Source organism: Haliotis asinina, chromosome 1, assembly GCF_037392515.1.
Source record: "Haliotis asinina isolate JCU_RB_2024 chromosome 1, JCU_Hal_asi_v2, whole genome shotgun sequence".
Classification (NCBI taxonomy): Eukaryota; Metazoa; Mollusca; class Gastropoda; order Lepetellida; family Haliotidae; genus Haliotis; species Haliotis asinina.
This window is the reverse complement of record NC_090280.1, coordinates 26,921,382-26,993,470: the sequence shown is the minus strand read 5'-3', so window position 1 is coordinate 26,993,470 and position 72,089 is coordinate 26,921,382. Positions and strand designations below refer to the sequence as shown.

Here is a 72,089-nt window from a genome sequence, read left to right as displayed (position 1 = left end):
TCCGCTGGTTTATGCCAGTTGTAAGAAACTTTACAATAGTCCTTTTCATGAACAGTTAGTTTGGCGTTAGTTTGTGCAGCGCGACACGCACACACTTGGCAGCTGGTATGATAACGAGACCTTTAAGGTAATGATGTAGCCTGCCATTAAAAATATAGGAAGTAGAAGCTCACTGACAAATTGGTGATAATGCTCTGAGGTCACAGACAGTAATGAAGTTCAGAAGAGGACGATCTCTGCTTCCATATTGCAGTTTACTGTTTAGACCACCCATGAATGTCACTGTTCCCATTGTGTTAAATTCATCGTACAAGTTGCATAGTTTATTAATATAATCCGTGAAGTGTGACACAGGCTTACTCTTTGAAGGAAAGTAAACCTAAAAGACAAATATGTGATTGCGCTTATCGAGCCAACAGTTAAGACCAACAATTCTGTCATCTGCAATGTCCAGGATGCTGCTGAAGCTCTCTAATCCACGATACAATTGGAACGCACCTTGAGATCATTGTCGTTTACGCCATAATCGATGTTTATTGAATTAAGAAATGTCCAGGTCCTTTTCAAACAGCCAGTGCTCACTTAGACCGCAGGTGTCAACTGTGTGATCATATAAGACTTCAGAAAAGCAACACCTGTCATTAAGTCTTTCCAGTTCCAAGTGAAAAGGTTCAGTATCGTGGCAACCATCACTTAGTGTTTAGGCTGCTGGTCACGCTTGCTCTGGAGGCTAGTTTGGTTCATCCAGGGATGACAGTTAATACACATGGGCCAGAAGACGACTTCTAAAGGTCTGTGCGAATGCTCGATGCGTATGCTGACACGTGCAGATGTTGAGTGTACCCTTACGACTACTACTGAAGATGAACAGGTATAGATAACACCCTTGTTGAGCAAGTATCATTTTAACGCAAGTATACCGTAATCATACATGTGGCCACATCTGGTATACGATTCCACTGAGGAAGGATCGTGTAACTCTCGGTCATCTGACACCTCTGAAGGTGATGTCATCTGTGTCAGTGGTCTTGTGCCACATGTGGGTGTCTAGTGTGGTTTTCTTTTTTCAGGACCTAAAGTACTTTGAATGACAGGATTCTGAGGAATATCGTGATGTTCTCTCTTCATGGTTGAGTCAGCAAAGAAGGACATTCCTTCATTGAACCGAGAAGCGTCACGATTTCAGCCTTCCCGGCCATGAACCTTGGGGTCGCGCGCTAACCTGAAGTTCGGTAATCCGATGTTTTCATGGCAATTCGCTTGCCCTGCACTTCTAGCACAACTTTGGTTTTCGCTTTACTGGGACAGGGAATATTGGAATTTCGCTTTCCCGGGCCGACACTTACAATTTCACACCTTTCAAGTACCTTGACATTTTTAAATTAAATTTGGAATATTAAAGCCATGAATGAATGGAGGGTTCTTAACCCAATCTGCTGTGACCATTAAAGAATCAATTCCCCTGCCTAATAACTATGAGAGGTTCGTTTATAAGTATTCGATAGCTGATGAAGAACGTATGAACTGGAGCGTCGATGATAATGACAGTAAAAATATATTTTCTTCCAATATCATATCTGGAATATTACTGAGTGCGGCGTAAAACTAAACTCGCTCACTCATTCCAATAATATATACTACACATAAAAAATCAGACTCACTGAAAGCACTCACATCGAGTATGAATTTCTCCGCATGCATCCAAGTGTTGTAAGGCATAAGCAAATATCATGCATGTGTACACCTGTATTTTGTGTAAATATTTGTTACGAAGTCGCAAATTTTCACAGATTTTCATCAGTTACCGAACTCATGGCCTCTTCAACGTTACGAATTTGTTACAATACATCAGGTCATGAGTAAACAGTACCTTAAACAGTATGGAATATTTTACAAAATCTAGTTCGGAAATGTTGACTGAAGTAAGTGGCTACATTTACACAAGTGAGTCTGGGTAGTATAGAAAAGAATCCAACCGATTTAACATCCGCAATTACGACAAACTGCTGCGAACATTTACGAAATAAGACTGCCACTGTTAGACCTGCAGATCCGCTTTGGGTGACGTCTTATGTACCATCTTTCATTCGCAAATGTATAATAAAAAGTAACTATCCAACGAAGTGGGCTAATTTCAGAACAGCGTCAAAATGACGTTTTCTCGCTCGGTACCAAAGCGTGGTGGCGCCTGATTAAAGTGCTTATAAAATCACGCAACAATGGCAGTCAATTTCCAGCCATTATTTTCAATGATGAAGTCTTTTAGGATCCCGAAGAAATCGCAAATGTTTCAGATAACTATTTACAGCTCAGTCGATTACTGACGATCCAAATTAAGATTTGCCCGATACCCGGGTACTTTTTAAATTAATATATGTAACATCACTCTAAACCGCGAGACATCTTATTGTCACTGGACACATTAAAAGCGTCCGTATCTGGTGGAATAGGAAATAAAGTACTTCCATATACCGCAGATACTCTAACATCCATACTTATTCACAAGAAGGATAGTGGGCGTTAATGTTCAAACTACCGTCCTGTCACACTCACATCTTGTTTATCGAGTCTTTGATAAATGCGTACTTAAACATGTATTCAACTTAAGAAATAACGATTTAATGACAACGTTACAATCAGGATTCATGCCATGAGATTCCACATCAAATCAGTTAACACATTTGCATAATTTCATTGCTAGAGCTCTTGACGAAGGTAAAGATGTTAGAGCAGTCCTCTGCGACATAGTGAGACCTTTGACAAGATCTGGCATTGAGGAATTATTTCTAAACTGAAAACTTAATGTGATATTATAAATAGTTTGAAAATAGAGTACACCGGGTATCAATTAATCGGTATAAATGTGACAAGAAAACTGTACTAACTGGAGTACCTCAGGGCTCTGTCCTTGGACGTCTTCTTTCCCTGACATACATCAATGATACTGTATGTGATGTTGACAGTAACTTTCGGCTCTTTGCGGATGAGATTATGTTATAGACGATCCATCAGCTGCATCTACTTGTTCTAACAATGACCTCACTGGGGCCGTGAGTGGGAGGTTACAGTTTACCCAAATAAAAGCAAAGGTACTCAATTCCCACGTAAATCCTGATGCTCTGAGAACTATATGTGGTGTCTTTTGTAGCACAACTCATAACAAACTTTCAGTCCTTGCAAGATAGAACTTACTGCCAGATGTTATTTTTTTAAGATGAACATATACACTAACCAGTTCACAAAATTTCTTTGTGACGTGATCCCAAACTCCATCTCCAAACTACAACTTATAATTTAAGAAATATCTCTTAAATACAAGGAATTTACAGTCGAGCTGCTTCTTATGGCAAATCCTTTTCACCTACCACAATACATTTATGGACCTAGTTCCAAAGCGTCATGCAGTTTCACAAAATTTAAATACCTAATTACTAAAATCGAAAACAAGATTTACTTTGGCCTTAATTATGGCACTCGTTTTCTACAAGATCGTCCACTGCCGAATCAGGTATGGATGTAGGGACCCAAAGGACGATACCGATACGGTATATGGTCTCTGATTATAGTATGAATTAAGAGCCCGAAATGTGTGAATGAATGAAAGAAGGAAAGAAAAGAATAAAAGAAATAGGTACATATGTGAATGAATGAAAGAATAAATGATACACCCCCACATTTTTGTTTACATTAATAATTAATTCCGATATCTTATTGTATGTGGGGAATGGAATGGACATTAACAACATGGTAACTGACACTGTCACATTGCCCCTCCCCCCCCCCCCCTCCCCCCCGAAACGAACGAAGTGTAAAACTATCACAAAGCATTCTGAACACCTGTCCAGTTTTGTCAAAAATGGTTATAGAACTATAATCCTCAAGCATCACAAGCATCAATGGCGAATCAGATCAGATCGGCGATATGTTATAGTTTTCACACAGTTCACATTTGGGATAAATATGCATCTGTGCAATTTTACGTTTCTTGTCGTGCTATTTTTTCGAAAAAAGAAATGGCATGTTTACGGAAAGTGTGAGCAAAGAAAATACAACCTGATATCTGAATGACATAAGTGTATATGAAATGGGTTTATGTGTTTATGCATAACGTTATGCGCTCAGCATTAAAAAGATGACTCGCAATAAATGTCAGGAAGAGATCTGACGTCAAACGGCGACAGAAAGAGCATACACATTATAGGATAAGGGGCATAACTCTGCTGTGCTTAACACTAGATAAATGTAACGATGCGGACGCTATATTTTCGTTAAGTTTTGTTCACGCTGAACCAAACTATTCCTATACAAAGTTCCTCAATGTGAGCGGATACGTTCGACAGTGTTGTGTGTAAGAGAAGACGTCAGAATTGTTGATACTTACCGTGGTCGTTCTGCGTGATTTTGTGTCAGTCATGGCGCCACACTGCGTGGAAACAGCACAAACGTGATGTGTGTGCATCTAAAGGAGGAAGAGGAATCTTTTACTGGAACGACATTACCCAAGATGTTTTAAAAGTTGAATATGTTTTTAAAAAAAACCTAATTGCAAAGTTATCCAGCCCCAATCTGTCAGCGGTAGGTTCTCTTGTCATCCAATTGAATACTTGTATAGAGAATCCTTCAATAAGTTTTACACACTTCGAAGGTGTATATATATATATTATAATTATATATATTTATATTCAGTTATGAGCATTTTATACGGAGACAAACATATTCCACACAGTGTGGCATACGGTCATGAATGAAATATAACCAGATGCACATATATATTCGTTATATGTAGTAAATGTGAAATCCAGTCTTCAAAGGACACCAAAACAACCGGCGTTTCACAAAGTTTGAGTTAAATCTAGCACGTTATCATAAATAGATATCACAAATTCTAAACGAAAAATCTACCGGCTATCTAATCGTCATGACAATACAGATTATTATTTAAATATGTTATTACATATTACATCAAACACAATTTCCTAAGTAAGCACAAATAGAGGATTACGGTTTTGTGTGTCTAAAAGTCATTTATGAAACAGTAACTATAATCAATTATGAGAAGGTTCTTGTTAAGTTAATTTAATTATCTTTCTGTGAAAGTTGATGACAAAATCGTAGACGAATTCAACCATTTTCTGGTTTTGAGAGTCAGTAAGTTCTTTGTTTCCGTTAATAATGGTATCCATGTTATAACCAGAAATATATAATACATATTAAACCTAGCAGAGTTACCGCAAGTGAAAAAACATAACATATAGGGCTTTATACTCTCGTATGTACAAGGGCAACATGGACTGTCCATTAAATGTTCTTATACTTATCGGCGTTTAGGTCGCTATAACCGAGCCTGAAGCGACATAATTAAGGTCAAAATATATCTCGCTTTCGGTTTTTCGGAGGTAGTTTTAAAAATTCGGAGAGAATGCACGACTCTTTGGAATTTGGTAGAGGATTTCATATTATGTCTGGTAAAAAGGATCTAGCGTAAATTCCTTTAATTTCAGAACTGTGTCTTAACGCCCTGCATGGTGCCAGAGGGACATATATGTGATTCCTCTTCAGCCCTCACTTTGAAGTCCAGTGAAATTCTCAACAAATCACACACTCTAATACAATTCAAAGTTTTGCATTCTGCGATAAATTATCTATCCCTTGACACAAGCTGTGTCTCAGACAGAATGCTTGAAAAAGCCTTTCAAAATAGTTTCATCGTAAATGTTACCATTTTGACACAATACGAAATCGCGATTCACGGTGTTATTTGAAACGTTGCCGGTGAACCTTCAATCGGTTGGGATGTTTTCGAAAATACACCTCCACGAATGCCGAAGTGCGTTTTCCCCCTTACTGGATAATGTTTACAAAATCATTTCGCAAAGGCCGCGGTATTGACAAGCCTATGACTACACGTATATTTCACATTCAGCATCACTGAATTCACCCAACATTTTAATCAAATTACATCTGATCATTGTCACCATTACCAGCTGTCTAGATAAATTGAATTGAAACATATATTGGATGTGAACACGAAGCTGTGCTCGAAAGACTGGGCTTGTTTGAAATGTAAACAATGATAAATTCCTATTTAACACTGCTTAGCGTTTCCTCGAAATTTCTGATATACAACCGTCTCTTCATTGCTTGGACTGGCTCAGTACCTTTAGAATATGAATGGTAAAGACTATCATAACAAGAAATGGAAAATTAAAACTATATCAAATTCGATGACTTGATAATTTGTAAGTTTCCACGCAGTGTGGCGCCATGACTGACACAAAATCACGCAGAACGACCACGGTAAGTATCAACAATTCTGACGTCTTCTCTTACACACAACACTGTCGAACGTATCCGCTCACATTGAGGAACTTTGTATAGGAATAGTTTGGTTCAGCGTGAACAAAACTTAACGAAAATATAGCGTCCGCATCGTTACATTTATCTAGTGTTAAGCACAGCAGAGTTATGCCCCTTATCCTATAATGTGTATGCTCTTTCTGTCGCCGTTTGACGTCAGATCTCTTCCTGACATTTATTGCGAGTCATCTTTTTAATGCTGAGCGCATAACGTTATGCATAAACACATAAACCCATTTCATATACACTTATGTCATTCAGATATCAGGTTGTATTTTCTTTGCTCACACTTTCCGTAAACATGCCATTTCTTTTTTCGAAAAAATAGCACGACAAGAAACGTAAAATTGCACAGATGCATATTTATCCCAAATGTGAACTGTGTGAAAACTATAACATATCGCCGATCTGATCTGATTCGCCATTGATGCTTGTGATGCTTGAGGATTATAGTTCTATAACCATTTTTGACAAAACTGGACAGGTGTTCAGAATGCTTTGTGATAGTTTTACACTTCGTTCGTTTCGGGGGGGAGGGGGGGGGGGAGGGGCAATGTGACAGTGTCAGTTACCATGTTGTTAATGTCCATTCCATTCCCCACATACAATAAGATATCGGAATTAATTATTAATGTAAACAAAAATGTGGGGGTGTATCATTTATTCTTTCATTCATTCACATATGTACCTATTTCTTTTATTCTTTTCTTTCCTTCTTTCATTCATTCACACATTTCGGGCTCTTAATTCATACTATAATCAGAGACCATATACCGTATCGGTATCGTCCTTTGGGTCCCTACATCCATACCTGATTCGGCAGTGGACGATCTTGTAGAAAACGAGTGCCATAATTAAGGCCAAAGTAAATCTTGTTTTCGATTTTAGTAATTAGGTATTTAAATTTTGTGAAACTGCATGACGCTTTGGAACTAGGTCCATAAATGTATTGTGGTAGGTGAAAAGGATTTGCCATAAGAAGCAGCTCGACTGTAAATTCCTTGTATTTAAGAGATATTTCTTAAATTATAAGTTGTAGTTTGGAGATGGAGTTTGGGATCACGTCACAAAGAAATTTTGTGAACTGGTTAGTGTATATGTTCATCTTAAAAAAATAACATCTGGCAGTAAGTTCTATCTTGCAAGGACTGAAAGTTTGTTATGAGTTGTGCTACAAAAGACACCACATATAGTTCTCAGAGCATCAGGATTCACGTGGGAATTGAGTACCTTTGCTTTTATTTGGGTAAAATGTAACCTCCCACTCACGGCCCCAGTGAGGTCATTGTTAGAACAAGTAGATGCAGCTGATGGATCGTCTATAACATAATCTCATCCGCAAAGAGCCGAAAGTTACTGTCAACATCACATACAGTATCATTGATGTATGTCAGAAAAAGAAGACGTCCAAGGACAGAGCCCTGAGGTACTCCAGTTAGTACAGTTTTCTTGTCACATTTATACCGATTAATTGATACCCGGTGTACTCTATTTTCAAACTATTTATAATATCACATTAAGTTTTCAGTTTAGAAATAATTCCTCAATGCCAGATCTTGTCAAAGGTCTCACTATGTCGCAGAGGACTGCTCTAACATCTTTACCTTCGTCAAGAGCTCTAGCAATGAAATTATGCAAATGTGTTAACTGATTTGATGCGGAATCTCATGGCATGAATCCTGATTGTAACGTTGTCATTAAATCGTTATTTCTTAAGTTGAATACATGTTTAAGTACGCATTTATCAAAGACTCTCGATAAACAAGATGTGAGTGCGACAGGACGGTAGTTTGAACATTAACGTCCACTATCCTTCTTGGGAATAAGTATGGATGTTACAGTATTTTCGGTATATGGAAGTACTTTATTTCCTATTCCACCAGAACCGGACGCCTTTAATGTGTCCAGTGGCAATAAGATATCTCGCGGTTTAGAGTGATGTTACATAACATTGATTTAAAAGGTACCCGGGTATCGGGCAAATCATACTTTGGATCGTCAGTAATCGACTGAGCTGTAATCATTCGCGATTTCTTCGGGATCCTAAAAGACTTCATCGTTGAAAATAATGGCTGGAAATTGACTGCCATTGTTGCGTGATTTTATAAGCACTTTAATCAGGCGCCACCACGCTTTGGTACCGAGCGAGAAAACTTTATTTTGACGCTATTCTGAAATTAGCCCACTTCGTTAGATAGTTACTTTTTATTATACATTTGCGAATGAAAGATGGTACTTAAGACGTCACCCAAAGCGGATCTGCAGGTCTAACAGTGGCAGTCTTATTTCGTATATGTTCGTAGCAGTTTTTCGTAATTGCGGATTCTTATCTATACTACCCAGACTCACTTGTGTAAATGTAGCCACTTACTTCAGTCAACATTTCCGAACTAGATTTTGTAAAATATTCCATACTGTTTAAGGTACTGTTTACTCATGACCTGATGTATTGTAACAAATTCGTAACGTTGAAGAGGCCATGAGTTCGGTAACTGATGAAAATCTGTGAATATTTGCGACTTCGTAACATATATTTACACCAAATACAGGTGTACACATGCATGATATTTGCTTATGTCTTACAACAATTGGATGCATGCTGAGAAATTTATACTCGATGTGAGTGCTTTAAGTGAGTCTGATTTTTTATGGGTGGTATATATTATTGGAATGAGTGAGCGAGTATAGTTTCACGCCGCACTCAGTAATATTCCAGATATGATATTGGACGAAAATAAATTTTTACTGTCATTATCATCGATGCTCCAGTTCATACGTTCTTCATCAGCTAACGAATACTTATAAACGTACCTCTCATAGTTATTAGGCAGGGGAATTGATTCTTTAATGGTCACAGCAGATTGGGTTAAGAACCCTCGATTCATTCATGGCTTTAATATTCCAAATTTAATTAAAAAAAATGTCAAGGTACTTGAAAGGAGTGAAATTTTAAGTGTCGGCCCGGGAAAGCGAAATTTCAATATTCCCTGTCCCAGTAAAGTGAAAACCAAAGTTGTGCTAGAAGTGCAGGGCAAGCGAATTGCTATGAAAACATCGGATTACCGAACTTCAGGCTAGCGCGCGACCCCAAGGTTCATGGCCGGGAAGGCTGAAATCGTGACGCTTCTCGGTTCAATGAAGGAATGTCCTTCTTTACTGACTCAACCATGCAGAGAGAACACGATATTCCTCAGAATCCTGTCATTCAAAGTACTTTAGGTCCTGAAAAAAGAAAACCACACTAGACACCCACATGTGACACAAGACCACTGACACAGATGACATCACCTTCAGAGGTGTCAGATGACCGAGTTACACGATCCTTCCTCAGTGGAATCGTACCGGATGTGGCCACAGATATGATTACGGTATACGTGCGTTAAAAATGATACTTGCTCAACAAGGGTGTTAACTATACCTTTTCATCTTCAGTAGTAGTCGTAAGGGTACACTCAACATCTGCACGTGTCAGCATACGCATCGAGCATTCGCACAGACCTTTAGAAGTCGTCTTCTGGCCCATGTGTATTAACTGTCATCCCTGGATGAACCAAACTAGCCTCCAGAGCAAGCGTGACCAGCAGCCTAAACACTAAGTGATGGTTGCCACGATACTGAACCTTTTCAGTTGGAACTGGAAAGACTTAATGACTGGTGTTGCTTTTCTTAAGTCTTATATGATCACACAGTTGACACCTGCGGTCTAAGTGAGCACTGGCTGTTTGAAAAGGACCTGGACATTTCTTAATTCAATAAACATCGATTATGGCGTAAATGACAATGATCTCAAGGTGCGTTCCAACTGTATCGTGGATTAGAGAACTTCATCAGCATCCTGGACACTGCAGATGACAGAATTGTTGGTCTTAACTGTTGGCTCGATAAGCGCAATCACATATTTGTCTTTCAGGTTTACCTTCCTTCAAAGAGTAAGCCTGTGTCACACTTCACGGATTATATTAATAAACTATGCAACTTGAACGATGAATTTAACACAGTGGGAACAGTGACATTCATAGGTGGTCTAAACAGTAAACTGCAATATGGAAGCAGAGATCGTCCTCTTCTGAACTTCATTACTGTCTGTGACCTCAGAGCATTATCACCAATTTGTCAGTGAGCGTCTACTTCCTATATTTTTTAATGGCAGGCTACATCATTACCTTAAAGGTCTCGTTATCATACCAGCTGCCAAGTGTGTGCGTGTCGCGCTGCACAAACTAACGCCAAACTAACTGTTCATGAAAAGGACTATTGTAAAGTTTCTTACAACTGGCGTACACCAGCGGACACTGAAACAGAACAAAGCTATACCATCTTATTGTGTGAATGCCTTGTCGACAATGAAGTCCTCACTTCTGGGATCAATTCTATAGAAGATATTGATATGGCGACAAAACATCACAGAATATCACATCCAAGCTTCTGAGGAAACACTTCCCCAAATGTGATTTAGGCCACCACCTTGTGACTTACTAGTCTAAAGAACTGAAGCACTACTGAAATAAGAGATGAGACACTCCAGATCCATCTGGATAAGTGAGGGGCGGCCTGGAGGCCGACTTCACACCAGCTACGGTGCCTATAAAAAATCAAGTGTTCGTGTAGGAGACTCCAACGGCAACTCATTACACAGCATCGTCTCATGAGGTGGAACATCTGGCTGAAATTGACCAAAGTGCACCCTGGGGATTATCAACTCCAAACGTATTTCCCCAAATCTTGGTGCTGGTTATGACGTTTCCTTTGATGGTACAAACACTCTGCATGATTCAAAGAAAATCGCGTTATCTTGGAGAGAGTACTTCAGGAATCTGAATATTCCAATCGAGGATTTGTCATATTTCTCTGTTCATCACGTAGCAATCGAACAAGACATGAACCGTATTCTCAGTGGAAGAGGTCAAATCTGCTTGGGACTATCTTAAGCGTGATTAAAATGGTGTTTTGATGGCATTTCAAATGAACACCTACTTTATGGAAGCGAGCTCCTTATTGACTACTTGACTGTCGTTTTCAATGCTCTTCTCATATGTTCCTGGAGAACTAAACATAAGTCGTGCACTAACCCAAAGAGCTATAGAGGAGTCACACTCTTGACAGCCATCTATATGCTTTTTGAAGTTCTGTTTAGGCGATTAGAAAAAACCCATACACCTTCAATCTTGCAACATTCAGAAAAGGCATCAATTCCACAATAACGTCCGTCCTTATTCGGGAGTGCATTGCGTATGCACAACAATAAACTATTCACCTGCTTCCTGGATGCTGAAAAAGCGTTTGATTGTGTATGGTTCAGTCTATTAGTTCACAAGCTTTGGCGTATGGTCCAGATTCCCCTCACTATATTGGCCATGTACACTGACTTGAACAGTTTTGTCCTCAATAAAGGTTACCTTAGAAAATGGTTCCCAATATTACAAGGAACGAGACAAGGCGGTGTACTGTCTCCATGGCTGTACCAGATCTACATCGATGAGCAAAGTCCACTACCTGCACATATAGTACGCCTACACAAGCTGATGCCTTCTCTCTACTACCAGTGACTAAACCTGTTCTCGACGGGCTCATGTCCAACTGTCATGAGTACAGCTGCAAAGGGCGATTTCACAACAGCGCCATGAAAAACATGGTGATGGTGTTCAATGAGACTCTGCCACAAATGATGCCATCATCCCGATCCTGGCTTCTTTGTGACATGAAGGTATCAGAAATGACAGAATATGTGCACCTTGGGCTAACCATTACAAACTTATGCAGTGCCCAGCAAGTCGGTGATATGTGCAGAAAACTTAAGAGCTCTTACTTCAGCCTGATTAATGCTGGTCTTTATGAAGATGGTTTTCATCCTCTCACAGGCTTTAAAATGCATACAAGGCATTGGCCATGCCCAGAGCTGTTTGTGGCACTGAAAAACTTTGCACCTAAAATTCTTGAACTTCAGCTGGGGAGAACTCATAGATTCCGTGTCAAACGGCTCCAGCGATCTGACTGATCCGACTGATCATCGGAATGCTTCCTCTTATTTCAGCAATATATCTGAGAACGATAAACCTCTTTGGCTGAATTGTTAATTGTCCAAGACATTGCACAGCTAAAACCGTTGTCCTCTTTCGATTCTTCACCTGCCTCCTGAACACAGACCAGCGTGGCTTCATCCTTGAAGTCAAAGGCCCCTGTGGACATTACAGTATCTCTAAGCTCCTGAAGTCTGCATACCACAGACTGGGAGTTTCTACACATTACTGGAAACACCGCGCTAAGGAAGCAGTGCACACATTTGAAACCAACTCGCTGAGACTTAATGACGACCCTGAACTTACAGTGATCTTACAGTTACACAGCTGCTCCTATCCCCACTATGCGTGAGTTCTAAGCAAGTACGACCCAAAACACAGAAGTGATTACTACAGCTTGCTTCGCCGGATTGCCACACCCACAATGGCAGTCCTCACTGTCGCTCTGATCTGGACGACCTCACCCGTCTGATCCAGCCCTGCAGAGTTCCCTCGAACAGAGAGAAACATGTGGTACTCCGTACTTGGCGTCGTTGGACCTGACACATATGTGATGCTGGACACTACGGACCCTGAGAGTCAAATTTTGCCTTCTCGGGCTGACACCAACTGAACAGGAGTTGTTTCTTGTAAATACAATAAATGAACAAGTCGGGCTCATTTCTATTGCTAACAAACAGCAAACAATTAAGGTAATTAAAGATTAAATATTTCAGTTTGAAGTCCAGTACTTTATCGCTTATGGGTCACAGGTCCCTATACAACACAAAACGTTTACATATATTTACACGTGTCTACAATAGCACTGTGTATAAAAGATTGATTCACAACACATAGTTATAACTATACAGTACATGGAGAAAAGATACAAAAGGTACAAAAATATATATCTTATTTTATCCTCTTGGTTCATATGCATGGCATAAACATGTACATAGTTTTCTTTTGAAGCGATTTAATAATTTGTGTAGATCATTGCTTGAGAGGGATGCACATCCCCAAAGCTCAGTGGATACTAGAGCCCTTTAAATAGAAATGCGAATTTTGTCTTAATTCCATGCATTTATTGCATGTGAAGAAATAATGCACTCCGTTATCGACTGGATGACCACATAAGCACGAGGGTCTGTCGATGATTCCAATCGACGGTGTCAAATTAAAACGGAGTTTGAAGCGAGAATGGATAATTTGGCATAATCCTGTCCACAGTTTAGGTCAAACGTAATAGTTATGTTATTTGTGTTTTGAATCGGGTTAAAGTGTCAGTTTTTTGCGTTTCAGAACTAAGATAATTCCATAGTTTTATTACAGCAGGTACAAATGATCTGGCATCTGACGACGATACTTTTGACGATACTTTTGACGGTGTACCCCACTATGTCCAATACATAATCTTTCATTCCTGGGGGTTAATCTATCGTCCGGTTTCAAATGGAAGATAATGGTTTGAAGTTCGGAAATTAAGTAACGTCCTCCGGCTATTATGATGTATTAAATTCAGATAGGCTTCATATTTGAATTCAGAATTTTTTAAGGATATTATACATAGCGCCTCTGGAAGATATTTCATTGAAGATGTGTTTGAAATGCCGGTTTGTATATTGATGTCTTTCAGTCTGTTTACTACAAGTGCCTTAAGATGATTTCTATTTGGACGTGCCTGTGTAGCCCAAATGCAGCTCATTCCAGTTTTGTCAAAAGTGTCCTTAATACAGGCAATCCATTTATAGCTAGATGTATTACGGGTTGTATCATTAAATAGTAATTTATAGACTAGAAGAGAAAATTTATAGGCCTTTCATGAAACGAGAGTTCCCCAAAAGAGAAGCATTCGTGATTTAATTTCAATTTCCATCGGATATCTCCCCAGTTCTCCATAAACCATGAATGAGGGGTGCTCTTCTTTAATGAGAGAAGTTCCTTTAGAAATTTTAAATGAATATTTTCTACCCACGATTTATTACCAAAGCCCTACAATTCATAAAGGAGAACAGGGGCAACTAAACAATGGAATAATCGTAACTGACAATCACTAGACAACTTAGGTAATCTGCCTTAGCTTAAAACAAAATACATAGCTTTGGTGGCCTTCTCCGACAAATTCTTTTTAATTAAGGTGAACGTACGAGTATTATTTTTTTCCTAGGTATTTATAAGACAGCACGTTCTCTATGATGTGATTTCCAATTTTGAAACAGGATTTATAATCTTTTTTTGGATCCACCAAATATACGTATGTTTGTTTTTGATATATTTAAATCAAGTCTCCATGTTTTACAATATTTGTCGAAGCAATCTAACATATGTTGTAAATCATTTGGGTCTGACGCTAGTAGACCGGCATACAACAGAGCAAATAGATGTATGATAGTTTCTAATCGGTTCTTAAAATCATCGGGGTGTAACTTGATTCCTTTACAGTTATCAGTTTTTAGACTTCGAGATCATTCAGGAATACTGTAAATAGTATTGGTGATAAATTTTCACCCTGACGGACGCCAGACGTATATGGAAAGACACTGGTCTTCATTCCATCACATGATACACAGGGTTCGGTATTTTGGTATACATTTGAAGCATTTCCCGGTTATGTTGTTTGATATCATTTTTTTGCCATAGACCTACCCGCAAAACGGTATCAAAGGCTTTCTTAAAATCTATGAAAGCATAATATATTTTCCTTTTTCTTCTTTTTAGCAGTTCCGAAATGAGGTAAAATGTAAAAATATGGGCCATTGTGGAATACCCTTTTCTAAACCCAGCTTGTGCTTCAGATAATATTGTATTAGAGTTTAAACATTTTGTAAGACGATTATTTAAAAAAGATGTAAATAATTTACCGAGGCGGTTCAAACGGGTAATATGCCTATAATTTTCTGGTTTGGTTGACAGACATTATTACTCAATTTAACCAGCTTTCTGAAAAGCTCCCTGTATCTAAAACCAAATATACTCGTTTATGACATCATCAAGGCCGGCAGCTTCATTATTTTTCAGTTTTGTAACTGAGGCAATGATCTCTTCCCTTGTTATGGCGCCATTTAACAGTGCACTGTCATAAATATCGAAGTCGTGAATAGAGTTAATGTCATAAGCAACATTTCCTGTGTCTTCGTTTAACATTTGGAAAAATATGAAAAGGTAATTGTTTGTCCGGAAGCTTTGTCGTGTCGGCTTTTTCACCTTTTAATAGTATCCAAAATGAACGAGGATCTGACTTTTCTAGTTAAGTAAATTTATCTTAAAGGCTTTTGGAGTGTAATCTTGAAACTTTTGAAAGGCAGCGTTTGTATTCTTTACTGGCATTTATTAGTCTTCATTTATTTGAAGCGCTGCCATAGGTTTTGAACACCTTTAGCGACTCAAAGTATTTTCCTCGTATTTTACATTGTTTTCCGAAAAAACAACGTTTTTTTCTTTTTTGGAGTGAAAGTTTTAAAGTCACAGCCATGTATATGTTACAGCCAGATTGTGAAATCATTCATTTCGCAAAATGAATGAAAATTTCAGTCATTTCATGAAATGACTAAGATGGTCAGCCATTTCGCGTCTTTTTGTGAGACAACAAATAATATGCTTCTGTATTTATTTCATTAATCGGTCTGCAAATGCTGAATGTCGTTGTTCAGCAAAGGAAACCACTGCTGTCTGTATGTTCCATGTTGGGCATGTATTCAAAGTGTACACCATGTTACAGGTGAAGATCAAAAGCGAGAGACTGGAATCCCGCTTCAGTGTATTGGAAGCCAACAACGTTGCATTCCAAATAGACAAGGTAGAAGAAGACGACTATGGGAAATACAAAATCATTTTGACCTACAAGAATGGGGACGAACGCGAACTCGTTGGGCGTCTGAGAAGTAAGTATAATGTTGTGATGACAGAAGTGATTGTTACGTCACGCCGAAAGAACCTGTTTGCAAAACACTAGGGAAGTTAGATGTAAGTGTAACGTTCCAGTGACAGAAGTGACGGTTTTGTCATGTCCAAAGCACGTGTCCCTTTAAGGTGTTGGAAGTTGAGTAAGTGTAAACGTTGTAATGATAGAAGTGACTGTATGCCAGACCAGAAGGACCTGTAGGCCAAATACGTAGGAAGTTAGAGGTAAATGTAAACGTTGTAATGACAAGAGGGAGTGAGTTTGACAATATTTCAGCAACATCGTGATTAAAACAGCTAATGCTTCATAATTTTATTTTATAAAATCTTTCACCAAAGTACAGTAAAACGACTACTTTATCACAGTAAGACATTTGAAACTAGCATGCACCTTAAAATTATATAGATCTATGCTATAGATCGCCAGCAAATTGAGGTAAGCCGCCATACTTGGGACTACGAGGACCTTTGCAACCTGCATGAGCCCTAGTTGGATTCACATTGTATACCTTCTCTTCAGGGGCGAGCGATTGTAGGCTAATTTAGCCATGATTTAAGATAACACAAATACTACTACGTGTAAAAAGATGGTGAGCATAATTTTTCTTTGGGACTTACGCACATCAACAGCAGGACAATAATTTTACAAGACTTCAAACTCCAGTGACTGTATTATTATGAGTGAATGCTATGTCAGGCCAAAACTACCTGTTTGAAAAAACGTGTATGAAGTTAGCGGTAGGTGAAAACACAGTACTGATATAAGTGACAGTTATATGACACCAAAAGAACCAGTCTGCAAATTATGTCTGAAGTTAGAGCTGACTGTAATGATAGATGTGGCGGTAACGTCAAGCCAAAGGAGCTTGCTTGCGAAACGAAAGTGTAAATACATTACATGTATAAGTGATAGTTGTGTCAGGCTAAAGGACCTGTTTACAAAACGTCTAGGAAGTGAGGGGTAACGGTATACACAGTACTGATATAAGTGACGGTAATGTCACACCTAAAGAACCTGTTTGGAAAACGTTTAGGAAGTTGGAAGTAAGTGTAAACACACTACTGATATAAGTGATAGTTGTGTTAGGCTAAAAGGACCTGTTTACAAAACGTGTAGGAAGTTAGAGGTAACGGTAAACACAGTACTGATATTAGTGACGGTAATGTCAGACGTAAAGGACCTGTTTACAAGTTAGGGTCAATGGCTCCGCACTTGTAAGTCGAGTTGTCTGTTTCGAAAACGACGACGAGGCACTCCGTACAGCAGTTGTGTCTGTCCTTGGCTGCAGGACAGCAGTTGTCAGGGAGAACAATTCAGAGTTTGCCCGCTGCATGTCGAATTTAGTTGGGCGGATAGATGTAGACGAACCCGACTATTTTGCTGTCTTCTACAAACTAGCAAACGCCCTGCAAATTGAGTTCGAGAAATTGGCGAGGTATCTGGTAGCACTCGCAGAAGGTGTGGCCATGCGACACTTCACCAACAGGGTCTCGATGACTTTGTTCATGTCGGAAGTTGTCTTTGTGGCTCGGTGGCTTTACTACTTTACAGATTCTCATATATCTGTCTTGCACTTTTTATGGGGTATTTCCTCTTCGTTTTCCGAAGGGACAAACGACTCGATCTAGGCATAGGCTTCACATGTAGACTTTGTTTCGGGCATTTTTAATATATCGATACACCTACAATATGTCTCATTGAAGCGCACTTCCACCAGCAGAATTTGTAGAGATACTCTTTGTTTTCCGAACTAGAATTTGCGTAAACCTCTACTTTTTATGGCTGTGTGAGCCGAGGTGGCTGTGTGGAGGCTCATAGGCTTGATGTACCTATGCGGTCCGAAACCACTTTTGTTTATACTACTCGTCTGAATGGCATACACAATTCTCTACCATTCATTTTCTTTATTTGTTGCACTGGTATAAAGGACCTCTATACGAAGACTTGTATATCTTGCACTTAAATGTATGACGTTTTAAGGGATACACTTCACACTGTGTATGCTGAATTCCATTGTTTTGCTATTACATGGTGTTTTACAGAACAAAATCAGGATCTCAACCAACGTCCCTCCGACCAGCTATGTGGCGGTCTGTGAATAAAAGCGTCACTCTCACTTGCCTGTTCTTAAGAATTCCCTCTTTATGGAACTCTTTCCAACTTACATTTAGGGTTCAAAGCTGGTTATAACCTCGGTAATATCTGTTCACAAGAAAGGAAATATAACTGACTGCACTGTACAAGCTCTTTGTCTGGGGCCTTAATATATGTAATTCTATTCATCTATGTTTTGAATTAGCGCAAAGGTAATGATGCTCTAACCAACTTACAGTTTGGGTTTATATCTGGTTACTCTACCGCAAATCGGTTACCTTATCTAAAATAATACCGCTGCTGTTTTAGCAAGGAGGTTAGGCTCAAATAGCTTCGAACTTTAATAAGGTGGTCTGTAAATTACTTGTAAGATGTGATTAATATAATATCTTCAAGACTTCAACATCTTTGTGAAGAATTCGAAATCTGTTATGAAGACTGTGTGTAGGATAAATGCACTTTAGAACAAAGTAAAATGCTTGAAAAATTGCATTTTTATTACAGTTTTATGCTACTGGTAATAAATTCATCGGACTCAGCCGTAGATGGATCCACGGTATAGTTGAGACTTAGCGGGGCGTTTTCTCTGGCGAGAGAAAGGGAATATTGGCAAAGCGCAGGTAAAATCTGCAAATTACCACCACAAATATACATTAAACATGATGAGGACTGAAATTAACATTGCTAACTCGAACAGACACTTGGAAGTATTACATTTTTCACAGTGTGTTTAAACGGTTAAGCAGTGTAGGGCATGATGTGTGGGTTTAAAGGGCGGTAATGCAAAATATTTTGTGAGCGCCGATGTTGACTCCATGGTCTTTAAGCGAATCAGTTCTCAAGTGCTGGGGTATCCTCTGAGAATTTCTTCAAGTGATGTTAAAGTTAATGTGCAATGCGAAAGGAGGCCATTGGAGAGATTTGTGAATAGTTAAGTGATCTGATTTGGATTCAATCGATGGCAAAACATAAAAGTGGATATAAATGATCAAAGAATATAATTTGATACCAATAAAGACCTGGTATCACAATGGACAAGAACCTGTTGTTCAAATTGTGAGGAACACAAACCGTAGTAGTCGTATGTGAACCAAGTTGTGTTGGTACAAACCATGATATGAACTACTGTAAGCAATATGATACGTTGTTTTCCAGGAATCGTGTTTTCCGGTTCTGTTCTTAGTCTTACTAACTACGGGTATGCAATTGCATTAAATAGCTGACAAGCACAGTCTACATGAACATTCAAAATTTGAGTGGATTTGAGGGCCTGGAATCGTGAACAGATCTCCAAAAACACCCAAGAACACGTGTCTGACACGAGAGCGTATCTCTTAAAGACAGCTGAGGTCATGTACCTCCCAAATAGCTCGGGAAAGGAAATAATTATCTCTTTAACATGCTGTAGCTCCCGTGTTCTAAGGTCTATAGTTAAACAATTTGTGTTCTAAAACCTACATGACCTCAGCTATCAAACACAACCAACTGGAAGGTAGCCTCTAGTTACTGGACACAAAAACATGGACGTTCTGAAAGCTCTGGAGCTTATGCTTTTCGGCTCAGTATATTTAGAGAGAAAACACCCATAAAATGGTGAAAAACACGGCCCAAAACATCAATACAATGTGGCTGCCAAATGGTTCCCTGTAGCTAGAGTTCTAGACTTGATATTGTGAGGATTTGGTTCCGGATCTGTACCAGAAATTTGGAGGTCATTGGCCATTTGGACAAACAATTTTGGAGGTTATTAGTTTGTTTGTTTTAAAAAAAAATACTTTCGAATAATCCCTCCTTTGTCCTTCAGAAAGCTGCAGTGTTAGGGAACCTTCATATTCTATCTAAGTTCTTAGTGGGTTCGACAAGGCAGTGCTTCATGGGAGAAGTCCCATTCGCTCTCTGGGCTGTGTGTAGAGGTGGCAAGAGTCCTGAGCTGAGCATGAGCCTTACTGGCCTGACTGTGCCAGATTCACCCGAACCCTCTCTGCAGCACACTATCTTATATCTGTAAGACATGATAATAATATTTTGCGACTGTTTAATGAATTTGCAGAGATTGTCCAACATCTGTTAGTGGATGCCTTTTCTTGGCAGAAAAACATCTTAAGTATGCGGACCCCTCTGCTGCATACTTTCTTTAATCTGTAAAACATAATAACTCAAACATTTTCAATCGGTCTCCAGCCTTTTGTGCATGGAGTCCTAAAGAGATGATTATCCAATCTGCTTCATAATACAGTTTGTATCTTAAATTTCTATTTCACTTCTGAAAAGTAAGAGCTTGTTCAATAAAAAGGCAGAACAGAAAAAGATAAACAGTTAAAACGGTTTAAAGTCAATGCAGATAAATTCGATAATATGTTTCTGGCTGCAAATACGAAGTCTAACATACCCCTATTGAATTGAACCATAAAAATATTTGGCCCAAAAGCGTACTTAGAGGAAATGATCTTTCTTTCTCAAGTACTGCACTTCTTAAATTTGTGATATTATTGTGGCCAGGGCGTTAAATAAGATAATGTTCCGCAGTCTCGGGAATATTGTCGTACATACTGGAGAGACCTCGGCACCGCTGACGATGCGGTAAGCGTTTGAACTATAGTGTCTTACCCGAAGTCTAGTGATTAACACTTCTTCTCATTTCTTACGTCGACGAATTGTCCAATTTAATTTTACATAAGAACAAGCTGAGTACCCACCTTAGGGCTTGAAAAATAGCTGCGAGAGATGGTCATTGCACGCATCTGAAATGCAAAAATCTGGAATCCAGTTTACCCCGGCACATCGAACCAAGGCCAGATCTTTTCGGACATCAGTAAATGTGAATGAATGAAGTGGGCATAGTGTTTGATTATAAAATCCCAAAACATGGCTTCAATTGCATTTGGAGAAATTCTATTATCGAATTGAGATCAATATAAAGACCCGATTTCAGAAGCAGTCAAGTATACTGAATACATGAACCACAAGAAGAACCTTGCTATGTGACCAGTTGCAAATCGCATACCCGACACTGTCATTTACAATAGAGACTTACGTTCACGATGAAGACTCAGAGGTATGTCTAAATAGTCACCCTGGGGAGCTGGCGTAGTTAAACAGGCACCCGTGCATATTCGCAAAGCCATTTACTGAATCTGATGGTGGCTATTTTTCAACGTTTTTCATTTTACAGTCTTAATAGGGAGTGAGTGTAGTTTTACTCCGCCAGCAATGCTGCAGGTGTTTGTAAATAAAGAAGTTTGTACCAGACAAACTAGTGACCAACAGCATGAGTATCGATCTACGCAATTGGGATAACAGTTTAGTTACTGAGAACTGTTTGGTAAAGGTGTATGTAGCAGTTCCTCCGGTGTATACCGGTGGGGTATTTGGAGCTTGTCCTCTGGTAATGTCCAGACATTTTTGTGTGTTTTTCTTCTGGTTATTTATGTAGTAAGATCGTTGTTGCTATTATCATCAGAGAATTGGTATGCTAATATATTTGTTGTATCTTCAATAATTACCAATACACGTCGGGACATCAAGCAAACCACTTATCCAAGGGACGTCCCCAAAGTGTAGAAGGTCTCACCTAGAAAATGATACTAATGCAGCTGTTTTATGTTACATTACTCTACAAATTATCTTTCAACATGAAGAAAATGCATCGCAAACTTCTAGACCAAATTATGAAAAAAATATGTGTGTTTGAGAAAGGCTGATTTCAGTTAGAATCAAACGTACATATCAAAGTGCATTAAAATACGATTTGAAACAATTGCCTGTTAAAGTGAAATTTTGGATGTGGCTTTTCCAATGATTCCTTCAAGATAAAATGGAAGCTTTTCTAACATTGGACATCGAGAACATAGGCATTCGGAACAGTCCTCGACAAATGATTCAAAGTAACGTCAACGAATATTTAGCTACATTACCAGACAAACTACGCGTTCGGTTCAGGCCTCGTATATCCGAACTTCAGATATCCGAATACCTCGGTTTCCGAACATTCTTCACAAAAAAGTGACAATAACCTCGTATATCCGAATGTTCGGTTTCCGTATCCGAATGGTCAATTTTGCTAACGACACATCAAAATGTGTACAAATTTGCCTCGCATATCCGAACACCAAAGCTCACATCGGCAAGATGTCGGATGTTTACAGCTTATTAACAGTGAACACTGCTTTTACCTTTGTTGTCGGCGAGATATCAAAACACGAAGTCTGTCATGTCTACCGCTTGCCAATTCATTTCGTTATATACCTCTGATTTCCCAACACTGTATGTTTATCTCCCAATTATTTCCCCAAAATAAAATACCCTTCTCCAACAGTTACAACCAACAACATAAATCCCCCAAACAACCAAACACATAGTCATGACAAAACTATGACTAAACTATGGACAAGACACACTAAATTATACTCACACTTGCCCAAAATAAAGAAAACAAGCACCAACCAGCTACAATAACACTTGAAGTTATCTCACTACACTGAATACACGACAGCCAACACTAAATGGTCCTTCAAAACTCACAGGACATCAGCACACTGTTAACACTGCAAACCCTATTAAGTCCACTAAATAACGCTCAAACTTTCCAAACCAAGGCATGCATCTAATTAAATCTGGTCTTCATGACTGCAATTCAAGTGTAGCGATCTCAAAACCACAACCTCTTTAACCCGAACTTCACAAAGTCACAATGAACGTTCACACTGCCCCTTCAGTCGCAGTCGCAGGAGCGCAGCAGCGAATGTTTGTTCGCAGTGTGACTAAGATTTTGAGAAAATCATACAGACAAACTGTGAAGTTCAAAACCTTTAAAAAATATATGCATCAACTCCTGCCTCTTTCAGAGTTCCTCTGCTAGAATATTGTTGCAAAGATTAATCGGTAAGATAATCTGAAAAGCGAAAGTGAGTTGTGGATGGTACGTTCAACTTCCCAGCTTGGACATCTGAGTAGATTAAAGCTAGCCAAGGGAGGTAATAACATTATCGGGCCGAATGATGCATCCAGGGTAAAGTGAGGATTGATCGGAACGTATACCCTGTACATATCGAGAATGGTCAACTGTATGATAACTACTTTTGAGCATGTGATGTAAAGGAAACAAAATCATACGATGTTAAACGAGCCCAAATTTCAAGTCTGATACATATTTTACTAGAATTTAACTAAGCGACAGTGCTATGGCGTAAACGGTAGGACTGTTTACAATTGATGAGCGGGATTGCACTAAGAGTTGTCCTGCTAAAACAACATGCGTTAAACAGATTCACCACGTTTGATAGATTGAACAATTTCTTTGATCTAACACAGGTAGGGTTGTATTTGCAAATGAAGAAAAAGCTATGTGAAATTGTTTATTGCAGATATTACCACTGGAAACTTCAATATAACATGTAACCAGAACAACATTTGTACATGTGGGAATCAAAACAGCAGCGATGTGTATAGTTGGGTAAGTATCAGGTATTGCACACTTTCAACAGTGGACCTTTGTCAGTGGCTTTTGTTTCAACAATGCCTTGGAAATATTGTCATGGTATTGATATCTGTTGATTCGATGTTGTCATTTCAAAACACCATAGGGCTTGTAGAGCGACATTCACACGGCGAACTAAAGTTTGACAGCGCACTTCGTCAAACTTTCGGTGTTGTCAAACTCTTGTCCAGAAACAACCAATCGTAGTCAACGAACTGTCCGGAATGTAGGTTGGACAGGCATCCGAACTAATGGATAAGGGCGAAACAGTAACTGTAATATAGGGTGACTGGCTGACACGTAACTTGTCTGTAACATGATGTTAGGTCAAGGTTGACAGTTAGTCCTAATATGGGGTGAAGGTAGAAGGTTAGCCGTACTGCAGGTTAAAAGTTGGCAGTCACCAGTACTTTGGGCTGAAGGTTGACAGTTAGTCTTACTGTGGGGTGAAGGGTGAAAGTCCCCGTACTTTGGAGTGAAAGTTGACAGTTAGCCCTGCTGTGGAGCGAAGGTTGACAGTTACCCTTGCTGTGGAGTGAAGGTTGACTGTTCGCCCTGCTGTGAAGTGAAGGTTGATAGTTAGCCCTGCCGTGGAGTGAAGGTTGACAGTTAGCCCTGCTGTGAAGTGAAGGTTGATAGTTAGCCCTGCCGTGGAGTGAAGGTTGATAGTTAGCCCTGCCGTGGAGTGAAGGTTGATAGTTAGCCCTGCCGTGGAGTGAAGGTTGACAGTAAGCTCTTACTGTTGGGAGAAGGTTGCCAGCCTTAGTGTGGAATGAAGGTTAACAGTTAACCATACTGTGGGATGATAGTTAACTGCTCTATGTTACGGAGTGAATATTGACTTAGCTACACTGTGTTGTGAAGGTTTACACATATTGTGATATGGTTGACACTTAGATATATACTCAACCAAAAACGTTCAGCACGCTCGCATACAAAATGACACAAATCATATTATACCAAAATTAATTTGTATTTGCAAATCATACTGTTGTCGCATTTCAGTTATAGGCTAGAAAATCACCAAAAGCCGTGTTCGGTGTTCCCAACAACGTCTCCACACTCCCAAACTCGACAAGGGGGTCTGAGGGCACAAATGTCAGTATCGTGTGTGACCTCCATTGGCCTGAATCACAGATGTGCATCCACGTTTCATGTTGTCAACAACAGCTCTGAACTCACATTAACATTAATGTTACCCCATTCCCATACGCGTGCAAGTTCAAGGTCACGGAATCGTTGATGAATACGTACCCATTGTAAACGTGCCCTTCTGTGACGTTGAGTCAAAGGGACCCCAAACACTGGGCGTCGGGCATGCAGTCTGGCGGCGTGTATGCGATTCATGACAGATTAAGGGCGAACAATAGCGCCTGTAGCATGTTGCAATTCGCGGACTAACTGTGGTGCACTGGTAAACCTGTGACGTCGAGATGACGTCACTACATATCGATCATCCCTGGCCGTTGTTTTAGGGGGCCTACCTGAGCGTGGACGATCTCGGCCTTGACCAGCTTCGTGCATACGTGCCTGGAGACGTGAAATCGTGGTCCTGTGCACAGTGAAATGACGCGCTTCTTCCTGAAAAGGTTTGACCAGCTTGCAGTCTCCCAGTGGCTTCGTGTCGCTGATTTTCAGGCATGCCTCTTCTCCGGCCCATGCTGAATGCTTGAAAAAATTCAACGTTTTTGACGTTCTGGTGAATGTCTTAATGTGTGTGCATTAAAGCTTCGACCACTGAATGGTTTTGTTCTGTGTGACACAGGAAAAATGCGTTTCCCATGATTACCATCAACATCTGAGAGAAATGCACGTGCATTTCGATTTTTCGTCCTGCATCAATGCCAAGAGATTTGACAGTGTCAACTTTTGAATTTCATTGGAGCAGAATTATCATTTTAAAGACTCATTTACAGCAGGTCGCTAACTTTTTTGGTTCAGCGTATTAAACTAGTGGGCAAAAGAAAGTGAACACCCTATATAAAATCAAAGCAAAACATACAACGTTTATAGGTTATAGTACATTTAATGAAGCCGGCATTTGGGACAATGCACCAACATTGTGTCTATGAGAGAAACCCATCACAGATGAAGGCCACGTATCATGTAATGGACAGAGGGGTATGAATAGCACAGTTCACAGGTACAATAAGAGTCCACCATGGAGTGTCTCAATCATTTCAAGTCTCTGGTAAGGCATACACACCCGTAGTAACCGCCCTTAAGTTTGACCATCTTTAGCAGCAATACACGCTAAGACTCGACGTATATTCGATGTCGTGAGCCGACGAGTGGCGCGTTATCCCGAATCATACTCCACTCGTTCATGAGAGCGTCTGCAAGTTCTTGTCGGTTCGCTTAAGGTCAGGTGATCCCACTAGTGCTTTAAGTCCGTGATCGTGCTGGCCATGGAAGATATTGTGGGCGTTCAAGAGGCTCTGGAGACTTCGCGCTTTGTGGCACTTGGCGTTGTCGTGCTGCAGAAGTGTTCCCTGGTCTTGCTGGCTAAGAAATGGTTTTGCCACAGGTTAAAGAATATCATCTCTGTACCTCAGAGCGTTCATGTTTCCACGTATCACGACCAATTGTGTACGTTGATTCCCACACATTCCTCCCCACACTATCACACCGCCTCCTCCAAAAGGATGCTCTAGATTCTTGGGCGCAGTTTGGCGCTAGTCATTTTCCCATGCGACAATGTACTCGCACCCCACCATCATTATGGAACGAGGTGAATCGACTTTTGTTTGTAAATACCACTCCCTGCCAAGTTCTTACCCGCCCGCGACGTAAATCCTTGCCCACTGTAACCTACGAAAAGGCACGCACTGTTCCTGGGTCAATCCCATTCCACCTGCTGCACGTAGAAGTCGTAGTACGATACGTCGACTGATGACATGTCCTGGAGTCGTTACCGTCGTTTCTGTTGCCGTGATGACCAGGTTGCGCAGATGAAGAGAACACAGATGTGGGGTAGTCACACAAGGTCTGTAGCCTGTCTTGGGTGCTGCCAGTCTGTCTGTAACACTGGAATACCCTGATGATGGTACCATGCGTACAGTTCAGCCCTTGCAATATGGCTAATCTTGGAACCCATCTGCCTCATACCTATGGCCTTATCTGTTTCTTTCACTGTTAGTCGTGGCATAATTTCGGTAGTTTTCTGTCATCTGAGATGTATGGCCACCGATTCGGTGTCTTTTTATACCAGTTCTCGACAAGCATTTTCCTTGTTTGGGCGCTAGGTTAGTCGGTGTGGGAGCGAACTGTTTCGGCTTAAAAGGATTTTACTAACTTGAACAGCTTTGACATTTAAAATAAAACATTTTCACTTTCTTTTGCCCACGAGTCTATATACTATTTATACTAGTAATAAACCGCTAAGCACCACACAGTATATTTTGCCAATATAGCTTGTCTGAAAGGAAATCTTTCAAAACAGCTATCATAATTTGGTTTCAGTTTAAAAAGCAAAACCATTACTGAAATTATCTTTTATTTAAATGGGATGGAAAATGGGCACTTTGTTTCCTCAAACAAGTTACCTTATTTAAAAAAGTGAACATCAGAAATGACCAGCACTGTTACATGTTCAAATGAGTGAAACCTAAGCTTAAATCGTGATGTGAAAGATTGATAGGAATATTTATTGTATTATATATATTTTAAATTATATTTTCTTTAATTAGAAAGTGTAGCTACTCTGTTGATTTAAAACAGCTAAACGTAATTTAAAAACCGACCTCGTTAGCGTGAGGTTTTTAAATTGAACATTTAGTGATCTTAAATCAACCATAAAGGACCTCAACACTGAAAACAATGGCTTTGCTTCATTCTAACAGGAGAGATAAGCAATTTGAAACCGCACTCTTTGCAGCGGAAAAATACAAGGCGTGAAGTGGCAACTTGCTTGGAATCGTCCAGTTGAGTGACATGTTGTGTAATGAACAAAATAAGCCAGTTTGCAACAACAACACAATTTGCTTTATTTCAGGAACCAGTATGTAACAAGTATAAATATATCACACGCTTTGTGTGGACACGAAAACCCACTTAGACATACTATTGGGTACAAGCTAATATGTAGCCGTACTGTGGGGTGTGGTAAACGTTGATATTTAGCCAATCTGCGGGGTCAAAGGTTGATAGTTAACAGTTCTGTGGGGTAAAAGTTAACATTTAATCGTACTGCGGGGTGAAGAGAGTATAGATAGCAGTTGTGTGGGGTAAAGGTTAATATTTAGCCGTACTGCGGGGTGAAGAGCGTACAGGTAACATTTCTTTGGGGTACAAGTAAATATGTAGCCGTACTGCGGGTTGAAGAGAGTACAGTTTGCAGTTATGTGGGATAAAAGTTAATATGTATTTGACCCTGCTGCGGGTTGAAGAGAGTACAGTTTGCAGTTATGTGGGGTACAAGTTAGCATTTATCCGTACTGCGGGGCGAAGAGAGTACAGGTAACAGTTATGCGGGGTAAAAGTTAATATTTAACCGTACTGCGGGGTGAAGAGAGTACAGGTAACAGTTATGCGGGGTAAAAGTTAATATTTAGCCGTACTGCGGGGTGAAGAGAGTACAGAGAGAATATTTCCTTTCACCCAAAATACATCTTTTTTCCATGTTTTGGAGGTTGTGAATGGATGAAAGCATGTTCATAAGTATCATGGCACAAATTTCAACTCATTTTGACTTAATTCCGTTAATTTAGAGCTATTTAACAAAATCTTACCCAACATATTGGCCCATGGGCGAGAATATGTCCTTTTACTCCACATAATCTTTTCCAATGCTTGGAGGATTTGAACGAATGAAAGTACATTTATGAGTATCATGACAGAAATTTCAACTCATTTTGACTTAATTCCACTAACGGAGAGCGATTTTTGCTTTCACACAAAATACATATTTAGCCCTGCTGCGGGGTGAAGAGAGTACAGTTAGCAGTTCTGTGGGGTAAAAGTTCATATTTAGCCGTACTGCGGGGTGAAGAGAGTACAGGTAGCAGTTCTGTGAGGTAAGAGTTCATGTTTAGCCGTACTGCGGGGTGAAGGAATGACAGTTAACTGTACAGTGGATCGTAGGATGTGTCACCCCCTGATGACTTGTGAGCATGGTACACGTCTGAGTATTTGAGACTGATTGGTACTGCTTCATGAGCCCTTGGAATTCTCCACAAGCATTTTTATCGGCCAGTCTCACAGTAATGCATTGGATTTGCTGAGGAAGGTTGTGTTCAACTGTGATCAGTCCTTGATAATGGTTCTTTACCACGTTTTATACTTAAGGCACTATCGTTAACTGGACTCTTGTATCGATTACTGGGATTCTGTCCCTAAATTATATAGATATGTACGTTTTGAATGGCATTCTAGAAGTTGGTGGAATAGAGATGACAAAGCTTTATGGATGATAAGCTTCTTTATATTAACAATAGCGCTGTTAGGGTGTAGCAACATTTCTTATATCGTAACATCTCGTCTTATGCTGATGCGCTTGAAAACGGTAGTAGGAACTGTACCGAAACGTCGCTATTATGAATATAAAGATTTTGACCATCCATACAGTTTTGTCATCTCTAGATGTTGACATGTTTTTTATTGTTATGAAACCTTCCAGGTTTTCCATGATGGAGTGGGCAGAAACCAGACATTACCCACGAACCGATCGGAATTGAACGTGACTGGCATAGCAAAGAACGGATCGTTTCACTGTGTGCACCATTCCGACTGTCAAAGGTCTCGATGCTTCAGTTTCACGTCGGGTGAGTCCTCAGAATTCGTAAGGAATTACTTCTGGTGTTCATATTTTGGCCAAACAACGATATTAAACTTCATTGTCTCTAAATGCTCAAGTACCTATTTAAATACTATGCCTTGAGTTTGGCCTTGGATGTAAAAAGAGATGGAGAATGTTTTGATTTGATCCAAAGATGGTTGCACAGGAAATGAGCAGTGTGAGAAGATCGATATCCTCGAAGGCGGCATGTTTAGCAGATCGAAGCATCGTATAAACAGATCTACGACTGCTGACTATGTTGTACTTCTGTGCAAGACTTACTGAACAGATTGGGGCCATTCCTGGACATGATATGTACCCATAGACGAGCACCTCAAACAGAACATTGCGGCAACAATGTAATAACCTCGGGATGAAAGTGACATGTTTTTTTTGCGTCCACGGATTTATGTCCTGCAGTGGCATTTTGTACTAAATGCAGTTTGTGTGCGTGTTGACGTTAATCACTACAATATTACCATACTGTGACGGGTAAGTGAACCCGTCAAGTGTGTTTCTTACCAGTGCATAGGTTTTGCTCGGTTAAGTATGTTACTTTTCCGTTTTTTATGATGTAAAAAGGTAGAAAACTCCAGTAAAAATAGAGAAGAGTTTTGTGGTGGCAAGTAACATACACGTGGAGTAAAAGCAGAATTTTCACTATCCAAAACGTTCCGGACGAATCCCCAAACAATCGGGTCGCAACCGTTCATCCGACTTTCTCCACACATAAACTTTTCTGTCTTTCCCGATCTGGACTTGTGTCACATCACTAAAAATAACATTTTCTCACTGATGTCTTCTCCAGTGCAATTTTGTCCGACAAAATCGGCGTCTCTTCTCTCTATTAACACGAGAAATGGTGATTTTCTTGCTTACCACACGTATACGGTACCCCTCAGTGAATAGTCTTCTGACTGTGCGAGAAGACACTGTCGTCTGTACCTGATTGTTGACTTGTGCTGTCAAATCCCCAAGAGTTTGACGGCGATTCCGTTTCACAACACGAAAAAGTCGTCGTTCGATTTGCGAGGCAGCCCACTTCTCGACAAAGATTTCACTGAACCGCGCTCCAAAAAACGCTTTAAAGTTTTCTGAATGGTTCTAGGGTTTATACCTGTCAAATCAGCAATTTCGTAGCTTGATTGGCCTAGTTGATCCAACTCAACAATTAGATTTCTTTGATGATCAGGTGTCAATTCTCGGTTGACAGACGGCATGATAGCAGACGACAAAAATGTAAACAAAGAAAGGGAGGTAATCGCGCATTATGGTGCAACACATATTTTGTGACTTGTGAAATTTGTACCCCGAACTGCATTACGATTGGTGGCTTATCAACACGACGAGGCGGTTTCAAAGCCAGCCTGCGGCTCAAAACAAGGGCAATGTAACATGATTTGCGAACAGACTTTTGGCCAATGACTGTAGTTATGGTAATATATCAGCCTATAACTGGTCTGAATAGTTAAGTTCATTGCTCAACCTACATGGTGATCATAAATCCCAATTTGGTGATGATGTAAACCACTTTACTAATAATCATGATGCTACTAATTGTGATCAGTGCAAGGACAGAGGATGAAATTAGAAAAAAAAACAGTTTATAACCTGAAAAACGGTAAATCCCCTGTTGCAGATGGCATCCCGACGGGGGCTATCAAAGCTACATGTCGTGAATTGCCACCGTTTTACCAGCGTCTTGTAAACGGGATACGGGAAAATTGCCAGAATCCTGCCACTTGGGCCTTATTGTCCCACTGCACAAGTCAGGAAATAGAGACGATCCAAATAATTATAGGCTACAGCACTTCTAGACATCACCAGTTAAGTTTTTACATTAATACTTGACGAACAAGAACTCGTGGACGATATTCTGAATAGCGAATATTCCGGTGCTTTCATTGATGAGTCTGTAGATGTATTATTTATCTTATTATTGGCACCCGTGAACGGCCACCTCCTCGTGGTGGGTGCTGGCTAATGCCAAGAGCCGTTCAAACCCCCGTGTGGGCCCGGGTCAAGTAGGTCCATAGCACCCCATTGCTGGTTGCAAGGAGCAACCGAATTGGGCAACCTGTTTGCCGTGGGTTGCGTCCCGTGTCGATGGAGGACGGTAGTCTGGTGGGTGAGGGCAGTAGGAGCCTGAACCGTGTTCCTGTTGCTCAACACACCACTTTGGCCCTTACTTCACCTTGACGGGTGGTAGAATCGGCCCGATTCTATCAATCGGCTGGTCACGCCAAGCCCTGTGTATGGACTTGTACGTCACTGCACAAATTTAATTTGGAAATGTTTTACATTTGGACTTGGTTCATTTATTCATATCAAATGTGAATGATTTGCAATATGCTGTTTTGCTCTTTGCCTAGAGTCTTATGCCAGAAGGCGGTGGCTCATGGGCCAATCTGGTGGATTAGCTATTTATAACTCTTCTGCTGGAGTATATCATCCGAATATCCTTGGTGCTGCAAGTTGGAGACCCACTTGTTTTTAGCATTGTCCTTGTGATACTCCGTGGTGGGTGGGGAGCTCGGATGATGAACCTGAAAACATTAATTATGGCTTACGAAACCCCTATCACCAAGAAAAAACGTCCTCTTGATACGGATCCTGATATTAATGAACAAAGACCGTCCACATCTATTGACTATTGGCCACGTTTTATAGTACTTGAGACTGTTGACAAGACTCCTTTGAAGCTGAACCCTTTTGCTGTTTCAAAAGGCGTACAAGGCATAGCAGGAGATGTTAAACATGTTAGACGTTTGCGTACAGGCTCACTTCTTATTGAATGTAATAAGAGACAACAGGCAAATAACCTCCTGGCAACTAAATCTTTTGTCGGCATTCCCGTGTCAGTCTCTGCCCACCGAACGCTTAACACCAGCAAAGGCATAGTGAGAGACCGAGACCGCCTTTTTGCTGATATGCTGGAAATTGATATTGCCTCAGAGATGAAGGAACAAGGTGTGTTGTATGTAAAACGTTTCACTACCCGTAAACACAATGAGATCCAACAAACAAACACCTATTTGTTTTCATTCTCTACTCCCACTGCTCCTAAATCCATAAAGGCTGGTTACTGTCATATCAAAGTGGAAACATATATTCCGAATCCACTGAGATGTTTCAAGTGCCAGAAGTATGGGCATGGCGTCAATACTTGCACATTGTCTGTTGTGTGTGCTCACTGTGGTGAGAAGACACACACAACAGAAGATTGTGACAGTAGTTATAAGAAATGCACTAACTGTTCAGGAGACCATTCCTCTTTTTCAAAAGAGTGTCCAATATGGAAGCAGCAGATGGAAATAAACAAACTGAAATATACCCAAAATATTAGTTTTTCAGAAGCAAAACAGCTTGTTCAAAGATCTGAATTAACAGAAACGTATGCTTCAAAAACAAAGACATCATCTGAGGCGACGAATAAATCAACCAGATCAACTTCAGCGTGCCAAACAGATTTGACGTGGGTGAACACTGATTCCCCACAAACTTTTGCACCTGCAATAGCTACTCAAACTGCTGAGTCACTTCCTGGCACGTCTCAAAGTCAACCAGAACCAGTTCGTGTTCAAAATGTGTCATCTCAATCTACCACAAGGTCTCAATTGTTGTGTAACGTGCAACAAACTGTTAAAGTCAAAAGTAAACATAAGCCGAATTCTTCCCGAAAACAAAGTGGCAGAGCCCCAAAAGGGTCCGAAAATAAGATTAAACTTTTCAACAAATATGGATCACTTGAGGACATGGACGTGTCCGAAAATGTCCATTTTAGGGCACACAGCTTGTCGCCCACCAAAAAGGTACGGGGTAGATCCCCAATAAACCCCCCTAAAAGATAGTTTACTCCCACAATATTGTACAGTGGAACTGCAGAGGACTAAGGCATAATTATAATGAGTTACAGTTATTGGTCCAGGATTGTACGCCGTCAGCAGTCTGTCTGCAGGAGACCTATTTAAAGCAGACAGATGTTTTTGAGCTACGTCATTTCAATGCTTATCATTGTTTCTCAACTCCGGGTGACAGAGCCACTGGAGGATCTTCAATCTTAGTCAAGCAGAATGTTATCCATAGCCCCATTTCACTCACTACTAATCTTCAAGCAGTTGCCGTCCGACTCACTTTACATGTTACTCTTACATTATGTTCTTTGTATGCCTCACCGTCTACACCTCTTCAGAAAACCGACCTTCAAACCTTATACGATCAACTTCCCAAACCGTGTATTATTATGGGAGATTTGAATGGCCATAACCCACTCTGGGGCGGTACAACTACGAATACTAAAGGTAAACTATTAGAAGAGTTCTGTTCCGATAACGATTTATGCTTATATAATGACGGTTCTAACACATATTTACACCCTGGGACAGGGACCTATTCTGCTCTCGACTTGTCACTCACAAATTCAGAACTACTAAATGAATTTGAATGGTCAGTCCACAATGACCTCTGTGGAAGTGACCATTTTCCTACTATACTAAATTCTGTAACTCCATCTGATGTTCCTCCATCATCAAGGCGAAATTTTAAAAAGGCTAACTGGGCTTTATATGAAACACTGTGTGTTGAAAACCTTAAACAAGAACGGTTTATTGACGTTCCTGATGCTATTAAATGCTTTTCTGATGAATTGAACTCCATAGCTGATCAGTGTATACCAAAGTCCTCTGCAGTTCCACATATTCGAAAACCATGGTTCAATGATGAGTGCAAACAAGCTAGGAAGGCAAGGAAAAAAGCAGAACATTATTTCCGTCGCCATCCTATGGTGCATAATTTAAATAAATTTAAAATTTTAAATGCTAAAGCGCGGCGTACTTTTAAACAGAACAAACGCCAATCTTGGCAAAATTATGTATCTAAAATAAATTCTCGGACACCTAAGTCCAAGGTGTGGAACATGGTCCAGAAAATCAAAGGTAAAGGTGCTAAATCTACTGTCCATCATCTTAAACATGGAGATCAGTTACTTACGGATGAATCAGATATCGCAAATAAACTGGGCGAAACCCTTGCTAAACATTCTTCCTCTTCTAATTATTTACCTAAATTCCAGCAGTATCAACAAGAACAAGAAAAGAAAACTCTTAATTTCAACTCAGATAATGGGGAAGATTATAATGAAACTTTTTCTATTCATGAGCTCCATACTGCTCTTGATCAAGCTCATGATACTGCTACAGGAGCTGATAACATACATTATCAACTCTTGAAGCATTTACCAGAATCCTGCCTTGAAACTCTTGTAAATATTTTTGATGATATTTGGACATCGGGTAACTTTCCTCCCTCATGGCGTGACGCCATAGTAGTACCAATACCTAAACCTGGACGTGATCATACGGATCCGTCCAATTATCGACCTATTTCACTAACTAGCTGTGTTTGCAAGACCTTGGAACGCATGATAAGCAATCGACTAGTTTGGTACTTGGAAACTAATAACCTTATCACAGATATACAGTGTGGTTTCCGTAAAAACAGAAGTACAGTCGATCACTTAGTGCGTTTAGAATCATTTGTGAAAAATGCGCTGATTAATAAACAACATGCTGTGTCTATCTTTTTTGATCTTGAGAAAGCATATGACACAACCTGGAAATATGGTATTTTAAGAGATTTACATGATTTCGGTTTGCGAGGTCGTTTGCCTGAATTCATAGCCAAATTTTTAAATAACAGGCAATTTCAAGTTCGCGTGGGTTCTACCCTGTCTGATCATTACAATCAGGATCAGGGTGTTCCACAAGGCAGTATTTTGGCTGTCACTCTTTTTAGCATCAAGATCAACAGTTTATCTAAAGTTTTAAACGATTTAATCGATGGATTTTTATTTGTGGATGATTTTAATATTTCTTGCCGTGGTAAAAATATGCATACTATTGAACGGCAACTGCAGTTGTGTTTAAACAAAATAGATAAATGGTGTCTTGAAAACGGCTTCAAATTTTCTAAATCAAAAACGAATTGTATACACTTCTGTCGTAAATACAAACCCCATAAGGACCCAGAACTATTTCTCAGTGGTACCCCAATCAAAGTGGTCAAGGAGGCTAAATTCTTGGGACTTATTTTTGACTCACATTTGACCTTTTTGCCGCATATTAAATCCCTTAAAGCCAAATGCCTGAAGGCACTCGATTTATTAAAGGTTGTTTCAAATTCAAAATGGGGAGGGGATCAGTCTACCCTTCTTCACTTATATAGATCACTGATCCGATCTAAACTTGATTACGGCTCCATCGTATATGGTGGAGCTTGTCAAAGCAACCTAAAACTACTTGATCCTGTGCACCACCAAGGCCTAAGTCTTTGTCTCGGTTCTTTTAGAACCTCTCCTATTGACAGTCTATACGTCGAAGCTGATGAGCCTTCTCTCAACTTACGTCGTATAAAACTATCTTTACAATACATTACAAAATTAGCTTCACATGAGTCTAATCCCGCATTTAATTGTGTCTTTAATCCTCTCTACGAGGATTTGTATACCAAAAAGTCTTCCCTTGTTCCGCCTCTTGGGCTCAGAATTAAGCCATTTCTTGCAGCCTCTAGCATTGAGCTGGAAAATATAGCTCCTTCCCGTCTTCTTTCTTCTCCTCCTTGGCAATTGGTTAGGCCACAAGTTGACCTAACATTAACGACATTTAAAAAATCAGAAACCAACGAATTACAGTATAAACAAGAATATAATCAATTGAAACATAAATATAGCAATTATAAATCCTTATTTACAGATGGGTCCAAGGACGGTGGCGCTGTGGCTTGTGCCACTGTCATTGGATCCAGAACAATATCTTCTAGATTACCCGATAATAGTTCTATTTTTACCGCAGAGGCTAACGCCATATTGACAGCTCTTAGGTATATTCAGAGACACCCTAAACGCAAACAATATATAATATATTCCGACTCTCTTTCTTGCCTTCAGGCTATTAAAAATATTTCTTGTAAACATCCACTTTTAATAGAAATTATTGAATTGTATAATGATCTTGCTACTGGCCAATACGACATCGTCTTCTGTTGGTTACCCAGCCATGTAGGGATCTCTGGTAACACATTGGCTGACCTTGCTGCTAAAGCAGCACTCAACAAATCTATGACACCACTGCTTATTCCTTACACTGATTACAAAGCCACCATTAGATGTTATATCCGTGACCTGATGCAGAAGAAGTGGGACACCCAAGTGGGTATGAATAAATTACATGAGATAAAACCTTACATTGGTTATACCCACTTGGGTTGTCAGTCCAGATTTGAAGAGGTTATTCTACGACGATGTCGTATTGGACACACTAGATATACTCATGCGTACCTGTTAAAAGGTGAGGATCCTCCTTTCTGTATCCCTTGTGATGAGAGAGTTACAGTCAAGCATATTCTGCTTGACTGTGTTGAATTCTCCATCACAAGGGATATGTATTTTTCAGTTAAAACAATGAAGGATCTTTTTAGCCGCGTTAGTTTTCATTTAATTCTTGGTTTTTTAAAAGAAATTGATTTTTTGACTGAATTTTGAGCAATATGTTTCTGTAAAAAGATGTATTTTAATAATTGGTAGTTTGGATTCGTAACTAGAATTGTTAGTGGCTGTACCCTCAAAGGGGGTTGAAGTATTGTAAAATTATTGTCCTCCTGAGAGGGTACGTAAGTCCAAAAACATTGATAGTAAATTTAAGTCTACCACTGTTTTTAATCGTAGTATTCGTGTTGTTTTAATTGTGGCTAGCATATTGTACACTCGCCAGCTGCTGAAGGGATGGTGTAAATCCAACTGGGGTCCATGTGGGTAGCAAGGGCACTGTGAGTCCCCATGGTCCTAGTGTGGTGATCTGCCTTCAGTTGTTGGCGATCTGTAGCCTGATTTTATAGTGTATTGTCCAAATGGTGTTGTTATTTTTAACTTTCCATGCTAGTTTTAATTCCATTTGTGATATTCTAGTTGTTTTACTGTCTGTCGTTGACAGGTTTTATAGCAGACACATAATTAATTTTGATATTAGATGTTCTCGTCACGATATGGCTGAGATATTGCCGATGTGACGTTAAATTTTAACTCACTCACACTATCTTATTATTTGCGGACCACATCGCCATATTCGGAGATAGTATCATAAAATTGCAGAAGGAAATGTTGCAAAAAGTGGGGACTGTGGATTAATACCGAAAAAAACTAAGACTCTTGTATTCAAAATATGAAAAATGGTTTATTTGCTCTGAAAGACTAGAATGCTTTTCTTATTACAAATATCTCGGAATAATGCTTTCATGCCAGAACCTGTTTTCAAGAGCTTGTGAGGTTCAGAGTAAAATAGTCGGAAAGGCGTTATATCAGATCAAAAACTTATATACTAAATAATCTCTTTCTCCGGATACATTCCTTAAGATTTCTACGGCAAAATCCAACCAATCTTGAGCTAAGGCTTACAAATCTGGGGAACAATGTATCGTTATATCATAACATGGAAAGAGACTACTCTATGTTTTGCAACTTTGTCCTAGGAGTTGGTTACCGCTCTTCTAATAGGCGAGTTGGATCGCGCGTCATCGAATCCCAATGGCATAGATCGCTGCTCATGCTGTTGATCGCTAGATTGTCTGGTCTAGCCACCACATAGCCTGAATATTGCTGAGTGCGGCGTTAAACGACTAACCACCCACCCACCAACTACTACTTCAGTCAAAGTATTCTTTTGTTTAATGTTAATACTTATATGAGGATAACAGACAATGATGTGCCTACTGCTCTACAGAAATTGAATTTTCACTGTATACAATTTTGATAATGTATCGTGGGTCCGAAATATAGTTTTTACAGCTTGCATCAGTGCTTACTTTGTGAGTGGCTAACGGAATCGATTTCGTTGCCATGACCAATCACAGTAACAACAAGTTAAGATCTTGTATTTCTGCTCTTACCCACCTTCATCATGCACTCTTCATTGCCCACTCGCCTTTCGAAAGTGTTATGGAAATGATGTTTCGGGTCATTTGTTCAATCTTCTTTGCTGCCATTTGACGCATCAGTTTTCATTTGTTGTTGTAACCCTTACATGGATAACCAGAAACACCTCCTGTTATATTTTCACTCCATTAATATTTTATACCATGTTTTCTACTTCAAAAAACCAAGAAAGGAGACATAAATGTGCATGCATTTGATTCCTGGTGAATTTTACCAACGATGACAAAGGATGTGAGTTCAGGTGAGATAGTATTTAGAACACCTTTGACTGGTTTCTCCTGTTTTCTCACATATAACATCATCATTGTGTACTCTATGAGTAACATTTCATGAATCACCTTTTTGTGTACAGTAATATTGTTTCATGTCTTTCGAACCTTCATATTTCCCATCTCATCCATTGTATAATTTCCTATTTTTTGGATATTTTTCCTAATTCATACCATAACCTTTCTTTTCTCCATTCCAGATGAAGATCCTGAAGTAGTTATTGACAAAGGTAATGAAGCAGGGGGTATTATTCAACCCAGCTGTGATTGGGTATCTCATTAACACGAGAGAGCCACAATAAACTTGGTGCGCTTAGTGGCAGCAAGAGTTGTAAACTCCCCAAGGAGTTGAGATTTAAAATACGATGTGACGTTGAGATTGACATCCAATGATCGAGGGAGAAAACAGCAACGCCTTGAGCATGCATTAGTCCCATGTGCGCCATCTTATTATAACTGGCGTAATTACAAGTTAACATATGTGGGTTTTGGGTTTCAAATCAGAACATGTTGCATTATTTCTGAGTTGTCCTGTTTTTACATTCTTATTGTAAAAATACAAACACCCATAATCGTGAATGTCTGTCACTGATGTTTTACAGTTAATATGTTTTATCAATAGATGATTCAGTGTTGAGAGCTTCCGATGAGAACTCAACGTAATTTTGGCATTAAACTGAGACTACTCATTTGGCATTTATCAAGAAAAGTCATTAAAACCTGCATCTGCGTGAATATTCGGGGAATTTTAATAGTTGAAAACGAAAAGGATAGCCAGGAATTAAACTAGTTGTCCAACAAAACAAACAACAAAGAAACTAAAAACATGAATATTTGAAATAGTAATACAAAACCATTACAGTGCAAAGGTGCCACTATGGCTGTTAGGAAATAGTTTGAAAGCAGAAATGCAGTTTAATACAAGAGTAGTGAATAAAGCAAGACTTAGTCTGGGAAGAATATCCAATCACGGTCCAGGCTGATCATAAGAAATGCTGGTCTTGTGTCGAGATATAATGTAGCATATTCTAACAGTTTCCAGATTAGACTTAATCTGTTGCAAATCTAAATACACATCACTGCCCCTTGCTGACTGCATGTACAATCTATAACATTATAAACATTGTTGTCCAGGGTATAGCACTGCTAATTCACATAACCGACATGGATTAATGAATAATAATTGCATCAGCAATATGACAGATATTCGTCGTGAGCAAAAGATGGAGAGAGATGGAGATTCCGTTTATCACCCAGAAAGTATACACCCATTGCCTTGCCACACACGAAGTACCTCATCACCTTGCACCATTACTCGATGTTATGAATGGACTTGACCTAAGTTGGGGTTTCCGCAATGGAAGTATCGTCAAGTGCAGAAGTATTTTCTTTAGTATTAACTGTAATAAATGTTATAATGTGATACGTGTGTGATACTTTGCATTTTCGAATGATTTCAAACTGTTTTCTTTCTGCAGAAAGCTCGATCAATATACCAGCCGCAATCGGAATTTCATGTGCAGTGGTCGTCATAGCAATACTAATAATAGTCCTCTGCAAGAGAAGACAACAGATGAAATGTTCCAAGCAGTACGTATGGGTGTTTTTCAGAAGAGCTAATTATGATACAGGAAGTAAATGACAAAATGTCAACGTTAGAAGCAAATTGTTAAAAGATGGGTTATGATGCCTGATCTTTTCCTAGTAGAGAAAGTAAGGACATGACCAGGACACTAGGTATAAAGTTCAGTTGTTCAAATTCGCTGCAAGAAAGCTGTCATTGAGCAATGGCAGTACCACATCTTTCAAACGAATGCTTGACCCGGCATGTGATAATGCTCATTAACTGCAGAGTCATCTCAAATGTCCATTGTGTAGTTACACAATCGTGTCGCATCGTTTGTTTGTACTCGCGCAATTCGCCACGAACATAGTCTGTTTCCGGATATATTATACATAGTTCAGTCTTTTTAACACACTGATCTATTTCTTGATATTTCCAGGTACGTAATTCACCACACCTTTCCGGATATACCCAAAGTATAAATTTAAATATATATGTAAGGTCGTTCATAATACACACTTACTTCACCGGTTAAAATATAGAAAAATTATTCAAAGTATTGGGGATACGTGTGACCATTCTATGTTCACTAACACTAACTTTAAGCACTCAAAGACTATTGATAATACATTGTTTTGTTACAGACCTCCGATGAAAACGTCTCAGGATGAGAACGATGAGAATGAATCTAATCTCTTATGATTGTATAGTTCATACAAAGTGTGAAACAATTTTGACATTATTGGTTGGTCAGGGGTCCTTCCACTGGATACAATATACACGGCTACTGCCACACATGAAGTGCGTCATGACATTGTACCATTACTTGTGGTTTTGAATTGACATTCACTCTTTCTCTGTAAGCCGTGAATTAATATGAATTACAAGATCATTGCTGGATGTGACAACAGACAACAAACGAACACAAACTGCTTAATAGAGATTGTGTGGTTTATTGGTGCTACCGGTAGAGAAGGATGCTTACTCTTAAGGCAAGAGAGTTTTATCGATTCACGTATACAGTGTCTTTTTCTCTTAGCGGCAAACTGATTTTCGCGTTGTCATAAAAACTGGTGTCAGTCAGGGAAACGCTCAGAGCAATGGGCGTGCCATTTGTGAATCTAGTCAAATGTGCGCGTAATATAGTATACACAACGTTATAAGGACTCTCAATAACTATGCATCTCTGTGCCCAATGAATCCTAAACAACGCTGACCCGGCAAGCGATTAACCAGGACGTACGTGTTGAAACTGCGCGACATTCCAGTAGTTCTCACTGCTTTGCCCCGCTCTCCTCAAGTAATGTTGACTGCTTTGCCGCTGTATATTGAAGGAATGGTCAATCATTTCCTGCTTTGCCCTGCTCTGTTCCAGTCATGTTTCCCCCTCTGTATTCAAGTAATACTGCTCTGCTCTGGTATATTTAGGATATAAACATCATGTGTTGGCCAATTTCCGGGTGTTATTGAGTATTTGAAGCACGGGAATGCATTTGGAACCGACGGCGTCAGCCGGAACTTTCAAATGGAACATTCCCGTGCTTCAAATACACAATAACACCCGGAAATTGGCCAACATATGATGTTTATCGACATTGTAAACACAAAAGTAAACCAAAGGGTTTTACTGTCTGCACTCGTTTACATCGAGAATGGGTACAGCAGTGAAGTGTCATCAACAGGCCGTTTCAGCTGGTTCCCATGGCTGCGTCTGGAGTTGCTCATTTGTGACGTCATTCTGACTTTACGTCACAATATGATTTGAAATACGTCACCACTGTTGATGACACAACAAAACAATTGTTTACGAGGTCAATACGCAGTGAATAGTCTTGCAGTTTCCGGGAATCTAATACCATTTGATCATGTTTTTCAACCAATCAGATTACAGAACACAGTGACTTTTGGTTTACAATCAAGACGTTCAAGTTATGTTAACTGCTTTGCTCTGCTACGTTCAAGTAATTTTAACTGCTTTGACTGTTATGTTCAAGTGATGTTCACTACTTTGACCGCCATGTTCTAGTGATGTTCACTGCTTTGTTCAAGTAATACTAAGTGATTCGTGTAAATATCACCTTTCGCGCTTTGATCAAGGCTGAACAGAAGAGGAGGAAAATGACAATCGTCATTCAAAGAGATGAGGATGCGTTGTTCGGGATACAGTTGACAGCGACCAGTATAGAACGTTGCTCTAGGTTTATGTAAGTCAAAATTAAGGATTGTTTTTATTCCCCCCACTAAACTTTAAAATAAGAAGAAAGAACTGAACAATGGTAAATATTTACATAAATGTTGATGTTTTAATATTACATGATAGAACGCATTCACCAAAGCCTTGCGAGAAATTAACTTTGATGTCTGGGCGAGACTGTTTTATGGAACTACCATTCTTAATATGTGGTTGAAATGTATTTATTCCTATCCAGACATGAAAAGGCTCCGTCGCTTGTGGTATGCTTTTCAGAGAGTGTCAGAATTATAAAACTCTCATGACACTTGGTAATTGTTTGGAACAAATTTCTCTTCATTGTATCTTCATGTATATTTAAATTTCATTAAGTTGTATTTTCCGTTCTACATGGGGAAAATGTTTCATTTCAATAATCATCAATAATCACGTAACACTATACATGTGTTTAATACCACTTTTAGGTTCAGTAAGTACGTGGTCCGACCCAGCCCCACTGCGGAAATAACCTTTGAAAACAGCACAGCCATTACATCCAGGACAAGAGTCGAAGTCCGTACCGAAGGGTAATTCAGTCTGTAGAAGATGTCGATACTTAGTAAACTTTATATAAAACACCAAAATTCCCCTCAACAGAAACAATGCTGATCGAATTCACTGGAGATATAAATACAAATAATTATCAGTCACGAGGTCTGTGCTGGAATTACACCTTAAGAGTGGTACCAAGCAAGTTGTACCAGCTATTGTATCCTTAGATGAAGCAGCTGATGATGATGACCAGGTTCGCAGAGGAAAGTTATAAGCTGAAAATTTAGAAACCACTTAGTGAATCATTTTAGCGCCGGTAACTCTTTGATGCGATTCTATTTTGGTGTTCGACCACCTACTTTCCTTTACAGTGCTTCACACATATTGTAGAGATAATCTTTAATCGTCAGCTGCTGAATGGATGTAAATCCAGCTAGGGCCCATGCAGGTAGAAATGTATTGTAAGTCCCCATGGTTCCACGTATGGTGACTTACCTTCAGATGTTGTTGATCTATAGCCCGTGGTTTATATTGCATTGTCTTCGTTAATTAAAATGTTTTAGCTTTTCGTGCTAGTTTTATTTTCATTATCCGTAAATTTCTAGTATATATACTGTCCGTCGTAGACAGGTTTTACTCTTCAGAATGTTTACATCTTTAAAATGTTTTCATCTTCATGTTCATGTTCTCACTCAGGTAGATCAGCGAAAATCCGGGTTAGAATTGGTCTTCAGCATGTCGTGAGAGGCTTCTGATGGGATCGGATGGTCACACTCGCTCGTATGTACACATGTCGATGGACGTCCTGTTAATCACTGAATTATTCCGTCCAGACTGGATTTTTGACAGTCTGCTGTCATAGAGCTTTCATATTGCTGAGTGGGCAACTTTTCAAGGACGTTTATATGTTGTTTGGCCAGTTCTGTTTTTCTACGAAGACAGAGAACTGGTATCCTAGAATTGTAAGTAGAACACAGTACTCTTCTCTGAATAGGCTCTGTTAGATATTGCTCAGAATATACAAGTGAAAAACGTTAACTCCACCTCAACTGTATTCAAATGTATTTTTATCTCATTCTGATAATAAATTCACTGTGGCCAAAGGAAAATCAACTTCATGTTGACTGATCTCATGTGTGTTCTTTGTTCCAATGTCCTTTTTCAGTAATCACTGTGCTAAAATGTATTATAGCTGGAGGAAAAGGATAATTGAGTGTGTTTCCATTTGTATGAATTAATGAAGATAATTCTGCATAGGTTAATGCACCTTAATTAGCTCCAATTTACACTACGTTTCAGGATTACACATTACTCTTTCCCTTAAATAACTGTTTGTCGCGGCGCGGAACGTCCCAAGTATCAGGTGATTTTGTGTTTGCTACACTCTTCCTACTGTATTGTAGGAATCTAGTCGGCCTTCAACATGACCGGCGGAACCTCTGTGGCATATAGTGCAGCATACCCAGAAAACTCTCCCACTTAAGATAGGGATCCCTAAACAAATATTTACATGATTTGTCTTCACTTTAACTAAATACATGATCTGCAGTGTAAATAGTACTTCATCCTGGTTACGGAAAATTGGTAAAATCAGTTTTAAAGTCAACAATGGAAGAACACTCAGAAACTGAACTAACGACTAAATATAATGACCCTGATAACTGTTGAATGAAACTTACAATCGCAGTCATTTTATGAGCGCTTCTAGCTCCATTCAGTGGACAATGATGCCACAACATCTAGACAGATTGTACGTATATTGTATGTATATTGTACGTATATTGATATTACTGATAACACACTAAAAGTGTTGATTACAATGGATAATAAATCAAAGTTATCTAAGCTAGTTAAAGGGGACTAGGAAATACATCTAAAAGAAAAAATAATGTTCATACATGGCAAACTACGAAAGCCTAATGCTGCCACTTTTGTAGCACAAAATATTTTTTTCAAAGACGGATCTCGTTACTTCAATTATTTACTCGTTGCTTCGAGTATTTTTTCGTTTTTTCAATTATTTACTCGTTGCTTCCAGTATTTTCTCGTTATTTCAAATATTTTTTCGTTGCTTCGATTAATTTTTCGTTACTTCGAGAATTTTCAGTCAAAAACTTGAAATTTCGAGTATCTTTCTCGGTACTTCAAGTTTCTTTCAAAAATTTGAAATTTTGAATATTTACTCGTTGCTTCAAGTTTCAGTCAAAAACTTGAAATTTCGAGCATTTTCTCGTTGCTTCAAGTTTCTTTCAAAAACTTGAAATTTCGAGTATTTTCTCGTTGCTTCAAGTTTCTTTCAAAAACTTGAAATTTCGAATGTTTTCTCGTTGCTTCAAGTTTCTTTCAAAAACTTGAAATTTCGAATAAGTTCTCGTTGCTTCAAGTTTCAGTCAAAACCTTGAAACTTCGAATATTTTCTCGTTGCTTCAAGTTTCTTTCAAAAACTTGAAATTTCGAGTATTTTCTTGTTACTTCAAGTTTCTTCCAAAAACTTGAAATTTTGAAATTTTTATTTGAAAACGAGAAAATACTAGAAATTTCAAGTTTTTGACTGAAACTTGAAGTAACGAGAAAATTCTCGAAGTAACAAGAAATTTATCGAAGCAACGAAAAAAATATTTCAAATAACGAGAAAATACTCGAAATTTCAAGTTTTTGAAAGAAACTTGAAGTAACGAGAAAATATTCGAAATTTCAAGTTTTTGAAAGAAACTTGAAGCAACGAGAAAGATACTCGAAGTTTTTGACTGAAACTTGAAGCAACGAGTAAATATTCAAAATTTCAAGTTTTTGGAAGAAACTTGAAGTAACGAGAAAATACTCGAAATTTCAAGTTTTTGAAAGAAACTTGAAGTAATGAGAAAATATTCGAAATTTCAAGTTTTTTAAAGAAACTTGAAGAAACGAGAAAATATTCGAAATTTCAAGTTTTTGGAAGAAACTTGAAGTAACGAGAAAATACTCGAAATTTCAAGCTTTTGAAATAAACTTGAAGTAACGAGAACATATTTGAAATTTCAAGATTTTGAAAGAAACTTGAAGAAACGAGAAAATATTCGAAATTTCAAGTTTTTGGAAGAAACTTGAAGAAACGAGAAAATACTCGAAATTTCAAGTTTTTGACTGAAACTTGAAGTAACGAGAAAATTCTCGAAGTAACGAGAAATTAATCAAAGCAACGAAAAAAATATTTGAAATAACGAGAAAATACTCGAAATTTCAAGTTTTTGAAAGAAACTTGAAGTAACGAGAAAATTCTCGAAGTAATGAGAAATTAATCGAAGCAACGAAAAAATATTTGAAATAACGAGAAAATACTCGAAGTTACGAGAAAATCATTGAAATAACGAGAAAATACTCGAAGCAACAAGTAAATAATTGAAGTAACGAGAATTGTCTTTGAAAAAAATATCTTATGCTACAAAAGTGGCAGCATTAGGCTTTCGTAAAATAGATGTTGATTTTCCTCTTATTTTCATCAAAGCGGTTTCTAAAAATATGCTGTTATAAATGTCAAGTTGTTTTGTTTGTTTTGTTTTTAAGTATAGGTACGGAATTGTGGTACATACTGATAGATGATAAACAGATATTATGTCAATGTCATGTTAATAGACATATATCTTTGAGTGAGTGCCAACATCAGTTTCGATTCAAGAAGCTGATTTGGCAATACCATTCTGTGAAAATGGTATGAGCATAACTCTCAATGAAGGACGTTTTGTCTTTACGAGCTGATACTGCTTCTCTTCGGAGTACTTCCCCACAGCTTGAGAAGATGACGAAAATCGTTGATGAATGATTGCGAAAATGCATTCTCTTACAAACTAGTTCCCGGGTTCTTGCCGTGTCAGCCGCGTTTTGTATTCGTCATTATGAAGAAATTTAAAGGAAGATTTTATTGATAATGTATATAAGTCGTCTTAATTATCATACGAAGACATAATATGAGTGCTTATGTATTCTGGATTAGCATTAGTAGTTCTTAACATAAGAAATTATATGAGTAGTAGTAGTTTATTTCAGTAAATCAGGCCACAGCCCATTTTACAATGTATTGACAGGCTGTTTTTGATGCGCCACTGGTACATGAGGTAATAAGTACAAGTTATATCTGGTACAATACACATGTAAATATAAGGTACATGTATATAGATTGCATGATAGAAAATTGTTTGCTCCTCGTTATATTTGATAGAATATACAAATGAGTGTCTTTATATGGGTTATGTGGTGGACAATTGTTTGCTTCTCGTTCTATCTGATACAATATACAGATGAATATTAATATATAGGTTATATGATGGACACATGTTTGCTCTTCATTATATCTGGTACAATGTACAAGTGAGTATCAGTATATAGGTTACGTGATAGACAATATAACTATAACTATAACAAATTATTTATCACTGTGATTTACTAAATCTTTACAGAATATGATACAATTACAACAGTTTTACAATGAATTACATTGTGCAACAACACAATGGAATAGTGTAATAGTCCACATGAGCTAGGTAGTTAAGGAAATAACCTGCAACGTGTATCCACATGAGGAAAGAAATGTCTATGATATCATTTATTCTCCATTCTATTATTCAAGCAGAATGGATTTAAGCCAAACAAAGAATCTCATTGTCGTGTATTCTGATATCAAATATATCAACACTCGTTGAATAACGTTTCACATATCTGTGGCTTTCAGCAAAACTTACTGACAGATTTCGAAGTGGTACCTTTTGCCATTTGCAGATTTTGGGCACATATAGTTTTAATAACTTTCATACAAACGATTTGGAATGCAGATTCAAGTTGGAATTTAAGTAACTGACAAAAGATTTGTTCTTTCAAATTTGTGTTGCCGGGGAGATTTGTCATTTTCTGATGTTTTTGTTTATCCTGAAATCATTGATATAAGATTAGCATAAACCATTTTTGCGCACATTGATAAATAAGGTTATTAATGATTCAAAGGCTTCGAGTTCCAGAACTTGCAGTCCTGTTATTACTGCCAACCTTCAACTGCATGCGTAACTTCATTGTCAAGTTACTGTTTTTGTGAAGTTTGAATCTCATAGCATTGCGGGGAAGTTCTGTACACCGAGGTAATGTATACTATTCAGCCCATATATATTTGGTAGTCAGGGTGTATATAGATGATGTGACTGAGTGGGTTTTGATTTTTTGTCACAATAGCAGTATTTCAGCCATATCGTGACTAAAATGTACACATTTATCATTTATCATCATTTTTCCTCAATTCATCAATGATATTTAAGGCACTGTTGCGGTGTAAGCACTTTCTCACAAGCATTGTTTTGTTTCGAAATCACCCAGATTGTATGTATGAACTTCAGGTGTTAGGATGTGTGGTTAGTAGCTGAAGCAGTATTTATGATGAGCTTCAAATACAAATCTGGCCCATGTTTGACTTTGGACGGTCGAACAGTACAGAGTATAGTGAAATGATAACTTGTACAGAAGGAACAAGAACATGTAATGGGTCTTGTAAGATATTATTAGTCGTCCACTACAGCTAAGGATCAAGTCAAAATATGGGCAATACAAATCACTTTGAAGTGAACAGTACACATATGCTGCACTGTTCATGTGCTGAAACATCCAAACAAATTTGTCGCCCTATGACTAGAAAACATATTTTCGTGTTTATTTGTAATCAAGCTTCCTTTTCCTTTGAAATTGTATTAATACACCGGCTTAAACATGTTCCTATGAAGACAAATGTGAACGTACACATTTAATCCAATACTGCAACGGAAGAGATTTAAGGGCATGGTGGTCGAGCTGTCTGAGGCGCCAGCGGAAGCTGAGTTGTTGGGGGGAAAATGTTGGCTAGTTTAAAATAATCCAAATGAAACTGAAGCTATCATTGTAGCCTTAGAAACCAAGGTGATAACATAACTATATACTTAGATGGATCGGAAATTAGTAATGTAAATGAACATAAACACTTAGGTCAAACGTTTCCCGCAGGTGGGGTATGATATAAGCATATTAACAAAATAGTAATATCAAGTTCTAAGATGACATATGTTATACGTAAATTCGTACTATGTAGGAGTTTTTTCAATTACATTATGTTTATCAGACCACACTTTGAATATTCCTGCGAGGTTTGGGATGGGTGTAATTCTGAAAGGTCATTGATACTTAGACTAGTGCTGGTGTACCAAATCACGTAAATAACTGTCTCTTTTGGAACTGGGTGGAAAAAATGTCAGTATCAGATAGAAAAAAGCTAACATTATCTTATACAATAAAATGTGCTAATGTACCTTCAGACAGATTTACTTCCTCAGACTGTTCGTGACTCTACAACAACAATTGTGCAAGTCCATTATGTAGACTTAAATTCATTTTTTCATCCCACCAACTACAGTATTATGGAATAATATTCCTTTACTAAAGCGAATGTTACCATCAGCAGAGACCTTTAACTCTTTCAACACCATTCCACCAGTGGCATTCCACCAGTGCCATGACACCGAGGTCCCAGAGACTCCTCTCAAGGAAAATATCAGCTCATAAATCATTGTTACTACTATATATCATACACCATTTGAAAGATCGAATCCTACTGTTTATAAACATGACCGTTATTTTTTATTATGTTATTCACGTAATACGATTCCTACGTAAATAGGTTGACTTTTAGTCAAACTGCAGGCTTCCAAATTAATATGACCAGATAAACCACAAAGGAAGCAAAAACAGGGACGATTTTTTTTTCCATTTGTAACATGTCATAATATCCCCTTCCGTCTGAGGCCATTCGTTTGATGGCGGGTGTCATTCGAAAGCTCTGAACATCACCAATGTCACTGTACCCTTGCCAAGAGTATATATTTTAACAGTCGTAAAAAGCGAGTTTTATTGGATAAAGATTGGTTTCTAATGACGCTTTTTCGCCTCAGGCTACAATAAGATCGTGATTGGTCAAAATCAGACACGTGGCCTAAGTCACCCAATCAGATTACAGCAATGAATGCTGTACTCATAAACGAAAACCTGTAGATTCAGACGAAAGTTTTGGGCAAAATCATGCTGTTCTGAACGTGTTACACAAACCGTCACCACCTATACGTACGTATATTATGGAACTATGGAAATATTAAGTTTTATGCATATATTTTAGTACTAAACATAGTGTCCGAGCGTGAAGTTCGAAGCAACGAAAGCCGAGATGTAACATGAATTACTTTACACGATCGCACAATAGAGATGGAAATACTAGGTTATAAGGTTCGTTTAACAACGTTTATAAGTACTTTTGTTGATTTTACTCTTCAGTTTATTCGATTTGTTTAATTATATGCTCCAAACATTGTTTATTGCTCACTGAGAACTCGGACGGGGAAGCATGTGTGCGAGAATAGTTTCTTGGGTTTTTTCGCAATAACATAGTTTATAATTAGTCGATAATACATGGCCATTTGAAATGTAATAAGTGTTGACAGGCATTGTGAAGTGTGATAGATTTGATAGGTGAGTCATATATTAGTTAGGTTCCTGAAATTATATATCATTTTGATGCGGTTACTCCCTGGCCGATATTTCGGCCTACGGTGTCTGGGGCTGGTGACGTCTTGGCCGATTTTTGGGCCTACGGTGTCTGGGGCTGGTGACGTTTTGGCCTACGGTGTTGAATGTGTTAAATCATGTTTGAAGAAACATAATCATTGCACCATCATATTTCTCTACAAGTATCCGCAAAGAACATAATATTAGTACTTGTTTAAAACATCATGAAAGTGAATTATGATTTATTTCATGCTTGCATTATGTCAGATTCAAAAGTATGAATGTGGCAAGTTATGTGAATATTGTTTATCACTTCATTTTTGTTTTTGATTTTAAATATATATTTATTATTAAGGTGCAACAAGACCTTCTACACTCAGAGTCATGCAATACTGAAAGCTGTTAAGAATGAGATAACTGATAGTTTTGTGTCAGTGATTTCTGTTGCCCTTTGATATACATCGTTCGTCTGTCTTTGACGTCCAGTGGAGACAGGTTGGACATAAATTACATAATAGTTTTCCGTTGATGTTTCGAATTTCGTCACAACGCCAACTTTGACTAACTTCTCTTTCTATATTATCTGTGGTTAATGCTCTATACCTCGTCTTATGTTTAAAATAATGCTGTAAATATATGAGTTGATCCTTATAATTTACCCTGTACAAAAATCAATCCCAGACTCTCTGACATTAGGCAGCGTCGTTGCCACCGACCCAAGTTTATGGATTGCTGGAAACCTGGAGATAAAGAAGCTGCTGAGTTCCGATGCTTGTACATGTGTATTATAATTAGATTGGCGTCGTAGTAACGTATCTACATAGATTTGTAACACCTTCTCTGTCTCAGAACTGACAAGGTGCTATCAGTACTCCTGGCTTATGTACAATCGCATTCATGCCAATAGTTGATGTATAACTTGTTTCTTTGAAGCTGTTTTTGATTTGTGTTACTGTTTCTGGCCTTTCTTGCGTCTCAATACAACTAGTATGTCTAGTCATACCTTCCCGTGTGTTTTCACATTCACTGCAATAAACGTGTCTTTTTTTCAATAAAGTTTCTGCCTCTTTGTGGGATAGTTGTCACTTAAGGAAAGGCTAGTCGAGAACTGTGAGCGCCACACATATACGTATGCACGTTCCCAACGCCGTAGTTATCAAGTAGGTAAATTACTAATAAGCATTAGGACAAACGAGAAAGGTCTAGTCATCTGGATGTCTCACACTCTATACGACAAGAGCAGCAGTTCTTTCAAACACCCATCATTGGAACATGTGTTCATAAATCCGACACGGATCATAATATAGTCTTTGCATGTGATACGCTTAAAGCGGGAAATGCATTGGTTTTAACTTCTGTAATGTGAGGAACACGACTTTTCGGGCTATATTCCTGCTCCTTTATCGTTTCTCCACCACCTGAAAGGATTAAGAATATACACCGACAGTTGGTATTCCTCATTATACAAAAGTTGACATCTATAAATATCACCCTTGAGAAAACGTTTGCATGGTCGAAACTGGCGTTCATAAGAATACATGGACACGCTCATGCCTCTCATATTGGATACCTTAAACTTTCCCATCGTTGCTGCTTTGTTACTATTTGAATACCCATCTCAGATTTTGACACACATAGTATAATATGATGAAGAAAATTAAGGAAAGCAATTAGAAATCTATTACCCGTCCCGGTGAAGTATGGGCCAAAAGAACGCAGTTCCTGCAGCCAGTGCCCTCAATAATTTAACCTCCACTGACACAGGGGCGCAACCCACGGTAAACAATTTTTTTCATTATTATTATTTACAGATTAAGATTGAAATGCAGCAGAGAGGGTTCGGGTGATCCTGGCACAGTCAGGCTAGTAAAGCTCATCATCAGCTCAGGGCCCTCGTCCCCTCTAAACGTAGCCCACACAGTGAATGGGACTTCTCCTAGAAAACACTGCATAGTCGAACCCACCAAGAACTTTCCGGAGAATATGGAGGCTCCCCAACACTGCAGCCTTCTGCATTACCCAGATTGTCAGAAGAGCTGTGCTCCCCGGCAGTTCTGTTCTTACTGCCAACCTTCAACTGCATGCGTAACTTCATTGTCAAGTTACTGTCTAGTGAAGTTTGAATCTCATAGCATTGCAGGGAAGTTCTGTACATCGAGGTAATGTATACTATTCAGCCTATATATATATATGGTAGTCAGGGTGTATATAGATGATGTGACTGAGTGGATTTTGATTTTTTGTCACAATAGCAGTATTTCAGCCATATCGTGACTAAAACATACACATTTATCATTTATTATCATTTTTCCTCAATTCATCAATGATATTTTAGGCACTGTTGCGGTGTAAGCACTTTCTCACAAGCATTGTTTTGTTTCGAAATCACCCAGATTGTATGTATGAACTTCAGGTGTTAGGATGTGTGGTTAGTAGCTGATGTAGTATTTATGATAAGCTTCAAATACAAATTTGGCCCATGTTTGACTTTGGACGGTCGAGCAGTACAGAGTATGATGAAACAATAACTTGTACAGATGGAACAAGAACATGTAATGGGTCTTGTAAGATATTATTAGTCGTCCATTACAGCTAAGGATCAAGTCAAAATATGGGCAATACAAATCACTTTGAAGTGAACAGTACACATATGCTGCACTGTTCATGTGCTGAAACATCCAAACAAATTTGTCACCCTATGACTAGAAAACATATTTTCGTGTTTATTTGTAAGCAAGTTTCCTTTTCCTTTGAAATTGTATTAATACACTGGCTTAAACATGTTCCTTTGAAGACAAATGTGAACGTACACATTTAATCAAATACTGCACAGTCAGGCTTGTAAAGCTCATCATCAGCTCAGGGCCCTCGTCCCCTCTTCTGCATTACCCAGATTGTCAGAAGAGCTGTGCTCCCGGTGGAGCGATGCCTTTTGCTAATTACAGGTTCTTGTGATTCTTTTTCGGTTTCCATCTAAACGATTCGGAGTGTCAGTCTCAAAAGGCAGTGATGGGCTACGTTTCCGATAATATCTTTCAGTAGATCTCGGCAGATATATGAGACAGATCTTGTAGTGGTGCCTCTTGCTGTTTACTGATATATGGCATATATATTTTCATGATTTCAACGGAAACGATTGAGACGTAATCTAAAAAACATCAAGTAACTGTCAGGTGAGTTGTCCTTTCAAAATATGAGGGATATGCCATCTCCCGATGACCTGAGTTTCTGATTACAGGCATATATATGTGCTATTTTTGTCCAATCGTAGTTTGAAAGAAGTGTTTTGAAAGAAAGGATTGCTAAGATACACATCAACAGTTTTTATCTTTTTCTAATAATGTGAACATTTTTAATTGCTAGAAGTTTTAAAAATCTTTTCTAAAAAAAAAGACACCATGTAGAAGTATTCTTCGATTGCTGACGGGTAAGGAAACATTTCATTATTACTATATCTTCAGTTTTATACAGATACTTGATAAAATGGAAGTGTTTCTTTTGTCCACCAGGATGCATGTTACTTTAAAAGACAGTAATTTGTCACATAAAACGCAGCTGAAAATAAAGGAAATCATCCTTCTATAAGAAGCAGTTCGGTCAGATATGTTTTGGGGACAAGAAATGTCCATTCTGTTCTCCGGCTCCGATATAATATACAAAAGCATAAACGATTATAATTGCATATGTTGCAGGAACTATGAATTTAACATTTCACAAAGGAAGAGGCGAGGAATGCTGGAACCTACAATGTGGAGAGCCACTGGAAACAAAAACTACTTATTATTGGGTGAGTATTATACAAACAATAGTGACAATGTTTAAGCTGTATTTTATGCTAAGAAAGATATTTGATGATACGAAGTCATCTTTGATCTGTCCGGCGACGTCTCGCGGTCCCCTTTATTCCCCGTCATATATATTCAAATTTATTTGCGTATTTATGCGCACACAGACGCACGCACACACGCACACACGCGCCCACGAACGTGACTACATAGTACAGATGGGTAACTTAAAAGAGATCAATAACTGTAGCTCTTGGTTTTGTTCTAAAACAGAACAATAAGTAATTGTTTCAGAAAAGTGAATGGTATCAATAAATACATTCGCCTTTATCAAAAAGGACAAGATTAGCTTTGTTGGGTGAAATTCTTCTAAGTCTGCATATGGACCTATTCCAAGGAAGTTTGAACCTGTGAAGGTCCGGGTTAGTGAGTGAGTGAGTGAGTTAATATTTTACGTCACATCGGCAATATCTCAGCCATATCGTGACGAGAACAACTAATATCAAAATCAATTATATGTCTACGATAAAACCTGTCAACGACGGACAGTAAAACAACTAGAATATCACAAATGGAATTAAAACTAGCATGGAAAGTTAAAAATAACATCATCATTTGGAAAATACACTATAAAATCAGGCTATAGATCGCCAACAACTGAAGGTAGATCACCATACTAGGACCATGGGGACTTACAGTACCTTTGCTACCTACATGGACCCTAGTTGGATTTACACCATCCCTTCAACCGCTGGCGAGTGTACAACATGCTAGCCACAATTAAAACAACAGGAATACTACGATTAAAAACAGTGGTAGACTTAAATTTACTATCAATGTTTTTGGACTTACGTACCCTCTCAGGAGGACAATAATTTTACAATACTTCAACCCCCTTTGAGGGTACAGCCACTAACAATTCTAGTTACTAATCCAAACTACCAATTATTAAAATACATCTTTTTACAGAAACATATTGCTCAAAGTTCAGTCAAAAAATCAATTTCTTTTAAAAAACCAAGAATTAAATGAAAACTAACGCTGCTAAAAAGATCCTTCATTGTTGTAACTGAAAAATACATATCCCTTGTGATGGAGAATTCAACACAGTCAAGCAGAATATGCTTGACTGTAACTCTCTCATCACAAGGGATACAGAAAGGAGGATCCTCACCTTTTAACAGGTACGCATGAGTATATCGAGTGTGTCCAATACGACATCGTCGTAGAATAACCTCTTCAAATCTGGACTGACAACCCAAGTGGGTAAAACCAATGTAAGGTTTTATATCATGTAATTTATTCATACCCACTTGGGTGTCCCACTTCTTCTGCATCAGATCACGGATATAACATCTAATCGTGGCTTTGTAATCACTGTAAGGAATAAGCAGTGATGTCACAGATTTGTTGAGTGCTGCTTTAGCAGCAAGGTCAGCCAATGTGTTACCAGAGATCCCCACATGGCTGGGTAACCAACAGAAGACGATGTCGTATTGGCCAGTAGCAAGATCATTATACAATTCAATAATTTCTATTAAAAGTGGATGTTTACAAGAAATATTTTTAATAGCCTGAAGGCAAGAAAGAGAGTCGGAATAAATTATATATTGTTTGCGTTTAGGGTGTCTTTGAATATATTTAAGGGTTGTTAATATGGCGTTAGCCTCTGCGGTAAAAATAGAACTATTATCGGGTAATCTAGAAGATATTGTTCTGGATCCAATGACAGTGGCACAAGCTACTGCGCCACCGTCCTTGGATCCATCTGTAAATAAGGATTTATAACTGCTATATTTATGTTTCAATTCATTATATTCTTGTTTATACTGTAATTCATTAGTTTCTGATTTTTTAAACCTCGTCAATGTTAAGTCCACTGCTGGCCTAACCAACTGCCAAGGAGGAGAAGAAAGAAGACGGGAAGGAGCTATATTTTCCAGCTCAATGCCGGCAGCAGCAAGAAATGGTTTAATTCTTAAACCAAGAGGCGGTGCAAGCGAAGATTTCATATTGTATAAGTCCTCACACAGAGGACTGAAAACACAGTTATATGCAGGGTTTGACTCACTGGAATATAATTTTGTTACATACTGTAAAGCTAATTTGATACGTCGCTGCTCAAGAGATGGCTCATCGGCCTCAACGTACATGCTGTCAACAGGTGAAGTTCGAAAGGAGCCAAGACAAAGTCTTAGACCTTGATGGTGAACAGAATCTAAAAGTTTCAGGTTGCTTTTACAGGCTCCACCGTATACAATGGAGCCATAATCAAGTTTTGACCGGATCAGCGATCGATAAAGTTGCAGGAGGGTAGCTTGGTCCCCTCCCCATTTAGAATTTGAAACGACCTTCAACAAGTCAAGTGCCTTCAGGCATTTAGTTTTGAGGGATTTGATATGTGGTAGAAACGTTAAATGCGAGTCAAAAATTAATCCCAAGAACTTGGCCTCCTTTACAACTTTGATGGGAGTGCCATCTAGAGATAGTTCAGGGTCCTTATGTGGCTTATATGTTCTGCAAAAATGTATACAATTAGTTTTGGACTTCGAAAATTTGAAGCCGTTTTCAAGACACCATTTATTTATTCTGTTTAAACACAGCTGCAGTTGCCGTTCAATAGCAGGCATATTTTTACCTCGGCAAGAAATATTAAAATCATCCACGAAAAGCGATCCATCAATTGAATCGTTTAAAACTTTTGATAAACTGTTGATCTTGATGCTAAAAAGAGTGACAGACAAAATACTGCCTTGTGGAACACCCTGATCCTGATTGTAATGATCAGACAGGGTAGAACCCACACGGACCTGGAATTGTCTGTCGTTTAAAAAGTTGGCAATAAATTGAGGCAAACGACCTCGCAAACCAAAGTCATGTAAATCCCTCAAAATACCATGTTTCCAGGTTGTGTCATATGCTTTTTCAAGATCAAAAAAGATAGACACAGCATGTTGTTTATTAATTAGTGCGTTTTTAACAAATGATTCCAGTCGCACTAAGTGATCGACAGTACTTCTATTTTTACGGAAACCACACTGTATATCTGTGATAAGATTATTTGTTTCCAAGTACCAAACAAGTCGATTATTTATCATGCGTTCCATGGTCTTGCAAACACAGCTAGTTAGTGAAATAGGTCGATAATTGGACGGATCCGTATGATCACGTCCAGGTTTAGGTATTGGTACTACTATGGCGTCACGCCATGACGGAGGAAAGTTACCCGATGTCCAAATATCATCAAAAATATTGAGAAGCGTTTCTAGGCAGGATTCTGGTAAGTGCTTCAGGAGTTGATAATGTATGTTATCAGCTCCTGTAGCAGTGTCATGAGCTTGATCAAGAGCAGTACGGAGTTCATGAATAGAAAACGTTTCATTATAATCTTCCCCATTATCAGAATTGAAATTAATAGTTTTCTTTTCTTCTTGTTTTTGATATTGCTGAAATTTAGGTACATAATTTGAAGAGGAAGAGTGTTTAGCAAGGGTTTCGCCCAGTTTATTAGCAATATCTGATTTATCAGTAAGCAATTGATCTCCATGTTTAAGATGATGGACAGTAGATTTAGTACCTTTACCTTTGATTTTCTGGACCATGTTCCATACCTTGGACATTGGTGTCCGAGAATTTATTTTGGATACATAATTTTGCCAAGATTGGCGTTTGTTCTGTTTAAAAGTACGCCGTGCTTTAGCATTTAAAATCTTAAATTTATTGAAATTATGCACCATAGGATGGCGACGGAAATAATGTTCTGCTTTTTTCCTTGCCTTCCTAGCTTGTTTGCACTCATCGTTGAACCATGGTTTTCTTATGTGTGGAACTGTAGAGGACTTTGGTATACACTCATCAGCTATGGAATTCAGTTCATCAGAAAAAGATTTTATAGCATCAGGAACGTCAATAAAACGTTCGGGTTTAAGTTTTTCAGCACACAGTGTTTCATATAAAGCCCAGTTAGCCTTTTCAAAATTCCGCCTTGATGATGGAGGAACATCAGATGGAGTTACAGCTTTTAATATAGTAGGAAAATGGTCACTTCCACAGAGGTCATCGTGGACTGACCATTCGAATTCATTTAATAGTTCGGAATTTGTCAATGACAAGTCGAGAGCAGAGTACGTCCCTGTACCAGGGTGTAAATATGTGTTGGAACCATCATTATAAATACATAAGTCATTGTCAGAACAAAAGTCCTCCAACAATTTCCCTTTAGTGTTTATATTTACACTACCCCAGAGTGGGTTGTGCCCATTTAAATCTCCCATTATAATACAGGGTTTTGGGAGTTGGTCATAGAGAGCTTGCAGATCAGTTTTGGCAAACGTCGAAGACGGCGAAATATAGAGCGAGCATAGTGTAAACGCTACATGTAAAGTAATTCTCACTGCAACAGCCTGCATATTAGTATTTAGTGAAACAGGGCTTTGAATAACGTTTTGTCTGACTAGAACGGATGACCCACCAGTGGCTCGATCACCCGGAGGTGAAAAACAATGATATGCATTAAAATGACGAAGGTCAAATGTATCTGTTTGTTTTAAATATGTCTCTTGGAGACATATCGCTGAAGGTGTAAAATCCTGGACTAATAGCTGTAATTCATGTAAATTAGTCCTCAGTCCTCTACAGTTCCACTGTACAATATTATTGGAATAAACTATCTTTTGGGTGGATTTATTGGGGATCTACCCCGCACTCTTTTGGAGGGCGACAAGCTATGTGCCCTGGGATGGATGTGATCCGATACATCCATTTCTTCAAGTGATCCAAACTTGTTAAACAATTTGATTTTATTATCTGACCCCTTTGGTGCTCGATTTGATTTCGAAGTTTCTGGCCTTGTCTTGAATTTCGATTTTACAGTTTGTTTATCATGTCTATCAGACTGTGAAGGAGTTGTAGTCGAAGGAGTTATAGTCTTTTGCGTAGACTGAGCTGTATCTGTCTGAGTAGACTGTTCTGAGATAGACTGTGGAAGATCAGGTGAGATAGACTCAGGAATATCTGAATGTACCCATGTGAGGTCAGTCTGACATGAGCTTGACGAAGTTAGTACTGGCGTAGTTGTTCCTTTTGATAAGGTTTCAGATGTTTTTGTGATAGAGGCGTACGTTTCAGTGTGCTCAGTAGATTGTACAATCTTTCTTGCTTCAGCAAAACTGACGTTCCTGGAGAATTTGACTTTATTAATTTCCATTTGCTTTTTCCAGATGGGACATTCTTTCGAAAAGGATGAATGATTTCCTGAACAGTTTGCACATTTTTTCTGAATACTGTTACAATCTTCGGTTACATGTGTATTCTCAGCACAGTGAGCACATGTAACAGACAATGTGCAAGTATTAACACCATGTCCGTACTTTTGACACTTAAAGCAGCGCAGGGGATTTGGAATATATATGTCAACATTGAGATTGCAGTAACCTGCTTTGATTGACTTTGGAGGTGTTGGAGCTGAAAATGAAAACAAATATGTATTGGTTTGGACAGTCTCATTATTTCTCCGTGTTGTGAAACGTTTGACGAAAGATACTCCTTGATCTTTCATCTCGGACATTATATCGAGCTCAGTCATGTCTGCTAGAAGACGCTCACGGTCTCGAACTATACCTTTGCTTGTATTCAGTGTTCTGTGGGCAGATACTAATACAGGGACTCCGACAAACATATCAGTTGATAACAGGTTGGTAGCTTGTTGTTTTCTGCTACATTCAATCAGCAGTGAACCTGATCGCAAACGTTTGATATCTTTCACCTCACCTGCAATGCCAGAGATGCCTTTTGAAATTGCAAAGGGATTTAATTTCAAAGGAGTCTTGTCAAGTGTTTCAATAATCAAAAAACGCGGCCAGTGATCAATTTGTACAGAGGGTCGATGCTGATCGTCATTTTCCAATTGACGTTTGGTTTTTTTGTTAGGGGTTTAGTAATCCATGATTACTGGTATATTGGTTCGTCATCCGAGCTCCCCACCCACCACGGAGTATCACAAGGACAATGCTAAAGCAAGCGGGCCTCCAGCTTGCAGCACCAAGGATACTCGAATGATATACTCCAGCAGAAGAATCAAAAGATTAATAATTCCACCAGATTGGCCCATGAGCCACCGCCTTCTGGCATAGGACTCTAGGCAAAGTTCAGAACAACATATTTCAAATTACAAATATTTTACACAATAAAGCCAAGACCAAAGTACACCAATTCCAAATGATATTTGTGCAATGATAAATACAAGTATAATCCATGCACAGGGCTTGGCATGACCAGCCGATTGGTCGAACCGGGCCCATTCGACCACCCGTCTAGGCGAAGTCAGGGCCAAAGTGGTGTATTGAGCAACAGGAACAAGGTTGCAAGCTCCTATTGCCCTCAACCACCAGGATCCCTTCCTCCGCCGACACAGGGCCGCAACCCACGGCCAACAGGTTGGTGGACCAAATATCCCCCCGGGTCCACTACGGGGGTGTCGGCGAGCTCTTAGCATTACCCAGCACCCACCACGAGGAGGTGGCTCGCCACGGGTGCCCCCGGGTTAGAATATTGGCCTTCAGTATCTCGTGTTTGTCGTGAGACGCGACTAAAGAGATCGGCTCATCAAGCTCGCTGACTTGGTTCACACGTCATTGATTTCCAGTTGCGCAGGTCGGTGCGCATGCTGTTGATCTCTGGATTGTCCAGTCAAGACTCGATTATGTACAGCTCACCGCCATATAGTTGGATTATTGCTTGAGTGCGACGTAAAACTAAACTCACTCACAAAGAAGCTTGAAAGCATTATTTCCCATTTCCCATTAGGTGCCTGACTTTGAGGGTGCGGGTTCGAATCCCGGATGGGACTCAACCAAAAACAAAAGTACTAGAATTTGTACTTTCCTAAGAAATCCTATCCTAAATATGACACATGCTACTCCAAAGGAATAGGAAAGGATTGGCACAGCAGAGGTAATGGTGGCTTTGACCTTATTTCGAGCATTTAGATCTGAACTCCCGATTTTCTGTAAGCGAGATTTGTATTCAAGCCGAAATTTGTCAATAATCTGAGGATTCTGGAACTTGTCTCGAACTGCGTTCCAAGATAGGTGTAGGCCTGATCTTCCATAAGATGCTCAAAAACTCCTCCCCTTCTAACGTGACCAATCCATCAGTTACCTTGCCACGTTTCAAATGAAGAGTATTTCATTTGTCGAGTCCAAATGTCAATCAATATCATTAGAAAGGTCTCAACATGTACAGCCCCTTCTTTCAAATTGATATCCCCTTTGGCAAGGAGCTCGATGTAATCCATGTAAAGGAGATGAGTAAGAGGTGTTGCGGATCTGTGCTGAGGCGCCACTGGGAGGTAGGCTTCCTCTTTGTTGAGCAGAAAGCAAAAAGACAAGGAAATATAAAATAGCCATGGACTAAAGGAATCCCACTGAAATATTGGCTTTGTGCCTTGATCCTTTAAATGCAGATTAAATGTTACCATATTATTAAGCATATGTCTCAGGGCTTCGATAATGTCACGGAAAACAAAACACATTATACTGAGGATAACGGTACTTGGCTCATACATTATATATTTTCATGTCACAATTTGTTAAAACAGTATTGTCATTATGTTACCATTAAATCTTTTAAGATTCAGTGGAACGTTGGTTGGTTGTTTGGTTGTTGTTTAAGGCCGCACTCAGCAACGTTCCAGCTTATGGCGACGGCCTGTAAGTAACCGAGTCTGGATCAGAAAATACTACTGAGATACGATGACATTTACAACAAGCATTGATTGCTGAGGACCAATTCTTACCCGAATATTCACGGGTCTGTACGGATAAGACATCTGGATGAGCAACATCATTTTTTACATCATCAACACTATTAAACATCATTAAACACTAACTTTGGAACAATGATCCATTATATTAATCTGGCATAGTATGACATTGTGGAATGTGCTAAAGACTGTGGGCAGGCGTACAATTCTGCAATTCTACATGTTCAGAAAATAATCCACTGTAATTATGTGTTTTCATCTGTGTGAGATACAGTCAAAATATTGCAGTCAACATATTGTACATCCCAGAATCACGGAATCTATATGTACATCTATTTTCAGTCTGTCAGGAATACTACATATGGGAAAAATGAGAGTAAACCCACAGATAATACCTACGAATTGTGTTCTGAGTATTTTGGCTGTATGGTTAAATGCAAACGCGAATATGACTGCTCGGAAACACCTTGGAAGTGCTTCAACGGTAAGTTAGCATATCTCCTTAAGAAGGTACATTAAACCTTGCCTTTTTTGCATTTTTACTATAGAGGTAGATAATTTGGTTTCTAATACATAACTGGTTCATGAATGTATGTGAGTGCATGTTTGGATGTGTATACAGTTTCTGCCCTGAGGCACTTTCCCTCATATAACGATAGCCCATAAAAACCCCGTATTAGACCAGAATAAAGACATAACAATAGTACCAATCTATCTGAATTTTTTTCTGCAAATGTTTAGCTTTTTATTTACTCTGAGCACATGCATTGCGCATGTGCTACCGACTATCGGGTCACACAAAATGCACACACAGATTAGTTCCAATGTGGCATGAATATGTAGTGAGCACAAATTTGTCTTTCTCAAAAACATTAACCCACATGCAAACCGGACAACGATGAGTGCCAATATGTTGCATTGCAGTGTGAAGTAACCTTTACTTGCACAATATTAGTTAGGTACCAGGCCATTATAATGAGGCGTAAATTTGTTTTAGCTGTATTTCACTTCGACGTCCCGAGCTAACGAAGGTACACTAATCTGAAAACAAATTACGTAACCACAGATGAATATGAAAATTATGATGTTGAATATCGGTGTACACTATCACGACTTGCAAGAGGTATCACAGCACGTGTCCGTGTTATAGAAGGATGAAATGCCATTCGTCACTACTCGCCCCTCTTTGTAACTGCCATGAGGACTCTACCTCCTCTCGATGCATGTTGTGTGCGAAAATACGACAACCCTATCAGAACGCGCGTAATGTTTCCAGTGCTTTGATCAAATTAATCCCGAGTAGCAAAATCGTTTATGACATTGTTTAAAAAATCATACTGAGAGAACATAGTACAGAAATATGTTGAGTCATGTGACGTTTTTACAAGGATAATGCTATGGGCGGCGAGAGTGTATTTCGGACTATCTTGCACGCTTGTATAGGAGATTGCGATTTCAACAAAAAATATAAAATGTTTCAACACAATTGCATAACATCTACGTATACATCAGCAGCTTTAATGGGATTAAAGTTTGCGCCTCTGGGGATATTTTAGTCATTCATTATTTTTTTAATGTATTCATTTTAAAATTCCACCAAGGGTATGGCAGCAAAGTTACACGAATGTTCAGTTTGAGAAATATTTTGAAGGTATTTTTGAGTATTTGCTTTGGGATTTACTGTATGTAAAAATAATTTGCATACGTAATAAAGCAAATCCCATATGGGATTTTAAAACCCTATTTTGCAAAATACATTTGAAAATATAACGTGAACAGCTGTTAATAACTGGAGATAGATTCTCCCTCCAGTCCTGTCAAATAGGTTTTATTCTATTAGATGAATAAATATAAACAAAATCAGCAGTGAAATGTGCGAGCGTTTCAGTCATATTAACTACCATTGCAATCAAACAGGAATAGTGAGTCTGTCATGCTTGAAGTAGCTCTGATGTTAGAGGAGTTAGTCACGAATGATAAGATGCGTATAAGTAATTCTAATCGTCTGACGGGTAATTCACATTGAAGCAGCCTAGTAAAGATTCGCAACAATTTGATTCGTTGTTTTAGACATTGTGAAATATCGAATGTAGACGTGAGTACAATCTTTTTGATGACATATTCAGTGATGGCACGGTATGTGAATCATAATCTCTGTCTCTGTATTTTATTACAACAAACTCAACAGGAGGAATTACAAAAGACTCTAAAGAAAGACGGCGAAAGAGAGCATTGGGTAAGGAAAAAACATTATTAACGCTACCATCGCTTGAAATTCTATGTTTGGTTAAGGTCAAATGTTTTATGTATATGGAAAAGCACAGAATGTGTATCTCAAAGGCCTAGTCGTGATGCATTTATCACATTCTTTTAAATGATTAACCTGTTTCCATTTATCTCAGATGAAACGAAGTACGAAAGGTGATGTCAGTTTGGATCTGATTTTCATAAACACTCTGCTAACGTTGATTAGTGGATATAAGGGAAGTGCCGCGAATTTTTCTCTTTTATATGTGCAGTTTAATGCACAATGGAGCAGGAATACATTTGCATAACCTTGATTCTTGAAAACCATTAATTTTGTAATAATGTCTGCCCGCCAGAATTAGTTGAACAACGAATTCTCTTCAAAGTGTTATGCATTGTGTTTCGTTGTCTCTCTGACTCTGCTCCGGTCTACCTCTCCAATATCCTCACTCCATATTTGCCTTCTCGATCACTGTGGTCTCAGAGTAAAAATCTCCTCCACGTCCCCAAAGTACGATCAACCCTACATGGACACCGAACTTTCTCCTACTCTGCTGCTGTACAAGGCGACAATCTTCCTCGGCATCTCCGCCTCTGTACTGATTTCTCCTTGTTCAGGAGCCAACTCAAGACGTACCTCTACAAATGAGCTTTACATCAGCGATCCCCAACAATCTCTCTTCTTTACTTGTATATAGTGACTCTGGAACTTTTGTGCTTTTTGAGCAAGTAACGGGCATGGATGTATGCGCTATATAAATGTAATATTATTGTTATTATTATTAAAACAATTTTCACTGAATATGAGATAGGAAAATAATAATCCAGACAGTAAATGCACACAAGAAATAAAATTTTGCAAGTTTTCAAGTTTGTTGAATTGTTCTAGGAAGGATGATGTGGTAAATTATAAAGGGTATCTAATTCCTTAATTACTTTTCCTATGTCCTGTTTTAGATGTGAATAGTGAACAGCTTCACATCTGTGAAGGTAAGTATGAAATGCATGTATATATGTTTGTGAAATGTTTGTCATGCATTTTAGTTATCCATATCCTTTGCATAGCATCCAGTGCCCATAAATTAACTTATATTAACGTATTTTTACTTCTCATGCATAATCATTCGATCGTCATGAAATATAGTTTAGTCACAAGAGTGAAATGTATTTTTCACCCATCATACCGGGCCGATGACAGTGACCCCTGCTACAGCTAGAGAACAGAAGCTGTGCCCAGATTTTCAGAGAAATACATTGCGCTCATGCATTAAATAAAGGTTCCTGTATGTTAAATCGAAATGAAAGAACATATCAAAATGTGGAAATATCTACCCCCAAAACTCGCGATTACCACACAGTTTGCCTGAAAGTGTCAGGTCGGTAGTGACCCGTCATTTGTATGACATCGGCAGAGACACTGATATTGTTAGTAAGAGGCCCTTAAGCTTGCTTGTCCCAAGCAGTTGCTACACGAAATCGGGAAAACCATTACTGTTTGAGATTCATGGTATCTCGCGCACTTAAGGTTATTGAAAGGATATATTGGACACTGTCTCAAATGAATGATGCTGTTTTGTAATAGATTTGAGACTTTCAATCAAATTCCAGCTATAACAACTATTTATTCAACCTTGGAGCTGACACCAACGATAAATGAGACCAAAACGTGATCTTAGTCGTCATCCTCTTTACTGGACAGAATAAGTACATATTAATAGGTAACCAGAATAGATAATAAACAGCTACAGATAGTACAATTGAGCAATAAATTGCCAGGGGCGGAAGGTAATGGACCGTGGTGACTTGCAGTATTTTTGCTACCTACATGGACCTTAGGTGGATTAGCACGTTCGTCGGTGATTGTATAATAGCTTAGCCAAATATTGAAATATTGTGACTGGGTGTAGACTCGTTCCACTGACTAACAATCTGTGTGAATATAACGTAGCCCTTGTTTTACAGCGATCCCCGAAGAGCATTCAGCAAGCCGAACAATTATTGCTGTCTGTGTTGTCGTTGCTGTCATTGTTGTCATTGCTGTTGCTGTTGCTGCTGTATGGCAGTTCAGAAAGAAACGCAACTCTCATACTGGTAATTGCTTGTCTACTGCAATCTCATCACAGTCTTTAGACAGCTGTATATGTGTTGTGCCCGTGACATCCCACAGCTGATAACATGATATACCCAGTATGTAACTTGTTAGAATATGATCAGTTGTACATACGCGTAAGCATTGGAAAAGGGTAAACAAACTGTGAGAACATAATGTCAGTTTTCATCAATCCCGGTGATACTTACCAGGACTCGAAAGAACCAAGCTCATTTCTTCTTTACGTTTTACAGTGCCATCAAGAGAATCGGATGAACCTACCTTTTGTGTCCATAAAACAGATCAGCCAGGTAGGCATTCGTTCCTGCTGGGACGTATGGATATACATATTGAGACATGGTCTCCAAAATATATATGTTCTGAAAAGCCATAGCCCAGTCTGCTTTAACAACACATCCTTGTCCCGATTGGCAAAACATACCAAGTCATTGTACTCTGCACTTTCATCTTATAGTTTGTTTGTACATATGTTTCCACCCTTTGTTCTTGTGTAAACTTAGTTGTATTTCTGGCAATTTTACATCCCTGAATATATGTATTCATATCACAGTCTTTAGTTGTCACAATGGCAACTTTGTCTGCTGTAACTGAATCGGGATTAAATAATTGAATTTTAGTAGCATAGATGATTCAGTATCAGGTAGGGTCATACACATCCAGTATTTTGGGCACATACCACGACTAGGTTCAGAGTGCACTTCTATAGCCACTGCTGATATATTTCGTAGCTTCGAAAGCTTCAAACGTAATATCTCATTTTCAATGTTTCCTGGTCTTTTGTAATTTGGCCGGGTCTTGGTTATAGTCGTCAAACAGGAAGTGGTATGTCATCAGAACTTGCTGCATCACGAGCATGTGGTCATGCTCACGATAGCTGGGACACACATCCTCCTGTGTATTTTCTCTTCTCCATGCACGGAATAGATGCTGAACAATTCAGTGTGGTGTCAGTGAGTGGGTTAAGATTTTAAGTCAAATCAACAATATACAAGACATATCAAGACTAAAACCAATTCGAACTTCGTGATAAAGACACATCATTTCTTTATTATCTGTGTCAACGAAAAACAATAAAATTACAGATTTCAAAAGGTGATGAAAGAAACTTGAAATCATTCCAATAACGATGCGAATTAAACATTTGCATGAGATGACTAGCAACGAAAGGTATGTCACCAAACATGAAATACCTCTACTTCCTTAGCTGAATTTATACCTTCCCTTCAGATGCTAGCGATTGTAGGTAATATTACCCATTTATCTAAAAGCTACAAATATTCTACGATCAAAAACAATAGTAAATATGAATATTCAATTTAGTGTAGAGTCACCGTTGGGACATATATGTAACATTTAAATCAAATGATTTAAAATCCTCTTTTCTTGCAGAGTCTCTGTCCTTTTTAGCAGCGACAACTCAGTCAAACGATGGTTCAACATGTGAAAGTGGGCAGAAACTGGAGGTGGCAGGTTAACGAACAAATGCTGTCTCTGTAGTTTTTTCGTTACAGTACCAAAACAACGTGGAGTGATGTTCCAAACAGAAGCTACTTATCCTTCCCACACCCGTACAAATATTGCTAAAAGCAGAGTCTAATATATACTTCCTTTCAACCGTTTTGACTCTCTTAAAACACTGACTGCATGTTATTGATATATACCTGGTTACATCGAGGATTGATTTCTCCACTAACTTTGGACATCCAGCTGCACACCTTATGCAGATGAATTGTCCGAGGATCCTGCATCGAATTGCTGAAAAACATGTACCAGTGCATACCAGCAGCTGCATTTTGGTGTTAAGGTTTCTGAAGAATTTTCACTTATTGTTATAGTTTCATTGAACTAATAACAATGCTCTTTTCAACAGTTGCCCGAAGTGACTATATTTACACTATTGAGTCTAAACCTTTGAAAGGAAATATGTTTTTCATTTATGATCATGCTATATCAAGTGTATGTGTTTATTTCAGCAGTATTACAGTTATACAATGTGGTTTGTAAACAGTCTGGATTTACCAATCCACTGGTTGACACCGTGTGTCTATGAATCACTAACTAGTGATGATACTAGGTGTTCGCAAAAAAAAAACAAGCGTCAGATCCCTTTCCATGATCAGAACGCATACTATTTATTAAGGATGTAATCATCTGCTTTGTTTATGAATATGGTAAGTGAATATGCATAAAACACGATGAAATATCTATTACGAAGTACATCGGGAGTATGTATGTACTTCACTATGGTGAAGTTTCATAATTTCATCGCGCCTTTACTCAAGATTCCATAACGCCAAACATAAGCAATGAATATTCAGAACATCGTAAAAATTGTGTTTTAAAGCTCACGATAATTAATGTCTTTTCACATCGTTAAAAGTTACTGAACTGACTAGTGCTCACTGCGTCTCGTCTTTATGGCTGATTGTATGCTTTTCATGTTGTCGATTAAGACTTTTTTAACCGCTTTACTGATTTTACTTAATTTTATATTATTTTTTCGAATGGATGTTTGGATATTTGTAGAAAGAGTAGAGACTACAAACATCCATGACCACCACATTATTACAGTTTACATGCTAGGTTCACCAAACTTCACACACATGTTAATCATTACCCACACATATCCTGTTTGCTTCATTGAAGTGTATCAGAACTTTAGTTTTTGCCTTTTCCACAGAAAAACGACTTAGTCTTAAATGTGTTTGATGGTTATCCTGTCCAGAACATACCACCGAAACTATACATGCCAGGTACACCAAACCTAATACAGAAGTTAATAATGATCCATGGATGTGCCCTTTGTCATTTAAAAGTTGACGATATATTTTTCCGGTTTCTACGGACATATGATTAGACACGTTCTAGTTTTTAAAGGGTTGTCAAAACACTCGAAATAGCACGCATAGATCTGGTTGAAATAGTGACATATTAATGTTTATAGACAACAGACAAAGATACAGGATATTGAGTACTTGTGTGCCTTCTGATCTATCTTGTTGTCTTACATGTATTATTTTCAATCTGAGGTGTTAAGCTTGAGCATGTACTCTTCTCTTCACTTTACTCTGTACCCGTTTCTATGAAATAAAGGAATTAGACAAGAGAAATTTGCTGCTGATTGTTCACATTAAACTTTGATGATGATGATGATGATGATGATGATGATGATTTTAACGGAGAAGGACGTATAATGTGAATGACTTCGGCTTCACCTGGTATGTGCGTCCTCTGTTGAGCAGTATAAGGGTGGAGAGACGTGTAGATGTGAAAGTGCACCGTCAGTTCAAGCTTCACTTGGTAAAGTGATCCTCTGTTGAGTAGTAATAAGGGTGGAGAGACGTGTAGATGTGCAACTGTGCTGTCAGTTTAGGCTTCACCTGATACTGTGGTCCCCTGTTGAGGAGTATGAAGGATGGAGAGACGTGTAGATGTGGAACTGTACCGTCAGTTTAGGCTTCACCTGGTACTGTGGCCCTGTGTTGAGGAATATGAAGGGTGGTACCAACCCCTTCATGTAAATTGTCTGTTTGGTACACTAATTATGCTCAGATTATCTTTACACTTACGCAGTACAAGAAGTTGAGTCCGCGTCTCAGGAGTCACGTCACTGTTATATATGCTTACGTTGTACACTCCGGCGTTCTTTACGACAAGAGTGTGGAACATGAGACTGACTAACTTTCGCTCCCACGTCCGCCACGAGATGTATTGACAGTCAGCTGAATCCCAGGCCTCGTCCCGCTGTGTGTTGGTAATTACAGTGGAAGCTGTCAAAACCGGCATCTGTCCAATCCGACAAGTTGTCAACATCGGCATAAAATCTCAGTTCCCCACCAGGCTTCTACATTTATCATCAGCACTACAATGCGGCTTATTTCTTCTGCTCCAATGCGTGCCGGTTTTGACAGCTTCCACTGTACATGCAGAAGCCTATTTCCGTTCATGGTGAACAGGACAGTGGAACCGCTCCGTTTGGGCTTAATGTGTTGGTATGTGAATATATTGTAAAATCCGTAACTGACTCACTGATACTCAACGACATGTTGACACTTGTCTGCCACCGGCGACGGGGTTCTAATATGAAGCCGAAGTTACACATTACTCACACAATTACGCTGTTCAGTTGATTAAGTGAAAGGTTCAAGCAGCCATGCATGACAATACCAACTGTGCCAGACCTACCAAACATCAACAGCTTTTAGGTAAAATGTGACATCATTATCATTTCGTCTAATGACGGTTTACCTTCTACTCACGAACTTCAGATACACATGGTGAATACGTGAGTAAGTTAAGATTTTAAGTCACATGGGCAATATTTCAGCCATGTCATTATATTTGTGTAATAAATCATGGTAAATTATAAAACCCTGTCGGCAAAGGATATCACAAATACAATTATTGTCATTTTTTGAAAATCTAAAACATCTTAACCCATGAAAGACAATAAAACATACAAAAGTGTATTATATCACCAACAAAGGAAGGTAGATAACAACGGGACATGGAAAGATTGTTCTGCATTTGAAATAATTTTTTTCATCGTATGTTAACCTTACAAAACATAAACTTACACCATTGCTGCATATCATCCCTTTGCCACTTGTCCCCTGTATCTTCTGATCGACAGTTACAAGGTTGTTCTTTACTGAAAATCCTTGACCTTAAGATTTGTCGAATTCTGATTGGTCTTTAGACAAAGTATTAAACACCGTGTGGGTGCATTTGTCAGAGTGTACAAATCGTATACTCACTCAAATCTCTCTCTACCCAGGTTGTACAAATGACCTTGACCTCAAATAGAATGGAAAAGTTCATTTGTCGTTTATCAAAATACCAAACCTTTTGCGTCTCCTTCTGCCGCAGATTGAACGCTGGTTTATAAAGATAAGTTGAATAAAAAGATCCTAGCGGTAATAAATTACCACACGGTGTTTTGAAAGGGTTACGGCACTGTAAGACTCTTGGTAATCCGGTTGCGCCTCAAGAAATATGGAATTTGTAGGGGTCTTACAGTCCCGTAACCCTTTCAAAACACCGTGTAACTAATGATCTTTCATAGTGTTCATAGTCGGTGGTTCGTGATTGTTGTTTTCCGCTGAACAACTGTATTGTCAAAAGGAATATCGTACGTACTTCAGTGGAAAACAACAATCACGAACAAACTACCGTTACAGATTGGGAAAGAACATTAACAAAAGGAGCACAGAATGACATTACATTCCACTGTATAAAGCAGTTGAAAACAACGTTCACATACGTGTTGCAGTTACTGTCACACATACTCCGCTCTTACAACACACTTGAGACAACATTCAATACTCGCCACTTTAACAGAACAATAAAAAGAACATTTACAAATATGTCACTGTAATAAAACAGTAAAACACAAAATTCACGAATGTGTCTCGATACTAAAATAGTAAAGCACAACATTCACAAACATACTACTGTAACTTGTTTGAGTGGAACTCTAGAAGCTGAGAAATAAAAAAATGACGA

General features: G+C 38.7%; 1 protein-coding gene across 1 annotated transcript; it reads left to right on the top strand.

Moving 5' to 3' along the window:
- The first annotated feature begins 29,465 nt into the window (after positions 1 to 29,465).
- On the top strand, positions 29,466 to 68,664 carry LOC137289462 (uncharacterized). Its single transcript, XM_067820859.1, has 8 exons — positions 29,466 to 29,586; positions 54,373 to 54,467; positions 62,570 to 62,711; positions 64,416 to 64,463; positions 65,432 to 65,464; positions 66,437 to 66,565; positions 66,818 to 66,874; positions 67,974 to 68,664. Exons 2-8 carry the CDS (start codon positions 54,378 to 54,380, stop codon positions 68,057 to 68,059), a joined length of 585 nt encoding a protein of 194 aa, XP_067676960.1. The 5' UTR covers positions 29,466 to 29,586; positions 54,373 to 54,377; the 3' UTR covers positions 68,060 to 68,664.
- Positions 68,665 to 72,089: the final 3,425 nt, after the last annotated feature.

What these genes read in the sequence shown, in the direction of transcription:
- LOC137289462 (XM_067820859.1), top strand. Translation starts at nt 54,378, where the DNA reads ATGAATTTAACATTTCACAAAGGAAGAGGCGAGGAATGCTGGAACCTA. An exon ending in CAAAAACTACTTATTATTGG is followed by an intron (nt 54,468 to 62,569) that starts GTGAGTATTATA and finishes ATCTATTTTCAG; the next exon opens with TCTGTCAGGAATACTACATA. An exon ending in ACAGCTTCACATCTGTGAAG is followed by an intron (nt 65,465 to 66,436) that starts GTAAGTATGAAA and finishes CTTGTTTTACAG; the next exon opens with CGATCCCCGAAGAGCATTCA.